Here is a 72089-nt window from a genome sequence, read left to right as displayed (position 1 = left end):
AGGGCTCAAACCCGAAATGCCAGTTATCTATCTTTATCTTTGCTGTATAAAGGACACTGTGACCTGCTGAGTCTCCAGCATTGTCAGAATCAGAATTTATTGTCATGTCCAAGACATGAAATTCATTGTTTTGCAGAAGCATCACACTGCAAACATTGAGATAAACCACCTTCTAACAATAAATTAAAATAGTGCACGAGAAGTCAAAGTAAGGCAGTGCCTTTGGTTCATCAATCATTCAGGAATCTGATGGCAGCGGGGAAGAAGCTGACCTTGTGCCACTGAGTGCTTGTCTCTAGGCCCCTGTACCTTTTTCCCAATGGTAGCAGAGTAAAGAGAGCGGTGGGGGGAGGGTGTCCTTGAGGATAAAGGCTGCTTTCTTAAGACACCACCTCTTGTAGATGTCCTCGATGGAGTGAAGTCTGGTACCCGAGATTTCGCAGGCCAAGTTAACAACCCTCTGGAGTTTTTTCTTGTCCGAAGCGTTAGCATCTCCATACCAGACAGTGATGCAACCAGCCAGGATGCTCTCCGTGATAAACCTGTAGAAGATTTTGAGTGTCTTCGGTGACATCCCAGATCTCTTCATTCTGTTTTTACTTCAACCACAGTGTCTACAGACTTCCACGTTATACTTTACCATGTGTTTTTTTTTAGTTAGGGATATTGTTTTAAATTTCTACTTTCTCTAGCCCCTGTTTATCTTTTACTACTGGAATATTTTAAGTGTCATACCTTAAAAACAGAACCGAAAACAATCTAGAACCTCTGTCATTTCCTTATTTCCAATTTAGTTCTCCAGTATCATCTTTGAAGCCAACCGTTCTCAACAGAGGCCATACGCAACCCATCCCCAATCCCCATTATTATCTATTAAATATTAATTTGCCATTCCTATGCCAATTACAAATATGCAAACTTGTTCCAGCAATAGTTACAACAGAAAAGTACAAAGTTGTTTCTATCACTGTGCAGTACATCAGCCATTCTCCACAGGCACCAGATAGACCCACCCTGAGGGGGTAACAGCATATTTAAGGGGGGGGGGGGTGGCATAGACTAAAATCATAATTTTTTTTGTGTTTTTGTGTATGGAAGAAACTAACTAAATTTGACTGCTTCACGGGGAAGGGGGCCCATAAACTTTGAGCAGAGTCTCAAGGGAACCATAGCCTAAACAATGGTTAACAATGTCTATTCTAAGTGTGGAGTGCTGTTAGCCAGAATCAGACACACACAAGGTAAAGACTGTACAACAGGCTTTAATCCACAAAGACTTCCACAGAGCCAGGCTGGCTGTAGCTGCAGTAACTCCGAGTGAGCTTCAGGAGGCAGGCGCAGGCTTATATCCTGGAGGATGATTGACACCCGATGGGGCTTGATCCCTTCAGGCCGACTGATTGAGAGCCGGCCAGGTGTTGTCCTGTCCCCTCAAATGTCTGCCAAACTTATTCCAAAAAAATGTAGCAAAAGAAGATTCAAAAATATGTACAGAGGTTTCCCCCTGCAGTAGGCCGGCGGTACACTCCTGCAGGTACAGGTGTTGCCACCTGCAGTAGGCCGGTGGTGTTTCTTCTTCTTTTTCTTTGGCTTGGCTTCGCGGACGAAGATTTATGGAGGGGTAATGTCCACATCAGCTGCAGGCTCGTTTGTGGCTGACAAGTCCGATGCGGGACAGGCAGACACGGTTGCAGCGGTTGCAAGGGAAAATTGGTTGGTTGCGGTTGGGTGTTGGGTTTTTCCTCCTTTGTCTTTTGACAGTGAGGTGGGCTCTACGGTCTTCTTCAAAGGAGGTTGCTGCCCGCCGAACTGTGAGGCGCCAAGATGCACGGTTTGAGGTGATATCAGCCCACTGGCGGTGGTCAATGTGGCAGGCACCAAGAGCTTTCTTTAGGCAGTCCTTGTACCTCTTCTTTGGTGCACCTCTGTTTTGGTGGCCAGTGGAGAGCTCGCCAAATAACACGATCTTGGGAAGGCGATGGTCCTCCATTCTGGAGATGTGACCCACCCAGCGCAGTTTGATCTTCAGCAGCGTGGATTCGATGCTGTCGGCCTCTGCCATCTCGAGTACTTTGATGTTGGAGATTAAGTCGCTCCAATGAATGTTGAGGATGGAGTGGAGCCGTAGGTGATGCCGATAAAGGACCCATGGTTTGAGCCGAACAGGAATGTGGGTATGACAACGGCTCTGTATACGCTAATCTTTGTGAGGTTTTTCAGTTGGTTGTTTTTCCAGACTCTTTTGTGTGGTCTTCCAAAGGCGCTATTTGACTTGGCGAGTCTGTTGTCTATCTCGTTGTCGATCCTTGCATCCGATGAAATGGTGCAACCGAGATAGGTAAACTGGTTGACCGTTTTGAGTTTTGTGTGCCCGATGGAGATGTGGGGGGGCTGGTAGTCATGATGGGGAGCTGGCTGATGGAGGACCTCAGTTTTTTTCAGGCTGACTTCCAGGCCAAACATTTTGGCAGTTTCCGCAAAACAGGATGTCAAGCGCTGAAGAGCTGGCTCTGAATGGGCATCTAAAGTGGCATCATCTGCAAAGAGTAGTTCACGCACAAGTTGCTCTTGTGTCTTGGTGTGAGCTTGCAGGTGCCTCAGATTGAAGAGACTGCCATCCGTGCGGTAACGGATGTAAACAGCGTCTTCATTGTTGAGGTCTTTCATGGCTTGTTTCAGCATCATGCTGAAGAAGATTGAAAAGAGGGTTGGTGCGAGAACGCAGCCTTGCTTTACGCCATTGTTAATGGAGAAGGGATCAGAGAGTTCATTGCTCTATCTGACCCGACCTTGTTGGTTTTCGTGCAGTTGGATAACTATGTTGAGGAATTTTGGCGGGCATCCGAGGCGCTCTAGTATTTGCCAAAGCCCTTTCCTATTCACGGTGTCGAAGGCTTTGGTGAGGTCAACAAAGGTGATGTAGAGTCCTTTGTTTTGTTCTCTGCACTTTTCTTGGAGCTGTCTGAGGGCAAAGACCATGTCAGTCATTCCTCTGTTTGCGCGAAAGCCGCACTGAGCATTCATTTTTTACTTTGGTTACACTCTCATTATGTATATCGTTCATAGTTTCCGCTGTCTGTTCTAATTTTATTTGCTAACTTACTCTTATATTTATCTTCTCTCTCATTATATTTTTTGCAATTCAGAATATTTACCCAGAAAGGGCAAATTGCCTTGTGAGTAAAAGTTAGACAAACAAAGTTTGTATCCACTGGGGTTTAAAAGAGTGAGAATGAATTTGATTGAAATGAAGATGTAGAGGGATGGTTCAGTAAGTTTGTTGGATGTGTTGTGGATAATGCTGAAGGATGTCGTCGGTTACAACAGGATACAGACAGGATGCAGGGTTGGGCAGAAAAATGGCAGATGGAGTTCAATCCGGATAAGTGCAAGGTGATACATTTTGGAAGGTCAAACTCAAATGCAGAGTACATGGTTAAAGGTATGATATTTTACAGTGTGGAAGAACAGAGGGTCCTTGCTGTCCAAATCTACAGATATCTTAAGGTCACTGTGCCAGTTGACAGGAGAGTTAAGAAGGCTTATAGTATGCTGGACTTCATTATTCAGGAGATTGAGTTCAGGAGTTGTGAGGTAATGTTAGAGCTTGAGAAAAGCCTGAAACGTTAGTTATATATCTTTATCTCTGTTACATAAAGTACACCGTTTGGCCTGCTGAGTTTCTCCAGCATGGTGTTTTTACTTCATTTAGGGTATCTGCAAACTTCCATGTTTTACTACTAAGAATATCATGTTCAGTTCTGGTCACCTCATTATAGGAAGGATGTAGAAGCTATGGTGAGGGTGAAGAGGAGATTGACCAGGATTGGAAAATATGTCTTATGAGTCAAGATTAACAGAGCTAGGGCTTTTCTCTTTGGAATGAAGAAGGATGAGAGGTGACTTAATAGAGGTCTACAAGGGTAGGGAGGCATAGATAAAGTAGACAGTCAGCACCTTTTTCCCAGGGTGGGAGTAGCAAACTTTCAGGGAGACATCAGACGTAAGTTTTTTACACAGAGAATTGTGGGTGCCTTGAATGCTTTGCCAGTGGTAGTGGTGGAGGGTGAAACATTAGGGGCATTTAAGAGACTCTCAGACAGGCACATGGATGAAAGAAAAATAGAGGGTTATGAGATAGGGAGGGCTTAGTTTTTATTTGGGCAGGTCTATATGGGTCTGCACAACATTGCGAACCAAAGGGCCTGCACAGTGGAATAATGTTCTGTTCTTTGTAAAATTCAGAGGGGTTTTGAGAGGGTAATTGTGCAAAGGAGTTTTTCTCTCTCATGGAGAGTTCAGAAATGCTAAAATCCTGAACTGTTTCCAATGCATTTAAATAGTTTTCATACAAGAAGAACAATACCATTTACAGTATTCTGATGAGATGTTTTCGGATTTATTGTTAGAGTAAATACATGACATCAAATGCAACCCTAAAATTATTTTTCCCGCGGGCAAGGCAGAATTACCACTTATTGGCAGTGTGTTTTTAAAAAACCCCATGTAAACAAATAGATAAATTTAAACACTGACTGTAATACAGAGACAGAGATGAGATAAATGTTTGTATTGTTTGGTGTCAAGGGTTCATGAATTTTTAGAAATTTCTTTCTCAAACAATAGTGTAATCGGAATGCTTGAATATATTTTAAGATAGTAGATTCTTGATAAAGAAGGGTGTAGGTGGGAATGGAAAGTTGATGGTAGAATTACACCAGCATTAAATGGTGGAGCAGGTTCAGGGGATGAATGGTAATGAACACTTCTCCTTGGGGAGATAGCAAACCCCTTGTAAAACATTAAAACAATTAGATTGAATTTGCTGCTCATGAATCTTCTTTCTTCACTTCATTGTAAGCTCAAGGCACACCACCTCATCTTCTGACAAGCGCAGTACAACCTTTCAAATCATTCACACTAACTCACTCCTCCAATATCAAAGAAGTAGAATTGAGTCAATTAAGAATTTAATATTAACCAACACAATCTTCTCATTAAACCATTTAAACTCAATACTACTTGATGTTTCTCTAGGCAAAAAGGGGCAGTGAGTCCCTTCTCAATGTTCTTGAGAGATCAGAATCGAATAATGCTCACTCATAAATAGAGTCTTTTCTCAGACGTTCAGAAAGAACATTGACAACCACACTCTATTAATGTGTTAATCTTGTGAGGCTGATATCGCCTCAAACCGTGCATCTTGGCGCCTCACAGTTTGGCGGGCAGCAACCTCCTTTGAAGAAGACCGCAGAGCCCACCTCACTGACAAAAGGCAAAGGAGGAAAAACCCAACACCCAACCCCAACCAACCATTTTTCCCCTGCAGCCGCTGCAACCGTGTCTGCCTGTCCCGCATCGGACTTGTCAGCCACAAACGAGCCTGCAGCTGACGTGGACTTTTACCCCCTCCATAAATCTTCGTCCGCGAAGCCAAGCCAAAGAAAGAAAAGAATGTACTTGGATATTATCTTGTTCCAGACCCAAAATGTAAAATAGCTTGCATGCCCAGAGTGATTTATCAACCAAAATAATTAAAAGGTCAGATGTATCAAAAGTTAAAAGGAATCTCCTCATTACCTGGTGAAGTTGCAAAAAATGTTTGATTTAAAGGGAACATTTTAGGGTGGCTTGGTTGGCGTAGCAGGTAGTGCCATGCCTTTAAAGTGCCAGCAATGGGAACAGGGTTCAAATCCCACACTGTCTATATGGAGTTTGGATGTTCTCCTCATGTCTGCATGGGTTTTCCCTGGGAGCTCCAGTTTCTTCTCACTGTTCAAAACGTACCAGGGGTTGTAGGTTAATTGGGTGTAATTGAGCGGCACGGGCTCGTGGCTGAAATGGTCTGTCACTGAGCTATATGTCTAAATTTAAAAAAAAATTAAATTAAAATTTAAATGTAACATTTTACTCCTCTGCATCATGGCTTCAACCTGGCATTGACTATTAAGTTCCATCTGGAATCCTGGCAAAATACTATGAAATATGAACTGTTTGTGCCTCCGGCAACTTTTAAATTTTGCTATTAAATTAATTGTCAAGCATAAAATATAATATCCAGTTCTATAAAAGCAGCCAGCATGATGCTATTCACTGCCATCACAACAGTTCTTTCCTCCTAATTTTCCTTGATTAAACCAATTATCTTTTATTCTGAGCACTTTTACAATCAACTTTTTCTCCAAATGAATGGAGTTTAAGGAGTGATGCCGATGGCTTTCAAAGGCTGTTGTAAGGAGAGGGGAGGAGGGAAAGGGGGAAGAGGAAAGAGAGGAAGGAACTGAAGGTGACTAGGAAGATAAGAGGAGAAGAAGGAGGTGGATGGAAAATGACAGAGTGGTGGGTCTCAGAGACAAGGGGACCAAGGCTGGCTTGAAGATGTGATACAACGGAGATGGATTAGGTTTTGGGTTAGGGTCATTGATAACTGGAGCATTTATAATATATTTTTGTATTATACTGAGCATCCTCAACACAAGACAAACAAATCTATAGGCAACAATATTTGTCAAATATGATCTGTTACAAAATTAATTACACTGCATGGATTTTCCCCGGGGGCTCCAGTTTCCTCCCATCATTCAAAACATTCCAGTGGTGTACGTCAATTGGGTGTAAATTGGGCAGAACGGACTCATGGGCCGAAATGGCCTGTTTGCATGCTGTATGTCTAAACTTTAAAAAATAGATAACTTTTTTTATTAGCTACACTACAATATTTTTTTAAAATTAAAGTTAGAAGCCATCTGACTGTTTTTAATATCTTTCTGCTGTGCTTAGAGTAATATTTTGTTAATGGTATTGAATCAGCTTGAAAAATTGTATTTGCCTGAGGCTGATGTTCCACACTCCCAAACCAAAGGAATAAAGAACAACATTGACAATTTTTTTTTCATTTTCTAGTCTGTTGGATCATATCATTTTGAATCATACCATTTGCCTTTTTCTTCCACAATGTGGAACACAGGATGAATAGTGGGGCATAAAATTGGGGGGAATCTTCATTGAGAAGAAAATTGGCTCCTCAACCATTCTATAAAGAGTTGGAGGACACTTGTTCCACTGGCCTTCCTTCAACACTGGTATAATTTCTGGGGGCAAGAAAAGTGGTTAAACTGGAGTTGACATGGGTTTAGAAAGGGAGAAGTCTATCTGATTGTACCCTCCTTTTAGAAAGGTCATTCAATAAATTAAAACATTAAAACATTACAGCACTGTACAGGCCCTTCGGCCCTCCATGTTGTGCCGAACTGTATAAAAGTGCTAAGCCTTCGGGAAAAGTCCAGGCTTTGCCAACCTTGCCTCATAAGACATGGGCTCTAATCTAGGCAACATCCTGATAAATTCCTCTGCACCCTTTCTATAGACTCCACATCCTTCCTATAATGAGGTGACCAGAACTGGACATAATGGAGTCATCAGAGACTTATAAAGCGGCAATATGACTTCTCTATTCTTATACGCAATCCCCTTATTAATGAAACCCAGAATCCCATAGGCTTTTTAAACTATCCTATTAACCTGAGCAACTTCCTTGAGGGGTGTATGGACATGAACCCTAAGATCGTGGTTTTCATTCTTGCTTTTAATTAACCAACTGTAACCTTGTACTCAGCTTTTCGATTTTTCCTGACAAAATGCATCAACTCACACTTGTCCGGATTGAACTCCATTTGCCATTTTTTTTGCCCAACACTGCTTCCTGTCTATGTCCTCTTGCAACCTTTGACAACCTTCAGCTCCATCTACAATTCCTCCAATCTTCATGTCATCCACAAACTTATTCATCCAACCTTCTGTATCATCATCCAGATCATTTATAAAAAATACGAAGAGCAAGGGACTGAGAACTGATCCCTGTGGCACTCCACTAGTCACTGCCCTCCATGCAGAGTACCTCCCTTCCACCACTACTCTCTGTCTTCTTCCTGCAAGCCAATTTTTTATCCAGGCAGCCAAGGGTCCACTGATCCCATGCCTCTTGACCTTCTAGAGGAGTCTCTCATGGGGGACCTTGTCAGATGCCTTACTGAAATCCATATAGACCACATCTGCCACCCTACCCTCATCAGTTTCTTTCATCACTTCCTCAAAGAACTCAATTAGGCTCATGAGGCATGATTTTCCCTTTACAAAGCCATGTAGACTATTCTTGAATAAATTATACCTCTCCAATCCTGCCCAACAGTTTACACACCACTGACATGAGACTCACCAATCCATAATTCCCAGGATTCTCCTTACTACCTGACACAGCCTTATTAAAAACAAAGGTATTTGAAGGGATCCATACAAAGGACTATTAATTATAATTGTTATACAGGTGCCTAACCTTTTATTTGGGATTCTGAACACCAGCACTTTTTTCAGTAATGAGTATGCCTGACCACCTCACTACTATCCCTCCGCCACCCAGCCGTTCCCCCTCTCTGCCCCAACCCACCCCTGGCCAACCCCTGCCCCCTGTTGGTCATGCCCTTCATCGGTCATGCCCCGGCCCCAGCCATCCATTGGTTGCACCACCCCCAGCCGTCCATCCTTTGCCCCCCCCCATTTAACTCCTGATGTAGCGGCAGGGGTGCAGTGCTGCCGAGCCCAGAGTTCACTCACAGCAGTGTCTGGTGATGCCTCAATACGGGAGCATTGGGCATCTTCGTTACCCATAATCCACCAATACTCTGCCAGCACCAGAGTGGTTCCAGATGCGTAGGAGATTATGGGTAATGAAGATGACCATTGCTCCTGCATTGAGACTTCACCAGCTCCCGCTGCAAGTGAACTCTGGGCTCGGTGCCAAGAGTCACCTTTCCACCAAAGGTAAAAGAGGGCGGTGATGGGGTCGGGGTTAGGGATGGAAATGGGGGTCAGCATGGACCAGGTCAGCAGGGATGTGGGTCTGAGCCAGTTTTATTTTGAAATTTTACTTTAAAATTTAAAAAATGCTAGTGATATTTGGTCTTCTATGGCCTTTATTAATCTAAATTATTTATTTATCCCTGTTCCCCTCCCCCCCACAATGTTTTGTGCGATTTTAAAACATCACATTTGCTCAAAAGGACCGCCATAATGATTATGAAATCTAGAAGATTCCGAACAATGGGTGGTGTCCGGTCCCGATGATCCTGGATAAAAGGTTAGGCACCTGTAATTTATTGTGATTTAAGGTACCCTTAAAGCATTCAAATGTTGTGAAAGGGATTAGTTGATTTTGTGTCAATATTAATTTTGGTAGTTGATAATTTATTTTATTCCTTTCTACGTGAATCTTCTTCCAAATGTTGAGCAGATGGTGCAATACTGGTGAATTCCTATGTGGCACCAACTTTTCATCCCACTTATATAGTATATGTTCAGCTACCTTCTCCCCTATTTTATCTAGCTCTAATCTGGTCCAATCTGGTTTTTCCCTTGTTTGATAGAAATCTGATAGGTATCTTAATTGTGCTGCTCTATAATAATTCTAAAAGTTTGGTAGCTGTAAGCCCCCTTGTTTGTACCATTATGTTAATTTATCTAGTGCTATCCTTGGTTTCCCCCTTTCCATAAGAATTTCCTTATTATTTTCTTTAGCTCCTTGAAGAATTTCTCTGTTAGGTGAATTGGTAATGATTGAAATAGATATTGTATCCTTGGGAAGATGTTCATTTTAATACAGTTTACCCTTCCTATCAGTGTTAGTGGTAAGTCTTTCCAGTGCTCTAAGTCATCTTGTAATTTTTTCATTAATGGCTGATAATTTAGTTTGTATAGATGGCCGAGATTATTATCTAGTTGTATACCTAGGTATCAAATTGCTTGTGTTTGCCATCTAAATGGTGATTCTTTCTTAAACTTTGTGAAATCCGCATTATTCATTGGCATCGCTTCACTTTTATTTGAGTTGATCTTGTACTATCAACAACCAAAATTAATATTAACACAAAATCAACTAATCCCTTTCACAATAGATAACCTTTCCTTTAGAGAATGGGAGAGAAAAGGGATCAAAAGAATAGAAAATTATTTTTCTGGAAATAAATTATTATCTTTTGAACAAATGAAGGACGAATATAATATAACTCATGATACAAGGTTTGCATACCACCAACTGAAAATCTACTTGAAGGACAAATTGGGAAACAGTCTGAGGTTACCAGAAGGAAGCAATTTTGAATATGTGATTACAGACACAATGATAATTTAAAAATTTATAACAAACATGTACATCAAACTGCAAGAAAAGGAGAATGAGGAAACAAACTGTAAACCTAAACAAAAATGGGAACAAGATCTATACATAAAGATAAAGAATGAAACATGGAAAAGCTATGCTCCGGAACTATGAGAAATACAATAAACATGAGGTTATGCATAATACAATATTGGTTACATCACACGCCAAAAGTTAAAAACAGTACCAGACAGATGCTTTCACTGTAAGAAGGAAACAGGAACAACAATACATGCAATTTGGGCATGTGAGAAAGTGGAAAAATTTTTGGAAGATCTAAACCAGGTATTAAATAAAATCACAAAAAGCAATATACCAAAAAACCCAGAGATCTTTCTTCTAAGTAATATAAGAAATAAAGAACTTGGACTCGATTTGGATGAAGCACAAAAGAGATTTATTATGATAGCCCTAGCTGTAGCAAAAAAATGTATTATGTCAACCTGGAAATTAGAAGATAGCCTGAGAATACAGCAATGGTACATAGAAATGAATAACTGCATTCCATTGGAAAAAATAACATATAATTTAGGAAATAATATCACAGTATTTGAACAAATATGGGAACCATACATGGAATGCAATAGAGAAATCGTACCATGGACCTCCACCACCTAAAATGACAGAAGGAAAAGATAATGAAATGAACTGTCCCAGTATGTAAAAGTAGAAGACACAAATTTCTTGTTTATTTTTTATTATGTGATGATGTTGTTTAACGGGTTTATCATATAGATTGAACGTTGAATGAATGGGGAGGGGGGTGAGGGAGGGAGGGAAGGGAGGGGGGAAAAGGCGAGAAAATGACACTGTGTATATTCAAGAGAAAAATGTCTGTATGTATTTTGGTCAGTATGGTTCATAGTGTGAAAAATAAAAATAAATTTAAATAAACATTCAAATGTTTTCTCCTCGATGTTAATTTGTTAATGCCTTGCTTGCACAATTCTTGATGGCAGCAGTATGCAAAGCCAATAGCTGTCATGTTAATCCTGCACCAACTGCTGGGAATTCTGGCAGTGCCATAAAGTGCACTCAATTACAACTACAGTAACTATACAAAAGGCTGCCTTAGAGAGAAAGAAAATGCACGGTAGTGGGAGATAGATTATAGCAAAGAGTATAGATTTGTTTTATTTGCTTCTTTTCTTTCTATATGTTTTATCAGCAAGAAAAGGTTTAAAAAGAATATTTTTATATTTTATGGGAAATTACTAGAGTCTGTTCAAGAAATTGTTTTCTTTTAGTAGCACAGCTGCAGGACTTAAGAATCAAGGCCTTGTTGTTCTCGAAACTCTTGCTAGATGTTTTGCTGAAGTCTCCAGATTACAGGTCATGTGAATAGTCACGAACAGGCTGTAAAATGGGAAGCTAAACTATATAAAAAGGCTACTGGCCATCTGTTACATCAGATCTTCTCATGTAACAGAGCACTCATTTTCCAAAACTAATAAAGCTGTGTTGTACTCACATTATTTGTCATACACTTCTTTATATTTGATTGAAGTTAACATGGGGATGAGAGTATTCATGGACTGGCCACTCCTGATCTCTTCCCATTCTCTCCACTCTCCTTAAGCATTATACCTCAAGCCTTTGAGGAAGAATCATATTGCAACCAGAGATCACTGCAGCGAGTTAGGGAACTGGAGCTGAGCTGGGTGAACTCTGGATCATTCAGGGCAGAGGCTGTGATAGAGAAGAGCTTCACAGAGACAGTCAGCCCTAAAAGACAGGAGACAAGTAACTGGGTGACTGTTAGGAGAAGGAAAGGGAAGAGGCAGACAGTGCAAAGCACCCATGTGGCTGTTCCCCTCAACAACAAGAATACTGTTTTAGATACTGTTGGGGTGGAGGCATCTACCAGGGCCAAGGTGTGGTGGTTACATCTCTGGTGCAGAGGCTGACCCCTCACCTCAGAGGGAAGAGGGGAGAAGTGGCATTTTGTTGAGAGTGACCATAACCCCCTAAGGTTCAGCATACCTATGGAAAAAAAATCAAAACAGACAACTGGGGAAGGAATAATTATGAAGGGATAACACAGGAATTAGCGAGAGTAAATTGGAAACAGATGTTCAAGGGTGAAAGCACAAAAGTATGTGTGGAGGAAGTTTGGGAACCACTTGTGCTGGGTTCACGATAGGTTTTTACCGCTGGAACAAGGAAAACGAAACTGTGGCTGACAAAATAGTCAAGAGGAGAGAGGAAGCACATGTTAGATATAGGAAACAGGAAGGGCTCATGAGAAATATATGGTAGTCAGGAAGGATCTTAAGAAAGGACTTTGGAGAGCTCAAAGGAGACATGAGAAGACCTTGGCATGTAGGATTAAGGAGAACCCTAAACAGTGGTGGATTAACTACCACCCAGGCCCCTAGGCTGACATTTAGTAAGGCTACCCCTTACCTTCTGGGTGATGACTCCTCGTAATCTAAATTTATCCACCGGGCCACCTGGTATGTATTCAGGGTGTGTGTATATATGCTGTGTTTGGTGATGGCAGGATAGAAATGATGGGTCGGATGGCAATAGCCTGGTGGAGAGGTGTGCATGTGGAGGGGAGAGGTTGGACCAGTAGTGGGGTGCCTTGATGCTGGCTGCTGGTAAGGACCTCATCACCAGACTCTGACTCTGTGCTGCATTTGGTGGAGTTTGCTCCTGTTCAGCTCTCTGCTGTGCAACAACTCCCTCCCAGCTTATGCCAGCCACAGCCAGGCCTGAGAAATTCAGCTCTCACCCACACCATGTAAAATAATAACGGTCACTGACTCCCCAGTGTCTACATCATGGCTCACGGAGGTTTAACATTGATTAGAAACGAAGGTGACTAGGTCTTCTGGACAAGAGTCAAAAGCTACAAATCAGGCAGTGTGTTATTCTGGCTCACTATGTAACTTGCTACCACTCGATAAGTTCGGTAACATACACGACACATCAGCCTAGTTGGTAGGCATTCAATCCACATCCATTCACCAACTCCACAACTGACATACAGCAGTAGTAATTTGTAAATTTATATTATCTTCAGCCTGCAGCCACCACTCAGAAATACTCCTTGGGCAGAATATTTTAACTCATGATGCCATTACACAAAGATGGAAGGAAAAGGGGAACAAAAATATGGGGACACCAGAAGGTGGACATTATACAACTAGCCACATACAATTTGACTTGAAATAACCCAACCTTTCAACCATTCAACGACCACTGCAATTTGCAAACTCTGGGTACAATACAATTTTCAGAAACTGTTCTGTCATTCATAATTTAAACATCATGAATAAAGTAATTAAAGTGATCACTTATTCCATTCCTATTGCAGACAGTCCAATTGAATCAGTTGTCCCTGACTTTTCCATGAGTGACACTGGTGCTGCATGCATGAACCAAGCTCTGCAGCAGGAGGCATTTTACAAATGCATGAGCAATGATTGACAGGTAGCATTGGGACTGGCAGAGTCCGAGACCCCGCTGCTGATTGGGTAAATGCGGTTTCTGCAACCGTGAGGCTTGACTGAGTGACTAGATGAGAAGTACGACTACACTGCACCACTATGTATAATATTGTACTGGTACTACATGCATAATAAAATGTCATGAAGCCAGGTTATAAATCAGACGTTTTATTCCATTGGTGTTCCCTTAATATGGAAAGTGAGTGACTTGTTGAGTCCGAGAATGTTGGAATAACAAGGAAGAATTTAGGAGCCCCCCTCCCCCTTCACGAGTCCCAACAAGCACGACACGACCAATGCCCCAAGCGGTAGTTCGGTGCCTGCTGCCAGGTCATGTCGCGCTCATCGTGGGGGGGGGGGCTCCTAAACTCTTTCTTGTTAACAATCCAGCATGCATACTGGAAATTATGGGCAGGTTTCAACCCCCACCCCCCAATCCTCCACATTCCCGCCAAACTATTAAAGTTTTAACATATCTCCAATTGAATTGGATGTTAAAAAATCTAATAGTTTGGTGGTGGGAACTGGGAAGGTGGAGGGTCGAAGGGTCTGGACTATGCAATAGTGTTCTATGTTCTAATTCTACTTGGTGTCAGGAAAATTTGTTGTAATCAAATATACTTAACTGATATGCATCATTAGTTCAACTATCGATGAGGCAACCACAATGAGAAAGTAAAGTAGTGATATTTTAATAGAAATATGCTTATTCTTGGATGGATGATGATTTGGTGCAGGGATTTTTGCACTTTGTTTACTTAATGTGGGAATGAATAATGAAGATCATACCAAAGACGTCATGGTCAAAAGATGTTGTGAAAATGACACCCATGCGGTAAACCATTGCCATGTATAATTGTTTGATCAAGCACACCTTGGCCAGTTGTATCTGTGGTCCCACCCCATAGGCTCCTGTCTAAAGGTGACTATTCCATAACCCCCTGCAGCTCAGTGCAGGACAACGAAACAGTATGGATGTGCTTGTGTTCTTAAGTGAATAAAAGCCTAATGGTTTCTCTACAATAGTCTTCGAGTAATTGATGGTGCATCAACCCATACAGAGGTGAATTGGTGTCAAGGAGCTTTTAGTCCATTTTCTTGAAGGTCAGGGCTTCCATGGCAAACGGCTGCATTCACATTAGAATACTGAGCATAGCAGCAAAATAGAGGTATTGATTTTCTAATGCATTTTACTGACCAAAGTGGGCATAAGCGGGTGAAATTTCTCATAAATCCTGGGAATTGATATAAGTTGACAGATGCAGAGAATAAAATAAAAAGTAGTGAGTAGGGAGAATTTTCACAATTGGTGTAATTTTCAAATTAGCATAAATGTCATTTTAAGATATAGTGTAGATAGTGGTATATTAGAAGGAGACAATTGCAGAAAGAGATAGATTGAATAAGTAAGTATTCAGAACAATGTTAACATTGAAATTTAATAGATGGGTGTAAGATAGTGGGTATGGAAGATATATATAAAAAAAACAAGCGCTGCAAGTGCCTTTGAGTGAAATTGAAAAGCTGAGAATGCAGACAAAAGGGAATGGGAGGTGGGTGTCGCAATGCTGCTTCACAACTCCAACGTCCCAAATTCTGTCCTGACGTCTGATGTTGACTTTGGAGCAACCCTCACATTAACTCATTCACGTCCAGAAAGTATGCTTGGCTGTAATTTATATCCATTAATTTTAGACAGACATCTTATTTTGTGTGTCTTTTTTTGTCTTTATAATAGTTTTATTTGCTCTGAAAGCCATGCTGATTTTTGAAGTATGGACTGCTAAATTGTGTACAAATCAGTGTTTGGATGTGCCTATTGAAAACATGATCAACATTACAGTGCTCTCTAGAATGTTTGGGACAAAGGCACATTTTTCCTTTATTTGTCTGTGCTCCACAGTTTTACATTTGTCATCAAACAATTCATGTGTGATTAAAGTGCACATTCCAGTTTTTATTCAAGGTTATTCATATACATTTTTGTTTGACCATGTAGAAATTCAAACACTAGTTTCCATAATATTTGGGCCATTTTGCTTCACAGGTATTTGTGAGTTCTCAGGTATGTTTAATTACTTCATTGGTGCAGGTATAGGAGAGCTAAGTTTGCCTCTAAACTTTTGATCACCTTTGGAGTCTGTCGTTGCCATTTTTCAACATGAGGACCAGAGTTGTGTCAATGAAAGTCTAAGAAGCCATGATGAGGCAAGAATAAAACAGTAAGAGGCATCGCCCAAATCTTGGGATTACCAAAGTTTGGAACATCATTAAGAAGAAGGAGGGTACTGGTGAACTCAGCAATTGCCAAGGGACTAGTAGGCCAAGGAAGATCTCCAATGCTGATGACAAAATTCTCATCATAATGAAGAAAAATCCCCGAACATCTGTCCGACAGATTAGAAACGCGCTTCAGGAGGCAGGTGTGGATGTCCGCAGAAAGACTTAATGAAGAGAAATACAAAGGTTTCACTGCAAGATGCAAACCACTAGATAGCCACAGAACCAGGATAGACAGATTACAGTTTGTAAAGAAGTATTTAAAAGAGACTGCAGAATTTTGGTAAAACGGTCTTGTGGAAGACAAGACCAAGATTAACCTGTATCAGAGTGATGGCAAGAGCAAAGTGTGGAGGCGATCTACTTGAACCCTGGTGCAGGTTTCCCTTGACAGCGCATCAGGTGGCTCTTTGAGCTTGCCTGGCTGATATAAGATCTCATAATTATAGGTGGACAGCTCAATTCTCCACCTCATGATCTTGTCATTTTTAATGTTCCCCTGCTGTTTATTATTGAACATAAAAGCAATGGCTCTCGTGTCCATCAGCAGGATGAATGGTCTGCCGGCCAAATGGTGTCTCCAGTGACACATGGCCTTCATTATAGCCTGTGCCTCCTTCTCGATGACAGAGTGCCTACGTTCGGGTCCTTGAAGAGTTTGGGAGAAAAATGCCATTAGCCTGCCTGCTTGACTGAGCGTGGCAGCCAGGGTGAAGTCAGAGGCATCACTCTCCACTTGGAACAGGACCGATTCATCAATGGCGGGCATCGCCACCTTGGCAATTTCCTCTTTGATGCCCTCAAAAGCCTTATGGGCCTCCACTGATGGGGTAAAGGTGGTGGTTTGCACCAGGGGTTGGGCCTTGTCAGCATAGTTGGGGATCAATTGGGCATAGTATAAGAAGAGCCCCGGAACCTTTTTAAAGTCTTGGGGTTCTGGTCAGATGCATACGGTTGGGGGCGATGACAACATCCTCCATCATGTACCCAAGGATTGTCAGCCGCTTGGTGCATATTATTGTATGTGAGGTTGAGGGATTTTGTGGTGGACAGGAACCTCTCAAGGTTCTTGTTGTGTTCCTCCTGGTTCTGGCCACAGATGGTGACATTATCCAAATAGGGATAAGTAGCTTTTACTTTATTGTCATCCACCATGTGATCCATCTCCCTTTGGAGCACTGACACACTGTTCGTGAGGCCGAAGGGGACCCACGGGAAGTGATAGATTCAGCCATTTGGGATTTGGAGGCTAGTGCTACCTTGCACTTCACCAGGAACACAGTCAGGGAATAACGTTTGGGCGAATCTGAATTTGATGGTACATCGATTTGAGGACTATGGTTGAAAGGACCCTGAACTGGGCGATCTCATTCTCCATATCGGCTATGCAGGGGAGAGGGTATGCATCTAATAAGGTAAACCTGTTGATGGTCTGGCTGTAATGTATGACCATCCGGTGCATCTCCTCACTCTTCACCACCACCACCATGTGCCCTCCCGGCATTCTGGTGTATGATTGGACCTATTTTGGAGGACGGGTGGGTCCTCCAGGAACTGGTTATTACTGACCGTGAAAGGGGAGTGGGGCCCGTCAAACTGCATCAGCACACCCTTAAGTTGGCACTGGAAATCAAGCCTCAGTATGATGGGGACGCAGAGGTGGGGTATAACCAGCAGTTTGAAGTTTTTATATTTGGTGCCCCTCACGGTTAGTGAGACCATACAGCACCCACTGATTTCTGTGCAGAGGGATTTGCACTTCACCAGGAACACAGTCAGGGAATAACGTTTGGCTGGGCCCAGGTGTATGAAACTCTCTGGGCTTCCTTTGTTGAACAGGCAGCCTGTGGTGTGGCTGTTTACCTCAATGTCCATCATTGATCTCCCAAGCTGGTGTGGCCAGTTCTGGTCCAGCACAATGGAGGCCAATGTCAGCTCAGTGTTTGAGTCACTGCTGCTATATCGTTGGGACAGCTGCTGCCAAGATGGAAGATCGGAAAGATGGCCGCCCCCATGGATCAAATGTTTTGGAGTCCAGAAGAGAAGACAGATGTGACATCACCCCGATCGTCATGCACCTGTTCCAGATGTTCGGTTCTGGGCCACCGTAAACGATGATGGAATTGGGTCGAGCCAAGATGGTGACGCATGTTGCAGTTCGCACACGGCACTGCTAGAATGAGGTTTAGAGTGGCAAACCTTAGTGTGGTGCCCATTCCTCCAGCAGTTTGAACAGGTTGTGCTACGTGCCGGACAGTACTTCTGCAGGCGTTTGCTTTGGCTACAGTAGTTGCACCTCATGTGCTTGCCGGCAGCTGTGGCAGTCAGGCACCCCGAGTCCAAAGATGGTGTTGCCTGTTCTTCCCACCAGGAGGCCGCATGGCCTGCTGAGTAGACCGCCGTGTTCTTTTGGGGAGTCTCCAGCGATCAGTCCATCTGCACAACTTCCTTTAGGGACCTGTCACCCTTCTCCAGGAGTCATTCCCTTGTGTGATGGGAGCAGAAACCTGCAAATAGCCTGTCGTGAATTAGCTCCGGACAGTACTAGCTTTAGGATTCACTAAATGCACAATGGTCTTTTCCGTACAATCTTCTGAAATTGCTCAAGTAATACAGTTCCTAAATTCTATTTATATTGGCATAATAATTGATTTGATTCTTTTGTAGAGCTATGATGATAATAATGTCTTTATTAAGCTAACTCAACGTAACTTTGTATGAACACAATTTATTTGAGAGTAAGCAAAAAAACAGAATGATTTGGTTTTGATTTGTTCAAGCAACATAAAGATTATTAATACATAGTTTTATTTTTTTCATAAGAACATAAGAAGATGAGAAATATGAGCAGGAGGTATCTGGCCTCAATAAGATCATGGCTGTTTTAGTCGTAAATTTTTTTTTCTCCTGAAAAGATATTTGATTTCTGTTTTGTTACCTGCTCAATTCCCATATGGAAAATCCTGAACTCCCTAAAAGTCTGCTGAGGATTGTGTTAGAAATTTTCGAGGTAACTGTGCATCCTTCATCGTGTGCTGACATAGTGATTATATTGTTTCCTAAATTCAGCCGATGGAGCTACCTCCACTGTCTGAAGTCCCAGGGATACAAGCCAAAAGTTATTGGGAATACATCATAGGCTGCTGGATCCTGCCAAAACCCGAGACTCCTGAAAAATCATACTTGAAAAGATAAGAAGGTGGAAAGGTTTATAAAGAGAATTGCAGTGCTAAAGCAAATGGTTCCAGTGATGAAGAGAACAGTATGGGGAAATGTGAAAATGACCAGCATCAAAGGAGTAGAAAAGTATCTGTAAGACATATGCCAGAAAAGTGAGGTCCTAAAGTACAGGGAATAAGGTTAAAAATTAAAGCTTTTGGAGAATTTAGAGTGAACTGCAAGTCAATAGTTAAAGAGATAATGAGTTAATGGGACTTGGTGAGGGGAGAGGATATGAACAGCTAAGGTTTGGATAAGATGAGCCTAATGAAGAACAGAGAATGGGATACTGGAGAATAGAGCTATAGAACTTTTCTGTCTGCAGATGAACGGCCATGGATGAAGGTATTTTTAGAAGATGGGGAGAAATTGGGAGGATGTTATGATTTTCTGTTTTAAAATTGGATTACACACATGCTCAATAAAACAGACCTTTGCACTCTTCCTTTTTCAGAGAGCAATTCTACACTTTTAAAGTATGACAATTATATCAGATTCTTACAGGCTGAAGGCAGAAGCATTTTTTCTATTTCCTCAGACATTAAAATCACCTCCACCCCTGCTGCTCACACTGCAGTTGATCAATAAAACACAAATACAATAAACTGAGATTTCTCAGTGAAGAATTAGATCTTTGCTCCACTAACCCCACATGTATCATTGCACGGGAGAAAATCCTATTATCAGCCTGTAAGGATATAAAATTCGCAGCCACTGTCAACTAATTATTGGAATTAAAGACCTTTCGAGGAATAAATGTCTGCTATTTCATTGAACGCTCCTATTTTGCTGCATCAGATCTCTGTAAAAATGAGATATACTGATGTTTCATTTTGACTTTCTCGATGACTCCAAAGTAGATATATTTTCCATTTTACAGTAAAAGCAAAATATAAGAATGTGGGCATTGTTTCAACTTCTGCATGACTGAGAATATGCCCCTGTTTTTCCTTCTTTTTCAAATGTTTTATTGGTTTTAACATACACAAATCACATTGGTACAAATGATAAAGTAAATTAACATCAAATAATGGTAAACAAGGTACATATGAACCCATGTTATTAAAATTGAAAATAAAATAAAACATATATATAGATCATAACAATTACTTGGATATTATACCAAGATATGATGACTGTTGGGATAATGTAACTCAAGTGGTTTATATTCATAATTATTTTAACCAATAATGTCAAATTAACAATTATGGATGAAATTTGTTGTAAAGTGCATTTATATTAATGATATGATTTGCTTATGTTATGATATTCCTTTGTTATATTAGTAGAACATATTTAGGATTATTATGTTAAACTCAATAAAAATATTTTAAAAAGAAGATTCTAGTCCCACTCTATGCTGCCCAAGGACTCCAATACTACTAATATTAATGACAATTAAGGGGGGGGGTTGGCATCAAGAAAAAAAAATCTATAAATTTTGAAAATAATTGAGAAAAGAACCCCAAAATGAAAGAAAGTTAAGATCCAGTGTAATAGTACAGTACCTAATTTTTTGTTTAGAGACAGACATTCCATCACATCCAACAACCATTGAATCTGAATGGGAGGGGCAGCATCTTTCTGTCTCAGCAAAGTGGCCCTTCTCGCAATGAGGGAAGCACAAGCTTGCAAAAAAGTTAATATTAAATTAATTGGCCCACTCACTCCAAAAATAGCAAGAAACGGCTAGGAGTCAAATTAATTTCAAGAACTAACGATAAGTGCAAAATACCCCTTGCCAGAAATTAAAGAGAGAAGGACATAACTAAAATTATGATACAATGTGCCTTCCTCAGTTATGCATTTATCACATTTAGAAGAATTATTAGGATAAAATTTAGCTAAATGAACCTTGGTAAAATGGGCCTGATTGATGACATTAAATTGAATTAATGAATTGCTTAGCACAAAGAGAAGATGAGTGAACATGTTTCAAAACAGAATCTCATGTACCTTTGATGAATGGTTATTGAAAGTCTTGTTCCCATATTTTCTTAATAGCACCCAGGGAACTATCCCTTGATCTTCAAAGTAATTCATAAAGAGCTGAAAGCAATCCTTTATGATTGGGTTTAAAATTATATACTTCCCAAATAAGATTGAGAACTTATTCAGAAGCTTAAAAAAATGTTTAGGTATTTTAAATTTTATAGATAATTGTTCAAAAGAAGCAACATTTTGGTCAATATATAGATCTAAAAAAAAAGATTGGATACCCAAACTTGACCATTGAATATAACCAATATCTTGGACCGAAGGTTAAAAAAAAAGGAATTATGTAAAATAAGGGTAATCGATAAAAACCTAAGGTGATCAAATTTTTTTCTAAATTGTCTCCTTTCCTCTAGCTCTGTCTCTCTCTCTCTCTCGCTTCCCTTTTCTTTCTAGGCCATTTCATGCAGTGAAAATGCCCGTGTATAAAGGTGGAGATTTTCCTCCCTTACATCAGGAGACTTACCTCCATGAATACCTCCATGGCTCAAAGTGTGTCTGACAATCAGTCAACAATTTCTAGGTCAATCCATCTTGAAGCACCTTGGTATTCAATATGATGAATCCAAATAATGATCTAACTAATATTTGATGCCCAGTAATAAAATCTAAAATTATGTAAATACCTTGAAGGAATTTTTGTTTGGGGGGGGGGGTGCTTATTTTTCCAAACAAAATAAGAAATGAGAGAATCTAATGAATCAAAAAGGATTTGGAAACAAAACCTATATAGCTTGGAAAATATAAAAATGTAGGCAAAATAGTCATTTTAATAATATTAACATGTCCAATTAAGGTTATTGAAAGAGGAGTCCATTAAGATAGGGGACTTCTTAACATGATTCAGTAAGGTAAGAAAATTCTCCTTAAATAAATTATTAAACTTTTGTTCGTAATAGTAATGCCTAGATAGTTAAATTGATTTCTAACAATTTTAAAAGGGATTGAGGAAGCTAAAGAGCAGGAAGAAAGCAAAATGAACATTTCACTCTTATGCAGGTTTAATTTATAGTCTGAAAATTGACCAAATTGACTGAGAAGTAGTGAAGTGTGTGGAATTGAATGGCCAGGATTGGATATGTATAGCAGAAGGTCATCAGCATAGAGAGACACCTTATTAGTATTTCCAGCTCTAGAGATTCCAGAGATCTCTGCTGATTACCTAAAAGCAACAGCTTATGGCTCCAAACCCAAATTAAATAAGAGTGGACTTGGAGGACAACTCTATCTGGTTCTATAATACAGTTTAAAAGGTTTAGATTTAATTGAATTAGAAAAAAATAAAGCTGTAGGGTATAGATATATTAATTTAATCCAATTAATAAATCAAGAACCTAGGTTAAATTTCTCTAGTACATAAAATAGATATTGCTATTCCATTCTCTCAAATGCTTTTTCGTCATCTAAGGAGACAATACATTAAGAGATTGAAACTGTCGGGGAATAAAGAATACCCAAGAAATATTGAACATTGAACTTTGAGTAACATCCTTTAATGAATCATGTTTAAACCTCAGAAATAATAAGAGGTATAACATTCTCTAACCTAGAAGCCAGGTTCTTAGATAGAATCTTAACATCAAAATTTAAAAGGGAAATTGGTCTGTAAGAGGAGCAGTCTAAGGGATGCTTATTCTTTTAAAGAATAAGAGAAATTTAAGTATCATAAAAGATCTGTGGCAACTTTTCACTAATTGAAGATTGAGTAAAGACCAAATGCAAATAAGATATCAGTAAATGAGAAAAGAATATATAGAACTCTGCTAGGAATCCATCTGGACCAGAACTTTTACTGGACTACAAAGAATGAATCGCTGTTGCAATCTCCTGCTGAGAGAAAGGCTGCTCCAATTTAAATCTGTTCTCTGAAGAAGCTGAAGGGATCGTTAATTTATCTAAAATAATTCCATGTTGAAGTTTGATCTTAAGTGAAATCAGAACTATATATTTAAATAAAATTGAAAAAATTTATCATTTATTTCAACATGATTACTACTGATCTGAACGTTAGCTGTACGAATCTTGGCAATAAGCTGTTTAGATATCTGTTTTTTTTTGATTTACCTAGCTAAAAGTTTACCTCCCTTATCCCTGTATAAGTAATATTTAGATTTAGTCTTTAGGAGTTGGGTTTGTAGGTTAAGTAAGAAGATCACATTTAGTTTGGATTTCAATCCTTCTTCTATAAAGCTTGGGTTTCGGGGTTAAGGCATATTGTTGATCAATAATCTTCAATTGAGTAGCCAAATCGTATCTTTCAGAATTTGATTTCTTTTTAACATTAGCCATATATGAAATTATTTGACCTCTAATAAAACCTTTAAAGGCATCAGAGCCTATCAAGTCAGAAACCTCCAGAGAAGAATTTTCAGTGAAAAAAAGGCAATTTAATCTTTCATATATTTCAAAAACTCAGGATCTGATAGTAAAAGAGAATTAATCCACCACTGTCTGGTAGTTCTAGGTAAGTCTGGGATAGTAAAAGACAAAATCACATGAAAATGGTCAGAAATTACCATACTTTCATAAGTACAAAAATCAACCATGGGAATTGATTGTTGGTCAATAAGGTAGTAATCAATGCATGACTATGTATGGTGAACTTTAGAAAAAAATGGTGAATTCTTTATCATCAGTGTTTAAGAATTTCCATACATTGATTATACCAGACTCAGGCAAAAAAGAATTTCTAAGTCTAGACGACTTACTCAAATTAGAAGTTTTGTGAGACATTTGTGAGTCGAGTATCGGATAAAGCCAAGAATTTAGATCACCGGCTATGTCCAAAGAGTAGGTATTTCATCTGGAAAAGAAAAGAGGCATTCAAAAAAAAATGTGGATTGTCAGTATTAGGACCATGAACATTAACAAAAATATATTGCTTATAGAACAATTTATCAGATAATTTTTTTAAATGACCATTGGCACTGCTGATAAGGACATGTTTAATAAATGACAATGATTTATCAATCAGAATTGAAACTCCCCTAGATTTGGCCATAAACCTGAATGAAAATCCTGTCCTTTCCAAAATCTTAAGAGGCATAAAGTATTGGATATATGAGTTTCTTGTAAGAAAATGATCTGTGGTTGAAACATTTTAATATGTGTAAAAACCTTATGGCATTTAACTGGATGATTCAACCCAGAAACATTCTACACAATATCTTTAAACTTCCAGACATCGAGAGACTTAACAATCATATCTAGATATGTCAAGAGAGATAAAAGCCAGCAATATTACCCAAAAACCAAAGCTAACATATCCCCCACCCCCAACCCAAAGAATTTCTTCTGCTCTTGGCAGTCGCAAATAGTCAAAACAATAGCCCCCCTGATAACCTCAACCAACCAGACAATTGAAAGACTACAAACCATTATATGGGTTGCCCTATATTAGTTTCTTCATTTCAGCACCATTTCTGTTATCCTAGAATCAAATTTTCAAGACAAAAAGGGAACAATTCAGAATCACATGCCAACACTAAATGACTTAGGAAAAATAATACGGATAGTTGTTCCGTACAAAGGATATAAAATATTAGAAGAGAGGTAAACCTCTCTTTTTAGACAACAAGTGTATACAATTTAAAGGCCAAATATTATATCATAGACAATTCCTTATGAAGTAGAGAAACTATAGGTTCTATAGGATATCAATTAAAATTTCCTTCACCATAAACAAAATACAACTGGTATTCAAACCGTGAGGGAAAACCCCAACGGAAAAAGAGAAAGGAAAGAATTAGCAAATAAAGTTTCAGAGATATGGTAGATTTACTTGGAGACGTGGATTGTTCCATGGGTGTACTGTGGAATCTCTTCTTCTTTAAGTTACATCCACACTTCAATTCTGCTGGTGTTCGTTTGGTCGTAGAGTATGGTATATTTTTGTATCCTTACAGGAAATCTGTGAGTTTGTGACTACATGATATTTTTTGGAGTTTTTTCGTTTTCATGGCCTTTTTAAAAGTTTGCACAAAACCTTCAACTTCCCTATTTGTGCTTGGGTGGTAGGATGCTGATAAGATGTGCTGTATATTGTATTACCTTAAAAGCATTCGGTAGAAACTGCTGCCCATCATCAGAATTCAATAGGGCAACCCATATAATGGTTTGTAGTCTTTCAATTGTCTGGTTGGTTGTTGTTTTTCTCATGTGTGACACCACTGGCCATTTAGAGTGTGCATCGACAACAATAAGGAAGTTTTCTCCCATAAAGGGACCAGCAAAATCTATGTGAATCCTGTTCCATAGTCGTGATGACCATCTCCATGGATGAGTTTGGGCTTGAGGAGCTTTAGGTGGCATACTCTGTCAAACGCCACATCTTTTTACCTTCTGTTCAATATCGATGTCTATGGAGTGTCACTAGACATGCTTTTGTGCCAAAGCTTTCATCTGAACCATGGAGCTCTGATAACATGGCAATCTAACATTTTGTAGGAATGATTGTCCTGGTTTTCCCATAATAAACAACCTTCTTCAATGGATATTTCATTGCATTGAGTATAATAAGACTTCAGTTCGGAAGAAATAGTTTTGGCCTCGGGCCACCCATTTAATTTGACTGGTCAGCCACAAACGAGCCTGCAGCTGACGTGGACTTTTTTACCCCCTCCATAAATCTTCGTCCGCGAAGCCAAGCCAAAGAGGACCTTTGACAGTGTAGATTCTTTCTGTACTTTGTTGATTGTCTTTTCTGTAATTGGTAAGCAACAAAGCTGTTCTTGATTAATAGCTGTAGCCTCCACCGTCCATTTAATTATCTTGTCTTTCTGTTCAGTTTCCAGTAATATAGGGCTGTTTTGTGTTGCTGGTTTATGCTTCATATCGTAATTATATGCAGAAAGTTGCACAGCCCATCTTTGATTTCTTGATGCAGCTAGCACTGGTATCCTCTATTTTTAGGGTCTGGAGTAAAACTTAGTGGTTTGTTGTCTGTTATTAAGGTAAAATTCATACCATATAAGTACTGGTGGAATCGTTTGACACCAAATATTATGCCAAGCTCTTCTTTTTCCAGTTGTGCATAGTTAAGTTCACAAGCCGTCAAAGACCGGGAGGCATAGGCCACCGGTTGTTCCCCTTTCTCAGTCACTTGTTATAATACCACTCCAAATCCCAATGGAGAAGCATCCACTGCAAGGGTTACTTCCTTTTCGGGGTCATAGTGGACATGAACATTGTCACTTGATAATAGTAGTTCTTTCAAGCGATCGGCCGTGTTACTAGTTTCTTCATTCCAGCTCCATTTCTGATCTTTTCTTAATAATTGATTCAGTGGGCTGCACAGCATTAACATATTTGGAATGTGTTTCTGATAATGGTTAACCAAGCCCCTGAACGACTGTAATTCAGCTTGATTTGTTGGGTAGGGTGCTCTGCAGACTTATCACTAATTTTCACTCTAAAAGGCCTATAGGGATAAATTTAGAGTTCCTGTCATCTACCATGGAAATTCCATCCTTTACCCTCTCAGGAGACTTTAATGGAATTTAGGCTATTGAGAGGCTAGGTCTTGATCTGTAAAAGTATTTCAAGGGCAATCACAAAGAGAGTTATTTATTCTATTAGGAACAGGGAAAAAACAAAGAGGGGATCCATTTATTCACATCTTTGCTCGACCATCATAGTGTTCTGTCATCCAATCAGAATTTACACTCTCCACATAATAAGGTAGATATCCTTATGGAGATATGAGATGTAGGATTATGATTGTCTGTACTACCACACTTTTGACAGCTGAATGAACCTCCTGAAATCATGGATAAGAGCCTTTTTCCTGTTAACATATGGGATGACAATATGGATATCAAAATGTTGTCCGGACATTTTATCGCAAACTAAGTAAATTGGTGACACAAGAGACTGTAAGTGCTGGAATTTGGATTAGAATGGGTGCTTCTCTCTCCTTTTGTCTGGCACCTGTCAATCAACTGCCAACTCCATCCTTCACTCTTCTCACCTGTTCATCATCCTTACAGACCAATTGGTCTGTAAGAGGAGCAGTCTAAGGGATGCTTATTCTTTTAAAGAATAAGAGAAATTTAAGTATCATAAAAGATCTGTGGCAACTTTTCACTAATTGAAGATTGAGTAAAGACCAAATGCAAATAAGATATCAGTAAATGAGAAAAGAATATATAGAACTCTGCTAGGAATCCATCTGGACCAGAACTTTTACCGGACTACAAAGAATGAATCGCTGTTGCAATCTCCTGCTGAGAGAAAGGCTGCTCCAATTTAAATCTGTTCTCTGAAGAAGCTGAAGGGATCGTTAATTTATCTAAAATAATTCCATGTTGAAGTTTGATCTTAAGTGAAATCAGAACTATATATTTAAATAAAATTGAAAAAATTTATCATTTATTTCAACATGATTACTACTGATCTGAACGTTAGCTGTACGAATCTTGGCAATAAGCTGTTTAGATATCTGTTTTTTTTTGATTTACCTAGCTAAAAGTTTACCTCCCTTATCCCTGTATAAGTAATATTTAGATTTAGTCTTTAGGAGTTGGGTTTGTAGGTTAAGTAAGAAGATCACATTTAGTTTGGATTTCAATCCTTCTTCTATAAAGCTTGGGTTTCGGGGTTAAGGCATATTGTTGATCAATAATCTTCAATTGAGTAGCCAAATCGTATCTTTCAGAATTTGATTTCTTTTTAACATTAGCCATATATGAAATTATTTGACCTCTAATAAAACCTTTAAAGGCATCAGAGCCTATCAAGTCAGAAACCTCCAGAGAAGAATTTTCAGTGAAAAAAAGGCAATTTAATCTTTCATATATTTCAAAAACTCAGGATCTGATAGTAAAAGAGAATTAATCCACCACTGTCTGGTAGTTCTAGGTAAGTCTGGGATAGTAAAAGACAAAATCACATGAAAATGGTCAGAAATTACCATACTTTCATAAGTACAAAAATCAACCATGGGAATTGATTGTTGGTCAATAAGGTAGTAATCAATGCATGACTATGTATGGTGAACTTTAGAAAAAAATGGTGAATTCTTTATCATCAGTGTTTAAGAATTTCCATACATTGATTATACCAGACTCAGGCAAAAAAGAATTTCTAAGTCTAGACGACTTACTCAAATTAGAAGTTTTGTGAGACATTTGTGAGTCGAGTATCGGATAAAGCCAAGAATTTAGATCACCGGCTATGTCCAAAGAGTAGGTATTTCATCTGGAAAAGAAAAGAGGCATTCAAAAAAAAATGTGGATTGTCAGTATTAGGACCATGAACATTAACAAAAATATATTGCTTATAGAACAATTTATCAGATAATTTTTTTAAATGACCATTGGCACTGCTGATAAGGACATGTTTAATAAATGACAATGATTTATCAATCAGAATTGAAACTCCCCTAGATTTGGCCATAAACCTGAATGAAAATCCTGTCCTTTCCAAAATCTTAAGAGGCATAAAGTATTGGATATATGAGTTTCTTGTAAGAAAATGATCTGTGGTTGAAACATTTTAATATGTGTAAAAACCTTATGGCATTTAACTGGATGATTCAACCCAGAAACATTCTACACAATATCTTTAAACTTCCAGACATCGAGAGACTTAACAATCATATCTAGATATGTCAAGAGAGATAAAAGCCAGCAATATTACCCAAAAACCAAAGCTAACATATCCCCCACCCCCAACCCAAAGAATTTCTTCTGCTCTTGGCAGTCGCAAATAGTCAAAACAATAGCCCCCCTGATAACCTCAACCAACCAGACAATTGAAAGACTACAAACCATTATATGGGTTGCCCTATATTAGTTTCTTCATTTCAGCACCATTTCTGTTATCCTAGAATCAAATTTTCAAGACAAAAAGGGAACAATTCAGAATCACATGCCAACACTAAATGACTTAGGAAAAATAATACGGATAGTTGTTCCGTACAAAGGATATAAAATATTAGAAGAGAGGTAAACCTCTCTTTTTAGACAACAAGTGTATACAATTTAAAGGCCAAATATTATATCATAGACAATTCCTTATGAAGTAGAGAAACTATAGGTTCTATAGGATATCAATTAAAATTTCCTTCACCATAAACAAAATACAACTGGTATTCAAACCGTGAGGGAAAACCCCAACGGAAAAAGAGAAAGGAAAGAATCAGCAAATAAAGTTTCAGAGATATGGTAGATTTACTTGGAGACGTGGATTGTTCCATGGGTGTACTGTGGAATCTCTTCTTCTTTAAGTTACATCCACACTTCAATTCTGCTGGTGTTCGTTTGGTCGTAGAGTATGGTATATTTTTGTATCCTTACAGGAAATCTGTGAGTTTGTGACTACATGATATTTTTTGGAGTTTTTTCGTTTTCATGGCCTTTTTAAAAGTTTGCACAAAACCTTCAACTTCCCTATTTGTGCTTGGGTGGTAGGATGCTGATAAGATGTGCTGTATATTGTATTACCTTAAAAGCATTCGGTAGAAACTGCTGCCCATCATCAGAATTCAATAGGGCAACCCATATAATGGTTTGTAGTCTTTCAATTGTCTGGTTGGTTGTTGTTTTTCTCATGTGTGACACCACTGGCCATTTAGAGTGTGCATCGACAACAATAAGGAAGTTTTCTCCCATAAAGGGACCAGCAAAATCTATGTGAATCCTGTTCCATAGTCGTGATGACCATCTCCATGGATGAGTTTGGGCTTGAGGAGCTTTAGGTGGCATACTCTGTCAAACGCCACATCTTTTTACCTTCTGTTCAATATCGATGTCTATGGAGTGTCACTAGACATGCTTTTGTGCCAAAGCTTTCATCTGAACCATGGAGCTCTGATAACATGGCAATCTAACATTTTGTAGGAATGATTGTCCTGGTTTTCCCATAATAAACAACCTTCTTCAATGGATATTTCATTGCATTGAGTATAATAAGACTTCAGTTCGGAAGAAATAGTTTTGGCCTCGGGCCACCCATTTAATTTGACTGGTCAGCCACAAACGAGCCTGCAGCTGACGTGGACTTTTTTACCCCCTCCATAAATCTTCGTCCGCGAAGCCAAGCCAAAGAGGACCTTTGACAGTGTAGATTCTTTCTGTACTTTGTTGATTGTCTTTTCTGTAATTGGTAAGCAACAAAGCTGTTCTTGATTAATAGCTGTAGCCTCCACCGTCCATTTAATTATCTTGTCTTTCTGTTCAGTTTCCAGTAATATAGGGCTGTTTTGTGTTGCTGGTTTATGCTTCATATCGTAATTATATGCAGAAAGTTGCACAGCCCATCTTTGATTTCTTGATGCAGCTAGCACTGGTATCCTCTATTTTTAGGGTCTGGAGTAAAACTTAGTGGTTTGTTGTCTGTTATTAAGGTAAAATTCATACCATATAAGTACTGGTGGAATCGTTTGACACCAAATATTATGCCAAGCTCTTCTTTTTCCAGTTGTGCATAGTTAAGTTCACAAGCCGTCAAAGACCGGGAGGCATAGGCCACCGGTTGTTCCCCTTTCTCAGTCACTTGTTATAATACCACTCCAAATCCCAATGGAGAAGCATCCACTGCAAGGGTTACTTCCTTTTCGGGGTCATAGTGGACATGAACATTGTCACTTGATAATAGTAGTTCTTTCAAGCGATCGGCCGTGTTACTAGTTTCTTCATTCCAGCTCCATTTCTGATCTTTTCTTAATAATTGATTCAGTGGGCTGCACAGCATTAACATATTTGGAATGTGTTTCTGATAATGGTTAACCAAGCCCCTGAACGACTGTAATTCAGCTTGATTTGTTGGGTAGGGTGCTCTGCAGACTTATCACTAATTTTCACTCTAAAAGGCCTATAGGGATAAATTTAGAGTTCCTGTCATCTACCATGGAAATTCCATCCTTTACCCTCTCAGGAGACTTTAATGGAATTTAGGCTATTGAGAGGCTAGGTCTTGATCTGTAAAAGTATTTCAAGGGCAATCACAAAGAGAGTTATTTATTCTATTAGGAACAGGGAAAAAACAAAGAGGGGATCCATTTATTCACATCTTTGCTCGATCATCATAGTGTTCTGTCATCCAATCAGAATTTACACTCTCCACATAATAAGGTAGATATCCTTATGGAGATATGAGATGTAGGATTATGATTGTCTGTACTACCACACTTTTGACAGCTGAATGAACCTCCTGAAATCATGGATAAGAGCCTTTTTCCTGTTAACATATGGGATGACAATATGGATATCAAAATGTTGTCCGGACATTTTATCGCAAACTAAGTAAATTGGTGACACAAGAGACTGTAAGTGCTGGAATTTGGATTAGAATGGGTGCTTCTCTCTCCTTTTGTCTGGCACCTGTCAATCAACTGCCAACTCCATCCTTCACTCTTCTCACCTGTTCATCATCCTTCATCCCTCATCTACTGGCCCTAGTCTAACCCCTCCCTTCTCATTGTATTGGTTATCTCCCACTTTGCTGTCTCAGCCTCAGTTCTTTCAATGTGGATGTACTGGTACAGAGTTAACTTAAGGACATCTATAATTTAGAATGGATTAAAAGCCAATGTTGATCATATTATGTAATTTAAAGGTATGGAATAGTGGTGATGGAGGCGTCAGATGGTTGATACTGTACAGAATGAATGTCTTATCTATATGTCATTGAAGGTGAGCAGGGTCACATTTCAATTGGCAAATTCTCTTGATCGCTTTTGGAAATGATGGAAGTGTTCAAGAATGGAGGATTTGTGTATCTATGATGTAATCTCTTTATTAATTGCATGGATTCTTTTGCAATAGGTACATTCCGTGTGTCCGAGAACACCCTCCCCCCAACTGGAGTGGATGAATGGAAAACTGTTCAATGGATCATTCCAACCACAGTCATCAAGTTGCAGTACACAGGTGGCATCTGAGTTTGTGCACACTCAAGGGAGAACTCCAGATTATCATTGATTATTTTACTAAAATGAATGACACAGTCAGCCTTATGTCATATATCTGTAGGACAAGTCCTTCACTAGCATGCCCCAGCGACAATGAATCTCCAAGAGGAGACTCTGGAAAACATAAATCACTTACACATTGCAAGTACTATGTCTCAGCTGAGGTAAACGTAATTGCCAAAATACAACACTTACCTCCCGTGTACAAGCAAAGTACGTAAATTAGACATCAGGCACAGAAAGAGGCCCTTCCACCCAAATATACCAATGAACCCTGTAGGTTTTTGAAGGGTGGGAGGAAATTGGAGGACCTGGAGGACACCCATACAGACATATAAACTCCTTTCAGACAGTCCCAGGTTGCTAACCATGACATCCCATTTGGGCATTAACTCGAAAGAATGATTGAATGTTTTAAGATGAAGATTTCAAACCTGACATCATGACTTATGATGCAGTGGTGATCCACACCCTTCTGTAGATTTTGGAGACAAGGACTGGAGAGGTCCTACTTCCTAAACTACAGATAGAATAAATGAAACAACATTATTCCCTTTACCAGGCCAACATCTCCCACTTCGACTCTGTGATCTGATTCAGCTAGCTCTGATGGGCTGCCCACATCATCGGTGTGCCTGGTATCATACCCCTTGAAATGAGCACTCCACTCCATGCTCAGTCACAGTCAGCTATTTCCATTCCAGGTAGGGGTGCAGTGCTAATTTTTTTAGGCGCTGGACCCGTCCTATGAGGTGCCTGGAGCGGCCCCATAAGGTGCCAGAGCAGCTCCGGCAACACTGCACCCCTGATTCCAGGCAAGTAACTGATGTGACTGAGCCTGAGGAGAAATGTAAGTACTAATTTTAATATTTTATTAAATTATTTAATGGTGTTTACTGTGCTATAAATCATTTAGAATTAATTGTGGGACATTACACGGTTTCAACCAGATGCAGTCTTAGTGCTTGGAATCCACTCCATCCACTGGATGTCAGATGTGTGCAGTGGGTCAGCCTAGCCCAGTGGTTCTCAACCTTTTTCTTTCCACTCACATGCCACCTTAAGTAGTCCCTTACTAACCACAGAGCATCTTTAGCATGGTATGTGAGTGGAAAACAAGGTTGAGAACCACTGGCCTATAGTCCTTCGCATCTGTCAACAGCATATGCAGGGGACCAGTTGAGGCTAATTTTCCCCATTAAGTCATTTCCTGTTATAAATAGTAGTTCATTGTTTAAAGGGTTAAGCACAATTGAAAGAAACATTATATCCTTGCTTAAATTCAGCATTGTCTCTAGATTTCCTGGATTTGATATTCTATTTCTCACAAATGCAATGTTCTCCCTATTTTTTTCCAAATGATAATGAGCTGTGTGTTAACTACCGGGATGATAAGGCCATATCCATTACCTGCAAAAAATGTCAACAATAATGAACTGTTCACAGCAACTGTGATTACAGTGTCAAAGGTCAACATCATTCATGGTCAAGCTTAAAGGAAACTAAAGTAATTTTGAGGGATCCTTCCTTTTTTTTGAACTTAGCATTTTGTTTAAGGGATGATGTAATAACCCCAGGAAATACAAAGATGACATAACTTCTTGGTATAATGAGGTTTAGAAAAGTCAATGACTAATTTGGTTGGTGCTTTGCTCCGATTCTATCCTGTTAGTAAATGGATTGATTTTGTGTCACAGCAGGTCATTCATTTGAGTTTCAGCATTGAAAGTTAGAGTCATAATGTTGGAAAAGGCCAGATGTGTGCAGTTATTGGAGGATGCTCCAAGAGATCAGATAAACAAAAATTTGGAGAGTTAGGGATTGATTAGGGATTGTCAAGATGACTTTGTGCATGGTTGATGGTGTTTAACAAACCTCATAGAGTTTTTCAAGGAGGTTAAAGTTGATGAAGGAAAGGCTGTGGATGTTGTCTACTTTAGTAAAGCTTTTAACAAGGTCCCAGATGGAAGGTTCAGTCACTTGGTATTCATGGTGAGGTAGAAAACTGAATTTGATATTGGCTTTATGGGAGAGCCAGAAAGTGGTAGTGGATTATTGTCTTTCTGACAGGAGACATCTGATTAGTGGTGTGCCTCAAGGAGCGGTGGTGAGTCCATTGTAGTTTGTCATCTATATCAAGATATGGATGATAATGTGGGAAATTGGATCAGCAAGTTTGCAGATGACACTAATTCTCTGAATTATGTGCCGTTACAGGTATATCAGGTCATAAAGAGAGTTTTTAGCACATTGGCCTTCATAAATCAAAGTATTGAGTAGGGAGTTTGGAGGTTATTTAAGGCATTGATTAGTGAGGCCAAATTTGGAGTATTATGTGCAGTTTGGCCATTTAACTACAGGAAGGATATCAATAAAATTGAAAGAATGCAAAGAAAATTTACTAGGATATTGCCAGAACTTGAGGAACTGAATTACAGGAAAAGGTTAGGACTTTATTCCCTGGAGCATAGAAGAATTAAGGGAGTTTTGATAGAAGTTTACAAAATGATCATTGGTATAGAATAGATAGAGTAAATGCAAGTAAACTTTTCCACTGGCTTAAGGCTGAAAGAGGAGCTTTAGGGGCAATATTAGTGAGAAATTCTTCACACAGAGAGTGGTGGGAGTATGGAACTAGCTGCCATCTGAAATGATGAATGTGGACTCAATTTTAACAGTGAAAATAAATTTGGACAAGTACATGGATGGGAGGGGTATGGAGGGATATGGATTGAGTGCAGTTCAGTGGGACAAAGCCGAATAATAGTTCAGCACAGACTGGAGGGGTAGTGTGGTCTCACCAGAAATTGAAAGAGCTGCAACATTACCTCACAACTCCTGAACTTAATCTCCCAACTAATGAAGCCCAGAATACCATAGGCTTTCTAAAGTATCCTATCAATCCGGATGGAAACCTTGAGAGATGTATGTAGGCCACAGGATCCCTCTGTTCTTCTTCTTCCACACTGTTAAGTAACCTGCCAATAACCATGGACTCTGTGTTTGACCTCACACATATCTGGATTGAACTCCATCTCCCACTTTTCCGCCCAACTCTGCATCCTGCTTATATCTTATTGTAGCCTACATTCAACACTATTCACAACACCTCCAATCTTCATATTATCCACAAACGTACTGACCTATCCCTCTATTTCTTTGTCCAAGCCATTTATAAAAATAAATCTCAAAGAGCAGGGGTCCCAGAACAGATCCCTGAAGAACTCCACTAGTTACTGACCTCCAGGCAGAATACTTTCCATCCACTTGTGGCTTTCTGAACAAATCTCCCATGGGGAACCTTGTCAAATGCTTTACACCACATATGCTTTACACCACATCTACCACCCTACCTTCATCAATTTGTTTCATTACCTCTTCAAAAAACCTAATTAGGCTCATGGGGCACAACCTTCTCCTCACAAAGTCATGCTGACTATCCCTGAAAAGAGTGTAATTCTCTTGTAAATCTTGCCCTTGAGTATCCTCTCCAATAGTTTGCCCACCACTAATGTAAGACTCACTTGTCTATAATTCCCATGATTCTCCCCTCGACTTGTTTTTAAACAAGAGGACTAGATTTGCCATTCTCCAATCCTCTTGTCTCCCTTCCCATAGCAACCTGGGGTATATTAATCCAAATGTTTTTACAAAGATTCAGTATATCCTCTTTCTTAAGCTCTATATGGTCCAGCACATAAGCTTGTTCTATTCTAACCTCACTTTAATGTAATAATTTAATTTAGGCATATGACACTGTAACAGGGCCATTTGGCCCACGAGACCATGCCGCCCAATCAACCTACAACCTCCATACATTTTGGAGGGTGGGAGGAAACTGGAGCCCCTGGGGAAAACCCACACAGATATAAGGAGAACACACAAACTCCTTACAGACAGCATGGGATTGGAAACTGTGCTGCACTCTACACCTTTTTTTTTCTGGTGAATACTGAAGCATAATATTCATTCAGAACCTCCCCAATTTCCACCGCCTCCAGGCACATTGCCTTCTTTATCTTTAAGCGGCCTATTTTCACTCTCATAATTCTTCTGTTTTTCATGCATTCATAGAATTTCCTTAATCCTATTGCCAAGGCCTTCTCATGCCCCTTCCCCGCTCTCCTAAGTCCTTTCTTAAGTTTCTTCCTGGCTACCATATTATTCTCATGATGCCTTTCTGTTTTTGCTTCCTAAATTTAACGTGTATGCTTCCGTCTTATGCTCACTTCTGTGCTTTCTCCCAAGAACATCTGTTCTCATTTTACTCTACGTAGTCCCTGCTTCATCTCATCATAACTAGCCCTTCCCAATGAAGTACTTTACCATATTGTCCTGCCTTACTAAGGTTCAGGGAATTATGGTCACCATCACTGAAATGCTCACGAACTGATAGGTCTGCCCCCTGACCAGGTTCATTACCCAATACTAGATCCATTATGACCTTTCCTTTAGTCGGCATGCCCACATACTCAGTCTGGAATCTTTCTTGAACACATCTGACAAATTTTGCCCCATCTTTCCCTCTTACAGTGAGGAGATGCTGGTCAATATTTGGAAAGTTGAAGTCTCCCACAGCAATAACCCTGTGATTTCTGCGCAATCCCAAAACTGCCTACTTATCTGTTCCTCAGTATCCTGAAGGCTATTTGAGGGTCTAAAGACTCCTCACAATATAGTGATTGCTCCTTTTTCATTTCTTACTTCCACTCCCTCCTCAGCACCTTCCCTTTTTGCTGGTGAGATACCACCCATGACTAGTAATGCTACTCTGGTCCCTCCTTTACCTCCCATCCTATACTTCTTAAAACATCTAAACTCCAAAACCTCCATCAGCCAATCCTGTCCTTGCATCAACCAAGTCTCTGTGATAGCCACAACATCCACATACTGATCCATGCTCTAAGTTCATCTCCTTTATTCCTAATACTTGTTGCATTGAAATAGACACATTTCAAAACCTCTAAGCAACTACATTTATGTTTCCTCCCTTGCATGGTCCTTCCTCACAAACCCACAACACATTGCATCATCCTTTCCAGCTTCTGCTCTATTGTTTGCCTTCACATTCTGGTTCCCATCCCCCTGCCAAACTAGTTTAAACTCTCTCCAATGGGTCTAGGAAACCTACCCACCAGGATATTGGTCCCCCTCCTGTTCAGGTGGAGCTCATCCATTTTGTACAGGTCATACCTTCCCCAAAAGAGATCCCAATGATCCACAAATCTGAACCCCTTCCTCATGCACCAACTCTTCAGCCACAACTTCCTATTCCTACCCTCACAGGATTACCACCATTATAGTCCTGCTTTTCAGCTTCCTTCCTTCCTAACTCCTTATATTCCCTCTTCAGGACCTCCTCCCTACTCCGATCTATATTTAATTACATCTGTAACTCTTTAAAAATGTAAGCAGTTCATACAAGCATGCAGTGTGATCCAAACAAGATCTAGGCAAGGGCCTAAATGACAAATAACTTTAATGTGTCAGGGAGAGGCATTTTCAACAACAGTGTCTAGCCACCTAAACTTAACATTTAATGGCATCACCATTGCCAAATCCCCCAGTATTAGCATGATGGGAATAACCATTGGCTAAAAACCAAAATTGACTAGCCGCACAAACAATATGGCTACAGAAGCAGATTAGAGGCTCGGAACCTGTAACAAGTCACTCACATCTGACACACCAAAGGCTTTCCACTATTTCCTAGGAATGTATGGAATAATCCCTTTTTGCCTTGAAGAATCCAGCTCCAGCAGCACTCGGTAAGCTTGATGTAACACAGGACAAGGCAGCCCACAGTTTCCCCTACTGCATCTCCCAAGCCACCAGGAGGCCAAGGGTGCATATGCATGGAAGTATCATCATATACTAACTTGCCTCAGTCACACTTGGAAATATATGACCAGTCTTTCATTGCTCTGCGTCTCAATCGTGAAACTTTCTGTCTTCCAGAGAGGCCTCGGTGTTTATGGTGTTGGAACCAAGGGGTTAAGTAATCATAGAAAATATGCCTATGTACTATTCATTATGTATTCATTAATCCAGTACTATGTAACAATTTACTATTTACTTCAATTATACTGTTTAAGGGAAATAGGAATGCAATTAAATAACAGCCACAGTTATGTAGCAAAGTTGGTTGATTATAGTACGTGTAGAATTTGCTGTCTCCAAATACAAAAGAGAGAAAATGTATGAACCAATTTAGTAGGAATGCTAAGACATGAGGAGGTGTTGAGTAGAACAGAAGACTATGGCCAGATGAGAACAAAGAAATAATTAGAAATATATGGGGTATGAATTGATTTCTGATCAAGACAACAGGATGTTCTGGCCTTGAGGATTAAGATGGGAGGTCTTCTTTTCTTTGGCTTGGCTTCGCAGACGAAGATTTATGGAGTGGTAATGTCCACGTCACCCTAGATAACTGCAGAGCAGGAAATTGCTTGAGATAAATCTTATGCAAGGAATCTAGCAAAGAAAGCCAACTTTTGTTCAGTGTAATAATGTTGATCTATATAAACAGAAGAGACTGGACAGTAGGAGTCAGTCTTGGGGAAGAGCTCACTGAGCAGATGACCTATGAACTAACGACTGAACCAGAGCTCTGTTAAACTTTATTCTTGTGCTGTGTAATAAACTCATTGTTAAACCGAATACTTTCATTCAACGAGCACGCTGGACACAGACGACACATAGACTAAATTGAGGGTAGGGTAAAGCCAGAGTCCGACAATGGGAAGTGGCTCACCCCTATTCTGTATTTTAAATGGCAGATAGGATTAGTATAAAATGTTAACCTTGCCAGCAGCTCTCATATCCTGCAATGCAAAATTTAAAAAAACATATCCCTGTGTTACTGTGCATATATATGCAGTCGCTGAAAGAAAATATGTGATCATTGTCTGAAATGCATTGAGAAACACTTTAGCTTCCAAACATAACTTCGAGCATTCTCAATAAAACTAATGTGACAATTTCATTTGCTACATCAGACATGCCAAATAACTTCCCATGATTAAATTAATAAAAGCACCAATACATCATATTTATGGGGGATTTGGTATTGCTCGCTGTGTCAATGCAATTGGAAATGAGATAAGCTTCCACAGATGTATTTTACTTCAGCCTCTCAATAGCTAGAAGTGTCACTTAATTCATCAGTTTGGATATATTTGAATGGTGACCACAGATTTAAAACTGTGCCTGCAATACTTAATTATTCTGCTGGATAGTTTGCCAGCTCCACTCATGCTTACATTTGATCTCACTGTCAGAGCACTCCACTTTATTAACACTGCCATCCTGGTTTCATCTAACGACAAATATAAGATCAACCTTCATAAGCACAGTGACAACATCCCTCGATATTTGCTGTTCCAACATCACAGATTGATGAGCCAAGAGTATTTTGATTACAACTAGTGAAGCCAAAACTGTACTGACAATAACTACACCAGCAGTGCGAGTATAAGACAGCTTTAATAAACTAATATGGACACTAAGAGGTCTTGTCTCTCTGCAAGACGAACTTGGAAGGCTAGACTGTAGCGCTGGACTGCTTTATATACAAGGTCACTGGGATGACCCCTGGTGACCTTGTGGTGTAATTACATATCACCCCAAAAACCAAACTAGAGATCACATAAGTACTTCATGCCTCTGGCAACCTTCCAAATGCCTACTTAAACTGAACCAGAATACTCATTTATTCTTGCTCCACATTCGTGCTTTCATAACACTGGGGATATAAAAAAATACTTCCTGTTTCTTAAAAACAGTGATCTGCAACACTGCACATGACTAGATTATCTTAACCAAGTAGTTTTATCAGCTACAAATATCATCAAATATGACCGTTCATCTACTTATCAGTCACTTCAACTTTTCCATAAACAGATCCCATGTTTAGCTGATTATTGCTTTGAATTAATTCAGCTTTTCATTCTAGGTTGAACATACTTTCATGAATTGACTAATTGAATCAACGAAGTCCTTTGACTGTTGTGCGCCTGCCTTTCACTGCATTTGCCATTGTTCCAGCCTCCTGCTCTCTATCTTCGTCCACTACAGTGAGAACATGGAGCAGCACCCAATCTATTGGGTGAAGTTCGTGGGGCTGGGCAGCGTCAGTAAGAGGAAAGGAATTGTTGATGTTTCAGACTGAGACCCTTCATCAGGTCCCAGTGAAAGACCCCAGCCTGAAATGCTGACAATTCTTTTCCTCCCACTGATGCTGCCACTCACTCTCTCCGGTGATGTTGGTCCAGATTTCAGCAAACTGCTTTTCTTGTGTGTCTGCAGTGATCTCCATAGAATCCTGACATTTTGAGTGCTGGATATACAGTAAAACTTCTGGTATGCGGCACCTATGGGGATCGGTAAATGCCGAAGAAGTGAATTTCCCAGTTGCTTTAGCCTGCTGTCACCTTGTCACTTAAGCAAAGGCTGCAAAAAAGAGTATCAAGTAAGCATCTGCTATCTCTGATCTGAACAGTTGAACCTTCAATAAATTCACATGGACACACATTATCTTTCAATCATCAGGTGTAACCTAAGGTTCTTGTCTTGTAATTTTTCTACAGCTGTGCCTCTGCTTTGAAAGTCTTTTCTTCCTGTGACTACTTGCACAGACAACGATAATCGCACACTTCAAAGTTATCGTGGACTAATAACAAAAGTTGATGAATGGGCAGCAAAAGGAATGTCAGAATCAGATTCAAAATTGATTGCCATGAACAATTCATTGTTTTGTGGCAGCATCATATATTACAACCATTTCTAGAAACCACTTTTTTTTTTAAAAAAAGTGCAAGCAAAAGACAAAGGCAAAGTGAGGTAGTGTCTGTGGTTCAGAGATCTGATGGCAGAGGGGGAAGAAGCTGTCCATGTGCAATGTGGATGATTACTTGAGATTTTTTTTAATCAGCCATTGTTTTATCACTGCAGTTAGTCTATTTAAAACAAATAAATTAAAGTTTGGTGCACTGAAGCAATGAAGCTGTTTGTGGTGGTGACTTCTGTTAGTAAAGCTACCGATTGATTCTTCCAACATAATTACACATTGATCTATCACAGGTTGAGTAGAAACCTAAGGGGTCCAATGGGTTGGACAGTTCTTATCCAAACTCGGGCATGAAACATGAGATTCATAAAGCATGGAATCATCTATTAATCATATCCCAATTCCCATTTCTTTTAATCCCTTGCATTCCCATCAATTCATTCCATTCACCTGTACATGAAGGAGACACACAGTAATTAATTAACCTCCATCCCTCATTTCTTTAGGATGTAGGAGGAAACCAGAGAACTAAAGAAAACTCATATAATACCAGGGGAAGACACAAATTCTATATAGACAACATAGGAGCAATAAGGGAACAGCTGTACCAACTGCACCACTGTGCCATGTGAATGGCATTCTCTGATTCCCCTTATTTTCAATATAACCACAACAAAATGCTGTGGTGTTGCAATGGAAGTCCATCAAACTCTATTAAAGGGGGTGGGCATTCTGAAGTTTTTTCAATACCGTTTAAATTAAATATGACCATGTCCTTCTTTGGCATGACAACTGTATTTGTCAATATGAAGCCACTCTCCAAACTCACAGTCAATATGAAAGTTATCTACACTCAGTTCATTTACAGCAAAAATCATGAAAGTTTGATACCCTCAACCTTTAGCTGAGTAATTCATTTCTTTCTTTCTATTTCAATCTTTTTTACAGAAACTAAAAATACACTAGCACGCATGCACACACTCACACACACACACACACACACACACACACACACACACACACACACACACACACACACACACACACACACACACACACACACATATATATGTAAAGATAAAGCTTCAACCAGTATAAACTTGGTTCCCCCTGCACTACACTGGATGAAGACAGAAATGCCATCTCATCTGGAAGAGTAAGTACATTTAATCACATTAAAAACATTTGCATCAAATGAAAATAAGACATAAAAGGTCACCATGTATCTTCAAATTCACCAGTGAAATTCCTTTCAAATTCATATCAAAATACATATATTTTAAAATGAGCAGAAATAAACAAAAAAGTCATTTTATTAGAGCAGAGTCCTCTTTTGGTTAATTTTTATTCTTCATCCTTGAACCCAATGGTTCTCAACCTTCCCTTCCCACTCACATACCACCTTCAGCGATCCCTTACTAATCACAGAGCACCGATGGTGTAGGGATTACTTAAAGTGGGATGTGAGTGGAAAGAAAAAGGTTGAGAACCACTGCTTTAACCTCATTATACCTGGCATTTAAAGAACTACTTGAAATAAGTTGTTTTGGATGAGTCATGATCTTTGGAGTTAATGAGCATTGCTTGAGCTGATATTAGTCATATTGAGACGGTGAACCTAACGAATAGGAGTTAGCAGCGAGAATTTAGCAGAATTCTTTTGACTAAATTTATTTTTTTCTGTAAAAAGGTAAACACAGCATTGATTCACTTTTTAATGAGCAATGAAACACTTAGTTTTGTATTTAAGAAGTAGAATGCATCAATCATTAATACAATGCTTCCTGCACACCACAAGCCCAAAGAGATCATGGTTCTTTATAGAAAGGACAAGAGGGAAGAGTGCAAGGATGGCCATCTGGATTAATTTTTCTTGTCCAAACATTTTGCAGTTTAATTTATTTCCCATATATTTGTGCATATACACCACATCAAGTGCCATTTTTTTCCCCTCACGTCATATTTTGATGAGCCATGTCTGGATATATGTATTCATACTTTGTGGAACACTGTAACCGGTGCTTCTCTTCAGAGTGTGTTACATAGTTATTGTAATACACCCAAGGGTAACAATACAGAAGGTATACAGTTCACCATCCTGCACTCTCTAAAGAGTGCAGCATTGCTGAAGCCGCTGTAGTTGCAGCACTGTCACTTGTGCAGATAAGTGGGGAGCAAGGGAGCAGAGACGCAGCACTCCCGTGGGTTCCAGCCACCCAGTTGACAGCCGTCGGTTCTGCACGGGCATTGAACAGCCCGTTGAGGGATCCGACAGTGGTATTATTTGAAATCCTGCAACCAGCGGTCTGTGCCCAAGATGGCAGCACCTATTAATTGGCAGAAGCCACAAGTGGCTGCAGACTTCAGAGAAGTGGAGGTCAGGAAGATCATCCCCCCTCCCCCCCCATCTGAGAAGTAAAGCAGAGGAGACAACCCATGGGGTGTTGACCACAATGGCAGACCAGTGAGGAGGTTCTGCGGCTGAGGGTATGCTGGAGACACGAAGCAAGGAACCCTCGGAAGCTGTGAGCTGCTGGAGACTGCTGTTGGGAGTCTTGTGCTGGGCTACGATCTACTGGAGACTGGCTCGAACTGCCTGGAGGGGAACCAGGTAATGGAACCAGGATGCGAGGAGGTGCTGAGGGTGCCTAAGGGTTCCTGATTGTTATATAGAGAATTTAGGTTAAAAAGACTTAAGTTAAAATGTGATGATTAATCATACACAGGGAAGCCAGAACGGACAGGGAGTTTACTAGCAGTCAAGGACAAAAGGATCTGCTGAATATGTTTTTTTAAACCTATCTTTTCATGGTCATAGTGAGAGACATGCAGGAGACAAAGGATTGATAAGAAGGGTGAGAAACAGAATTTAGTGTATGTAGAGTTCACAGCGTACGTAACGAACGTGATAATTAATAATGCAGTTATACTTAGAATGCTTTTGTAATACTAACCAATTAAAACAGTATTAATAAGAATAATAAGGGTATAAAAATCAATGCACTGTATGTATCGGGGCTTAACTGGTGAGAAACCAGTTGAGTCCAACTCTGCAGACTTGTAAATAAAGCTTGTCGTGTCATCAGTTTTAAAGAGACTCATGTGTGAGAAGTTTTATTTCTGACACTGACCATGTCGGAAGTTGGGATCTGGAGCTCTGGACTCTGTGTCATTGAAGAAACTGCAAAGGACTAGAGGCAAATCTATGGATTCAGTTACTCTGGGGAGTTCTCTTTTGGTTCTTACTCTCAGACTTTAGGTCTAACTGTAAGGTATATTGTAGGAAACCTTGGAAACAATTTCACATCGAATATCTCACAAACTACAAATAATATCCAGAAAATCAATTTTTAGGAATAAAACAACATCCCTAAAGAAGATCCTAGAAATCAGACCAAATACCCTTGCTCTTTTTTTTATAATGAACCAATACAATATGTTATACCTCAAGAGAGGAGGCAAGCAAAAGGCAGTTTTTTAAATAATCAACTAGATGGTAAAACTAGAGTGTGACAGAATATTTAGAAATATTTTGGGGTAAAATTAGAGAAGGTTACATACACACACTTTAAAACAGATCCTATTTGAAATGCTGAAGAATTCATATTCAATTACTTTACAGAAACTATGGAGAATGCTATGGAGATTTCACAAGTGGCTGTTAATTGAAGTAAATGAATGGACTATTGTCTTTAAAGCCACAGCTAGCAACAGGCTGTCTCCTAATACCTCTTTACAGAAAGGTCATTGAGAGGTTATTGTTTACCTAAAACAAAAGATTAACCAAAAGATGAACTCCTATTGTTTGCTGGAGAAGGTCAGGGGTTTTGTAAGTGAGAGAGAGAAGGACATGCTGCCTGGCAGTTTGAGACTCAAGCTGCTTTCAGGTGCTTGGACGCAGATAATGTGCCAACAGACGCAGCCGGGGGAGTGCAGCTGGGACATTCAGGTGGCCACAGAGAAGACACCTTTCTGTCACCTGAACATGCTGGATGAAGGAGAGCTGCATCCGAGTGAACGTCGGCTCCTGTGGACTGTAGCCATGGTCCAACTGCTTCTTTCAGGTGCAATGGGGGATTCTCCAAGCCGGAGAATATACCTACAGGAGGAAGATTAGGTAAGTGCTCCTCCTGGCTGGGTTCTCCACTTTTAGGTGGCCACCCGACAGCTGCATTGGGGTAGAATAGGCGGCTTTACAGTTGGGTATTCTGGCCACCTGAATGTGGCTTCTGAGAGAAAGAGAGACAGAAGGGAGTCTGGACTGTGTGTTTCACAGAAAACTGTAGCAAGCCAGGAGAAGCTTATTGGAATGGAAACAGAAGCTCTAGAGTGGTGGATGGCAGGAAGTGCTATCTGTTTTATGTTTCTCTTTGAATAAGATGAACTGAAAGGAACTCTATGATAGCCTGAAAGAAAGAGGTTATTATCTGGAGAACCCTGATGGGGCAAGTTTCATCAGCAAGACATTCAGGTGGTGGTACCTCAGTTGTAGAAATCCTGGAACCACACATCTCTCTCCTTAGCAGTAACCATTTGCCTTTCAAGCACCAAAGCCTGATGAACTTTATACATGTTAAATTCTGTGCACAGTATAAGAATTGCCTGAAACCAGAGAACTTGGAAGAATGAGAAGTGAGATTGCACTGTGAACCAAATAACTTTTTAAAATTTACATACACACATTACATACTCATACGCTTAGAATTAGAAGGGGGTTAAGTTAGGTTAGTTAAGTTAATAGTGATAAGTTAAAGTTTGATTCTGTTTTCATGTTTAAAGATAATTGAAAGCAACTTTTGTTTAAGTAACCATTTGTCGTGATGAATATCTATTGCTACTGGGTTTTGGGGTCCTTTGGGCTCGTAACAAGAGACACTTTATATTATCACCAGTGCATTGAATTCATTCTCTAAAATTCATTCTATTAGCACTGTTATATGGCACTTTTTGTACTGAGATAAATTCTAGACTGAATTTAGACAATACTTCAGACTGTGGAAAACTTTCTCAACACTTCTGTGTAATGTCAGTACATGATTTTTTTCTCAGGTTATAGATCATGAGCCCTTAACATTCTGATACAGAAACAAGAACACAATTCATGAACCAAGGCTTACGTATTTTCCTTCTTAATAAAGCAAAGAGAATTCACTGCACCAGAATGTTTAATTATCTTTAAACATGAAAACAGAATCAAACTTTAACTTATCACTATCAACTTAACTAACCTAACTTAACCCCCTTCTAATTCTAAGCGCATGAGTATGTAATGGGAGTATGTAAATTTAAGAAAGTTCTTTGGTTCACAGTGCAATCTCGCTTCTCATTCTTCCAAGTTCTCTGGTTTCAGGCAATTTTTATACTGTGCACAGAATTTAACATGTATAAAGTTCACCAGAATGTTTTGGAGGTTGAAATTAGAGGTAAATGAAGGATCAAGAAATTGAGGGATGTGGGGATTTTCTGGTTTGGTATGGCATCAGAAATCCTGGAAAATTTCCACAGACGTGGAAAGTGTACTGACTAGCTGCATCACAGTTTGGTACCAGGCGTAAAGCCCTGCAAAAGGTAATGGATACTGCCTAGGCCATCACAGGAAAAACCCTCCCCATCATTGAGAAATCTATAGGGAACACTGTCATCGGAGAGCAGGGATCCACTTCACTTTGATCTCGCTGCTATCATCAGGAAAGAGTTACGACATAGATCAGCAGCAATAGAATGGTTATGATCCAACTACAAGAATGATCTTGCTTTCCTTTATCCAGATATGGGTTAGTCAATAGTGACCATTACAATAGCCATAGCAGTACTGCTCTCTCTCTTGAGAAAGAAAAGCAGTCAAAGTGGCCATCCTCTCCGAAGCCACTCCAATTCTGTGTCCAGATGATTCTGATTGAATACTAAAAAGGCTTCAGTCTTTTATCACATGACTTGCTTGAGAAAAAAAACATTATTTTTAGGTTTCCAATTTCTTCAAAGTATGAGTCATGGCAGATGGCCTCCTGCTTGTTTACACAGGTGTCTGCTTTAGCAAATATCCATTGTTTCAGACTTCCAATGGAACAATCATCTCTGGTTTTATGACTGCTCCAGTGATAGATAAGCAGTCTCCAGTATGTATTATCTTTGTTTTTGTTTCCCTGTCCATCCCACAAAGTAACTTTACTAAAAATATGTATATATATGTCTATATGTATATATAAAATATATATATTTTTAATTTTTTTATATATATATCTATATATATAGATATATATACATATATTATAACCTAAAGATTAATAATAACATAAGTCTATAACAAAAAAGTACAAGACTCATACCAGGTTCAGGAACAGCTGCTACCCCACCACCATCAGACTCCTCAATGACAAACTCAAGCAGGGACTTGTTTAAGGACTCTTATTTTTGCATTTCATTGATTGTTTTTTGTTCTCTCTGTATGGCTCAGTCAGCTTGTTTACATTTCTTTATTTGTTTATATGTGCACATTGAGTAGTTATTTTTGCACTGCCAGTAAATGGTAATTCTGCCTGGCCCACAGGGAAATGAATCTCAGTTTTGTAAGTGATGTCCTGTATGTACTCTGACAATAAATCTGATATATGAATTAACCCAGAGGAAGAACATAGAACCATAGAGTTCAGGTCTGTGGAAGATCAACCACGATCATATTGAAACAGATTTCCAGAGCCAGGTGACCTATTCCTCTGCTATTTTTAATGTCAGTGAAGACTGGGACACAAGTCCAGAGGACTGTAGGCAGAAAATATGTTGCCCATGACATCCACCAGCTTCATCACCAGGGGTTGGTGTTCTTTAAGTGTATTTCACTTCTAAAATGACACGTGTTCTGTTTAAAATCCAGAAGGGGACAAGAGGTTGGCTTTACAACTACTGAGTAAAATGAAACAAATAAATCTCTTTCCTTTTATTTTTAAGCTCCACTCTTGAATTCTGTGAGCCAGGAGACTTCATTCAAAATTCAAGATTCATAGTAATAAAACAGTGCCATATTACATGAAATTTCTTTTTGCCTGCTGCAAGGCAGACAGATTCGCCACCAGCAGGAATTGCATGGATTTTTCTCCAGGGGCTCTCGTTTCCTGCCACCATTCAAAACGTACTGGGGGGTGTAGGTTAATTGGATGTAAATTGGGTGACACGTACTCGTGGGCCGAAATGACTTGTTAGCATGCTGTATGTCTAAATTAAAAAAGTAATAAATTAAATTTATCACTTTTTAGTTAGCTTCTAAAACTACCTATTTATAATTGTGAAAAAGCACAAAACATCTTCCTCAATAAACTGCCTCAAAATCTTAAAGATGGGAACATACCTGTTTCCCTTTTTTCCATGCTCAGGAAAACACACACTTGATTGGTCTTGTCTATCTTTAGAAATCTATTGGAAATATATTTTTATCTTTTCATCTGTATTTCAGGTGAGCTATGGCCCAATCCAATAATTGGGGGTTATTGGAACCAGATACAGGGAGTTTTTCTGTACCTGCGCAACAGGCTGTGGGCTTCTCTACACTGTTGGCAAGAAGAACTCTTATTCAAATGGAAACACTAGATCTCCAACAGTGTTTCAATGGTTCTCTCATATTATGTCCTGTTTAACTTTAGAAAAAAAAAGAGATCTCATGTATTTGATTCATTGATGAAATTTGGAGATACATGGCGACCTTTTATGTTGTATTTTCATTTGATGTAATGTTTTTAATATGATTAGATGTACTTATTTTTCCAGATGAGAAGTAGTTTTACCTTTATTTTTTGATTCACCATATGAATCAAAAGCTACAAAATATATGTAACCCTCAATGATGCACCATAAATAACTCCAAAAGACTGGAAGTTATGTGAAACTGATAGGATTTTATTAGCAATAGAATGGATCCATGTCAATACTGGTCGACTGTCTTGAACTGGGGAGGGGGCAGTGGACAGTCACCTTTATTCGGGAGTCTATGGGAGGAGCCACATGTACAGTCGGCCAAACAATTAAATATACAAACAGTAGTTTACCACATTCATCCCTTGTTTTTAAAAGAATTAAACAGGGTGAAGTGCATCTAATGTTACATAAATTAAGTTTATCAGGTGGTCTAATCTGTCACTGTGACTGTCACAGTTCTGGCTGCGGCTGCATCGCAGCAAGGAGGTCCTGGACAGCTTGGGCGCCTGTATGCAGACATCAGCGTTGGTTGGGTGGATGTATGGTGATGAGTCTGGCATGCATGATGATCGTTAATGGTCTCCAGAACCCATGAGGGTGGCAGGTCCCGAACAGAGACTATGTCTTCGTGCCCATCAGGGTATGCCACATAGCTTATTGGTGGTTGGTGTAGAGGAGGTGGACCCTTTTGACCAGTGGGTCAGACTTATGGCTCATCACATGCTTCTGGAGTAGGACCGGCCCTGGGGATGTCAGCCAGGCCAGAAGCGTGGTCCCTAATGCAGACTTTCTGGAGAAGGAAAAAATTCTTTCATGTGGAGTTGCATTGGTGACTGATGGAGTGGAGTGCTTCAGGGAGGACATCTTGCCAGCAGGAGACTGGAAGGCCTCTAGACCACAGGGCTAGGAGGATGGCCTTCCAGACAGTGGCGTTATCCCTTTCCACCTGCCCTTTCCCTCATAAGTTGTAGCTGGTGATTCTGCTCGTGGCAATGCCTCTGGCCAGTAGGAACTGGCGCAGCTCATCACTCATAAAGGAGGGCCCTCAATCACTCTGCATATAGTAGGGAAACCCAAACAGAGTGAAGAGGCTGTGTAGAGCCTTGATGACTATGGCTGCTGTCATGTCTGGGCAGAGGATGGCGAATGGAAAACTTTTTTTTTTGAAATTTATTTATAGTATCTCCATACATTCATTTCAAATTGACTTAGTATAATATTACATAATAGATACTAAATAATTTTCTAATTTTCACCCCCCCCCACCTCCCCTAACCCCTTAGGAAACCACCTTGTGGTGGTTAATTCCCAAAAACCCAAATGGGTGTGGTATAAACCACAAGTGGCCTATGACTTTCGGGAGCAGAAGTACCACCCCCTCCCCCCCCCCAGGCAGACAAAATACACATATAAACCGAAAAATCATCATTTCTTATATCCATAAAACCCCGGTCCATCAATTTAACCAATCTTATTCATAAACTCTTTTTTTTGAAAATCCAAACTTGCTATTAAATTTTGCACCCTTTCCACCCTCCCAACACTGAGTTAAACATTGTTTACAATCAATAAAAGCTTTTTTAAAAATTTTTTTTTCAAGTCTTCCTGAATTTCATCGACTGAATTAAAACACCTCTGAACATCCCAGTTCAATACCGAATCTTCCATTCTTCTCAGTCTCAAGTTGAATTTGTAGCTTACTTTCAAAAAAAGTTTTTTCAAATCTTTTAAAATTTTCTTGAACATAATTCCTTCGGTCTTGATCTTCTAAAGCATCAATATTATTCATAAGTTCTTTCTTCTATGTTTCCCAATTTAATATCAAATTTTCCACTTTGTCAATCTTCTCAATGTTAAGTTGAAATTATTGTTTATTTTCAAGAAAAACTTATTCAAAATTTTTAACTCTTCTTGGACATTGCTCCTTCGACTTTAATTTTATAAATCATCAATCTTGTTCATAGTTTCTTTCTACTGAGTTTCCAAATTTAATAAAGTTTCCGTTTTTTCCAATTTTCTCAATATTAAACTGATCTTGTTGTTTAGTTTAAAAAAACCTTTTCAAAACTATTAAAATCTGTTTGCAATGTATGCATACTCACAGATAATAAATTCACTCTTCCAATATTCCATCCAAAAAAAATCACTGATAAACCTTATTGCAGGTCAAGGAGTTCCATATATATGTTTATCTTCAGAAAATATTTCAAATATTTCAAATCAACATTCGTCGCCATCTTTCAAAAAGGAGTCCGAAATCAACTTTAATAAGTTCTGTTCTTGAGAAAATTCCAGCACCAACTCTGGCTCTGTCTGGGCAAATAGGTCAAATTTCTTCCAAAGTCAAAGAATGTAATTTTGTTCTGTATTTATAGATAATAAGTTCATCCTTCCGATATTCCATCCAAAAAAAATCACTAATAAACTTTAATGTTATCTGGATTTTTAAAACTCACGGGCAACCAATGCCAATTACTGCAATTTATCTTCATAAAACATTTCAAATCAATATTCATCACCATCTTTCAGAGGGGTGTCCAAGGCCAGCTTATCCGACAGTCCAATTAATGAACTCCATTCTTAAGAAGATTCCAGCCTTGACTCCGTGGTTCTGTCTGGGCAAGTAGGCCGAGTTTCTTCCAAAGTCGGAGAGTGTAGTTTTGTTCTGTATTTGAACTCTATTTTCCTTAATCTTTGTTGCCATTTAAACTAAAAACAATTGATAAACAAAACAAAGACTTTTAACAGAAAAGAAATATTCTTAAAACGGGTATTTATATAACTGTCTGGGGGAGACCGGGAAGGCACGTCCGCTCCCTACGCCATCTTGCCACGCCCCCCGCGAATGGAAAACTTGAGTACTCATCAATGATGTTGAGAGAGAACACATTGTACTCAGAGGAGTGGTCCTTTGAAATCAATGCTCAGACATTCAAACAGCGGGTAGCCTTGACCAGCTGCGCTTTGTCTGGTCAATAGAAGTGTGGTTTGCGCTCTGCGCAGATCTAGCTATTTCTGGTTGTAGTCCTGATCTTCTCGACTAAGTAAGGCAGATTGAGAGCTTTGATAAAGTGGAAGAACTTGGTGACTCCAGGGTGGCAGAGGTCGTTGTGGAGGGTTTGCACACTTTCTGCAGGATAGCGTTTCCCAGGCAGGAACAATATATAATTGTAGGTGGAAAGTTCAATTCTCTACCTCAATATCTTGCCATTTTTCATTTTACCTCACTGCTGGTTGTTGAACATGAAAGCTACTGCCCATTGGATAGTGAGCAAGGTCAATCGTTTGCCAGTTATGTAGTGTTTCCAGTACCATATTGCCTCAACAATGGCTTTGGCCTCTTTCTCGACAGAGGAGTGTCGAACTTCAGGGCCCTGTAGGGTGCGTAAAAGAAGGTAACGGGTCTGACTGCCTGGTTAAGTGTGACAGCCAGCGCTAAGTCGGATACATCCCTCTCCACCTAGAATAGGATGGATTCATAGTATGCATAGTAGCTTTGGCTATGTCTGCCTTGATCCGTCAGAAGGCTGCACAGGCCTCTGATGCTAGGGGAAAAGTGGTAGATTTAAAGAGGGGGTAGGCCTTGTCTGCATAATTTGGGTCCCACTAGGCATAATAGGAAAAGAAGCCCAGGCACCTTTTCAGGGCTTTTCAAGGATGTGAGGGAGGGCGAGTTCGAAAAGTGGACACATGATCAGGGCCGGGGCCAATGACTCCATTCTCCATGATAGCAAGGCAGGTTGTGCGAAATATGCATTTAGCCTTGTTGTATTTGAGGTTAAGGAGTTTGGCGGTCTGGAAGAATTTTTGGAGGTGGGCGTCATGGTCCTGCAGGCCATGGCCACAAATGGTGAAGTTGTCCAGATATGGGAACGTGGCCTGCAGCTCATACTGCTCTACCATTTGATCCATCTCCCACTGGAAGACTGAGACCCCATTGGTGACGCTGAAGGGGACCAGCAGGAATTGGTAGAGTCACCCATCTGCCTCAAAACCAGTATATTGACAGTCATCTGGGCAGATGGGGAGCTGGTGGTTTGCTGACTTTAGGTCGATGGTGGAGAAAACCCAATATTGCGCGACTTGGTTTGCCATATTGGACATGCAGGGAAGGGGGTAATTGTCTATCTCCATATATCTATTAATGATCTCACTGTAGTCAATGAACATTCTGTTTTTGTCCTTGTTTCCACCACACCACATGGGCTTGTGCTGGTTTCAATGACCCCCTCATTGAGTAGCCGTTGTACCTCCGAGCTGATGAAGGTCCTGACCCCGGCACTGGACTGCCTACCTTTGGTGGGAATGCATTTACAATCAAGGGTGAGGTTAGCGAACAGTGATGGAAGGATGATCTTGAGAGTTGAGAGTCCACAGAGTCCACAGGTCGTGCACCGAAGGCCACTTTGGCTGGGAACAGTGGGGAAAGAAGCCAGTGGGAGTTGTTGCTGATTGAGTGCAGTGGGCAATTTAAGAATTGCAGGTTACAGGCAGTGAGGAGGGGTGGGGCACATCCTACTCTATAATCACGCTTTTAAGGTGGCATTGGAAGTCCGGTCCCAGTAGCATGGGAGCCCAAAGTTGTTACAAGCTTAAAGTCCTTGTAGACAGTGCCCCTCACAGTCAGGGTTACTGCACAGTATCCATGGGCATCAGCTGTATTGAACTTCGAGGCCAGGGAGAATTTCTGACTCACTGGCTTAACTGCGAGGGAGTAGCGCTGCACTGTGTCCAGATATATGAAGCTCTCTGTGTTCCCACTATCGAACACGTAGCTCATCCTGTGGTCATTTGTCTGGATGTCCATTTGGGGAGGACTACCCTGATCCAGCATGATGGAGGTCAGTGTCGGGTCAGCCCCCATGGCTTGCACACGGTACTGCTGGGTATTGAAGATGGTGGTGTCCAAGATGGTGGCCCCCACAGCTCGCACGTAGCACTACTGGGTCTTGAAGATGGTGGCCCACACGGTCTGCAATAAATGCTGCTGGGTTGAGGTGGTTTGGACTTACAAACTTTCACGTAGTGCCCTTTCTTCCTGTAGTTGGAGCAGGCCGCATCTCTCACCGGGCAGCGTTTCCTTGGGTACTTGCCCAGGCCGTAGAAATAGCACTTTGGGTGCTCACAGAATACCATGGCCATGGTTGGGTCATTGGCAGGATGTATCGATAGCAATGCTAGGTGCTCATGGAGTATGGCGGCTGTGATTGGATCGCTGGGGGTGCATGGCGGAGACTGTACGTCCCAAGATGGCGGCACCCAGGGAAAACACGAGGTGGCCGTGTTGTTGGCCAATTAGGCTTCCACATTCTGGAGGGCTACCCCCAGTATGCCTGCCAGTTAAACCGCCTTCTGCAAATTGAGCTCACCTTGCTCTAACGGTCTCTGATGAATGTAGTTGGACCTGATGCCTGCGACATACGCATCTGTAATCAGGTCTTTGGTGTTCTCCATGGCCATCATGGCCTTGCAGTTACAGGCATGTCTGAGAGTTCATAGAGGCTGGAGGTACTCGGCACTCGATTCCTTGGGTCGCTGTTTTCAGGTGGCCAGGAGGTGTCTCACGTATACCTCATTCACCTTATTCAGGTACTGGTCTTTAGGAATGTCCATCACTTCTGAGTATGATGAGGTGTCCCTGACCACGGAGTACACCAGGGGCCTGACCCAGGAGTGCAGTACCTGCAGCCTGTCTTTCTCTGATCAGTTGATGGCAGATGTTGCCCGCAGGAACGCTTCGAAACAATGCAGCCAGAACTCGAAATTGGTGGAGGCTTCAGGTAATTGAGGGTCAATTTCCAACTTCTCCAGCTTCAGGATCTGCTCCATTGTTCAAAATTTATTGCTAATAAAATTGATGCACCATGAATAACTTCAAAAAACTGGAAATTATGTAAAACCTGATAAGCTTTTATTAGCAATAGAAGATGGAGCCATGTCCATACTAATTGACCACCCTAAACTGGGGAGGAGGCGGTGGAACAGTCACCTTTATTCAGGAGTATGTGGGAGGAGCCAATTGATGTGCCCAAACAGTTAAATATACAAACAGTACTTTACCATACTCAGGATAGGCTGCTCAGATGTTTTTTTTTGGTTAATTTTATTTTTTTTAATGGAGTAGGTTACATGGGTTTTTTAATATATGCAATATTTTTGGAGTCTTTTCTGTCTTCGCCCAGTGCAGTAGAGGGGGGAATTGAGTTTATTCTGTTTGAAGTTTTATCTTGATATATATATCGACAGCATCGAGTCCACGCTGCTGAAGATCCAGCTGCGCTGGATGGGTCACATCTCCAGAATGGAGGACCATCGCCTTCCCAAGATCGTGTTATATGGCGAGCTCTCCACTGTCCACCATGACAGAGGTGCACCAAAGAAAAGGTACAAGGACTGCCTAAAGAAATCTCTTGGTGCCTGCTACATTGACCACCGCCAGTGGGCTGATAACGCCTCAAACCGTGCATCTTGGCGCCTCACAGTTTGGCGGGCAGCAACCTCCTTTCAAGAAGACCGCAGAGCCCACCTCACTGACAAAAGGCAAAGGAGGAAAAACCCAACACCCAACCCCAACCAACCAATTTTCCCCTGCAGCCGCTGCAACCGTGTCTGCCTGTCCCGCATCGGACTTGTCAGCCACAAACGAGCCTGCAGCTGACGTGGACTTTTACCCCCTCCATAAATCTTCGTCCGCGAAGCCAAGCCAAAGAAGATATATATATATATATATATACACACACACACATACACATATTTTAAGTTTCATTCCTGTTTTTTCATTGTTCTGTATTTATTATAAAAACCAATAAAAAAATGATTGAAAGAAAGAACAATTTAGGGTCAAAAATTCATCTCCCTTTCTGATTTAATCAAACTGTAGAAGGCCTGTTTAAATGATCCTGCTTGAATTGGTTACTACAGTGGCAAACAGAATTAAACTAAATTCACAATTTGTACTTGTGATAGAACAGATTCTATCACCAATGTGTATATGTACAGATGGTAGTGTAGGATGACTGTGATTGGCTGAGAGTGTAGCCACACCTACTGGCAGGTCTTTAAGGATTGCTCCAAGCCAGATCAGGTCATTCCGGACTGGTCGATCTACTTGTGATATGCTCCAGTCTTTTAGTTAATAATAACCTTGGTTTGGATCAACAAGTCTTTGGTTCTTTTGACACGCATTACAATTTTATTAACTAAAATAAATTTTTAAGGGATGGAGTGTATGCTATGGCCTCGACATCGACCCACAGTCAGCTACAGCCTCGAATACTTTAAGCACTGGATGAGATTCTTCTAAACATACTTACAGCTCTCTGATCCTGCTGTGATAGAGGACAGCCATCGACTACTAATATTAATGACTATGGTGTCCCCAATAGTCTATCAGAGTGTCCAGGATGCGACCACTTACACTGCAGCCATGAAGATGCTGGAAGTGCTCTATGAGCGACCAGTGAACAGGGTCTATGCTCGGTATAAACTTTCTACAAGTAGGCAACAGCCCGGTGAGTCCTGTAAAGCTTATATTCAGGCACTAAGGGCAATGGGCATGAACTGTTCCTGCACAGACAGAACTGCTGCGGAGACCACAGACGATCTCATCCGGCCTATGTGGCTGGGGTTTGAACGAATGAGGTGAGGCAGCACCTGCTAGAGTACAGGGGAGATAACCTAGAGGACGCGATCCAGATCACAGAGACAATGGAGGCTACGGTCTTCAGTATGGACATGTACTCTCATGGCTAGACCCCACACTCTGATGTGAGTAGGATGCCCTCCCTTTACCCTACTACTGCCGCTACGCTGCCCGATGCAACCCCAAAGTGTTACTTCTGTGGGAAGAACAAGTACAGCAGGTCCCAGTGCCCGGTGAGAAAAGCCAGGTGCCAGAAATGCCTTAAAAATGGCTACTTTACTGCAGTCTGTCGCTCCAAAATGGCCGCTGTCAAACACAGTGCCTCGTGTGAAGCCAAATCGCCACTCTCCATTTCAAACACTTCTTCCTCAGAGCTCTCGTCCAATAAGAGCGAGGACTTCACCGCGCGGCAGCCGAGCGTGGAAGGTACAACCCACCCTCGCCGCAATGACGTTCACCCTAACGTCTGACCAGGCCCCAGCCCCAACCCCAACCTCAACACCCGCCGACGTTGCCGACCAGGGACACGCTGTCGTCGACCAGGGACCCGCTGCCGACCAGGGACCCGCTGCCGACCAGGGACCCGCTGCCGACCAGGGACCCGCTGCCGACCAGGGACATGCTGACGCTGCCGACCAGGGACATGCCGATGCTGCCAACCTGGTACCCATCAACGCTCCCAACCAGGGACCCAACGCTGACGTCCGGGGACCCGCCACCACTGACCGCTCCCCCTCTGATCGCTCCCCTGCTGACCGCCCCACCGCCGACAGCAAGCAACAACCCCCAACACTTACTTTTGGCTGCAGGCAGCAACACCACCTCCCCGACACTGTTTTTTCAGGCCCTACTATTTGCGTGATGTCATCACACACACGTTGCATGTCATCATCACGCACACGTTGCGTGTCATCATCACGCACAGGTTTCGTGATGTCATCACACAGGACTCCCCTGTCTACATTACAAGTTTCTGCATCAATAACCCTTGACCAAGACTTCCCCCAACCCCCTCACAAAAGCAATGGAACTGATTAAAGTGCATGGACACTACACCATTCCTTATTTGACTCAGGGTCAACTGACAGTTTTATCCGCCCGGATCTGGCCCACCGTTGAGGAATAGCTATATTCCCCACTACACAGAGAATTTCATTGGTGACCAGATCGCTCTCGACTGGGGTAAAGGGGTACTGCGTGGTGACCCTGAAAGTCCAGGGCATCACGTTCACAAACTTCAAACTATTAGTCCTTTCACGATTGTGCACCCCTTCTCTGCTGGGACTGGATTTTCAGTGCCAGTTTCAAACCATATCCCTGCACTTTGGGGGGCCTCACGCTCCACTCTCTGTCTATAACCACTCCACCCCGGGAATCTCCTGCCAGCGGTAGCCCGAGCAACCTGTCCCCGCACTCCGGGGCCTCACCTATAGTCTCTCCACCCTCCGAGTTGCTCCGCCAGCACTTTTCGCAAATCTCACCCCTGGCTGGAAGCCTGTGGCCACCAAAAGCTGCCAATATAGTTCTGAACACAAGAAATTTATCACAAACGAAGTACGCAGACTGCTGGATGAGGGTATTATCGAACCTAGCTCAAGTCCATGGAGAGCCCAGGTAGTGGTTGTTAAAAACGGGGAGAAGCTGCGGCTATAGCCATTGACTATAGCCAGACTATCAACCGCTTCACACTACTGGATGCGTACACCCCTCCATGGATTACAGATCACCCAATACCGTGTATTTTCCACATTGACTTACGATCAGCCTATCTTCAGTTCCCGATCCGCCAAGAAGACCGACCTTTCACGGCCTTCGAAGTGAATGGGCGGCTGTATCAATTCCTCAGGGTACCCTTTGGGGTCACAAATGTTGTCGCGGTCTTCCAGCGGGAAATGGACCAGAACGGGCTGAATGCTACTTTCTCGTATCTGGACAATGTCACCGTCTATGGCCGTGACATGGAGGATCATGATGCCAACCTTGAGAAATTTTTTCAGACTGCAACTCAGCTGCACTTGACCTACAATTTCAACAAGTGTGTCTTCTGGACAATTCAGCTCCCAATTCTGGGTTGTGTGGTGGAGAACGGAGTGGTCATGCAGGTCCCTGACCGCATGTGACCCTCATGGACTTGGCCCCCCTCCCCCCCAAACCCAGAAGGCACTCAAACGCTGCCTGGGTTTTTTCTCTTACTATGCCCAATGGGTTCCACACTATGCCGACAAGGTATGCCCACTCATCAAGACCACCTCCTTTTCCCTGTCAACCGAAGCCAGACCAGCCTTCGACCGCATCAAATTGGACATCGCTGCTGCAACGCTGCACACCATCGACGAGTCCATTCTGTTCCAAGTCGACTTTGCACTGGCAGCCACTTTGAACCAGTCATTCTGGACTGGTCGACCTACTTGTGATATTGTCCAGTCTTTTAGTTAATAATAGACTTGGTTTGGATCAACAAGTCTTTGGTTCTTTTGACGTGCATTACAGTACTCTACTTAATTAATGGTGTAGTCAAACAAGATTTGGTCTCTATACTATGACAATTGTCATTTGGCAGGCAACTGATTAATTGTAATTCCAATTCTCAGCTGAGAATGTTCTTACATACATGAATAAGGATAGATTTAATGTAATTCTCCACCTCCTAAATAGACAGGGGGCTAGTCTCTCTCATTGACATGTTTAGACTAATAATATTGGGCTTGATACAAAGTTTTATTTGTAATAGATTTGGAGAACTGAATCTTTTTCTCCATCACAAAATTTGTGAGCAACTTATAACAATAATTTAGGTTTGATGGAACAAGCTGGAATTTGCTAAAAGCCATAATTCAGTAAAATACTTCATTTGCAGTTTAACCACGATTGACTTCCTGGTAAAGTTTCAGCCATCAATTGGCAAGGGCCTACCTGCTCGCTGCATCTTGTATCATGTAATATTGTCAGGTGGGTTAGCCAGAAAAAGTTCTACTCCCGAAACAATTTGAATAAACTTTGTAAGCTTCCAAAGCAGAGGCATTACAAAACATTCAATTGTTTAATGAAACAATTTTCTAAAATTAAAATCGATAGAAATTTACAAAATTAAAACATGACTGAACAGATTCCACTGATGGAAGCCACCGATCAGGCTTCCCTGAGAGCAAAGATTGTTTTTTTAAAAACAAAATACCAAATCTGAATGATTTTCGGTGGTTGAAATTAAGGACCGTTAAACTGATTCAAACCTTGAGAAATAGTGAAATTTCAGGCTATTGGGATTTTGGTGGAGATTGGATCCATTTCAGGTGCCGGTCAATTGAAATTTGCCAGCCCATCCCAGAAATAAAATTAAAATAGAATTCATCTAGGGAGCGGGAAATGGTGAAGAGCCTGGATCAGTGAGTGACAGCCACTGTTCTGAAATATGTTGAACACCCTGTCCATCCTGGTACTCAGGTTCTATGGAAGACTTGGGGGATGGAAATTCCCATTTTAATGATTCCCTCCTTCAAATCTATTCACTTCTATGTCAGTGAAACACAAAAGTCTGCAGATGCTGTATTTGTAATAAAAACACAGAATGCTGAAGGAACTCAACAGGTCTTGGGTGTCCATATGAAGATATGTAACAGACATTTCAGGCTTGAACTCAGTTATAGCTTTACCTCATATGGATGCTCTGAGGCCTGCTGCGTTTCTCCAGAGTTTATTTGTTTTTATCTCTCTGTCAGTGACAATGTCTGAATCAAATGGAAATTATAATAGCTTTAAACACCAGCAGGATCATAGCCGTAGATTAGGTTGGACAATGCACATGTAAAGCTCTGCCTCATCTGAAAGGTTTGTTTATGGCCCCGAATGGAGGTGGGAGGGAGATGGAAGGTCAAGTTTTGTACTTCTGGTGATTTTTGCAGGAAGTACCTAAGATGGAGGAAGTAGGAGCAGGGAGGGGTGAGCAGACTAGGGAGACTTATCCCTGCAAAAACAGATAGGGCTGCAGAGGGGAAGATGTGGGTGCCATTGAACCCAGAAGGCATTAACATCAACCTTCAATTTCCATTAGCAACTCCCCTCCATCTTTCCACTTCCCCATCTCTATTTCTCCTTTCCTGTAGCTCGTCTCTCTCCCTCTTTTGTTTCCTCTCATGTATTTTACACAGCTGCTGCATTCCAGGAAATTATTCCCAATGTCCCAGAATGAGGTCGGTGTAAAAAGATCAGAACAGGAATAAGGACGCATTCCTGTTCCGACATTTTACCTCCACGACCTCTAGTAATTTTCATGGATCACCTATAGTCTAAACTGAACTGCAGGCAATCCGTGAACAATAGGCTAATGGATAGGATGTCCAGCCTCCTTAAATACGGCATCTCAGGTATTCCGTCTCAACTCGCGGTATGACACAGATATTTGGATTTTTGGTTGTTCCTGTGAAATTGCCCACTCTGGGAAAGTAGAGAGACATTTCAGAATGGAAAAAAAAATCACACAAGTTCTATCTGTCTCCTTTCCTCCAACTCTGTATCCACAGAGCCACCTCTCCCCTAATAATTTCTCACCTTTCCTCTCCTGTCTTCCCATCCCTGTCTAATTATCACCTTTTGTCTGTTGGCCTGTGCTCCTCCCCCTCCCATTCTTCCCTTCTCTCCAACTCTTTTTATTCAGGTGCTGCTTGTTCTTTGCTCATACCTTGAAGAAGGGCTCAGGGCCGAATCCTTACCTCCAATGGCTGCTATGAGTCCTGCTGAGTTCCTCCAGCATATCTATGTTTTGCATCAATTGTGATGACCAAGTTCTTTCTATATTGTATAAAAATACATTGTCTTATTTCCTTTGATATGCGGTGAAAGAATGTGATTCAGACAATGTCAGGGGCTGTTCTGACTTCTCTTAGTAAAGTATTTCACAGATTGATGTTCAATTTCAGCAAATGCACTGGTGAGTATGTTGACAAAATCTAAATTTGCAGAGTTGTAAACAGACACTTTAAATTGAATCTAGATTTATTCCTGATCAGACTGTAGGGAACCATCCAATTATCCGATGTAAACAAAGTGTTTAATTTAGAGTAACAGATGCACTGAATCCATTGAATGCCCTGCTGTGATTAGAAGGTGACTGATTAATGAATTTCTCTGCAGATTGGTTTGCAATAAATATTGTTCCAAGTCATGGTTTTGTCATTCTTCCTGATAATCTGACAGCAGCAGTATGGAGAAGAGTCATAAAGAAGAAGATGGGGAGAGAGAAGTTGATAAACCATGAGAAGAGGGGAACATTGCTCTTTTAAGTGGCTTTACTTTAGAATTTTTTGGCATATTTATAAATAAATGCATGTGAAAAAAGAGTTTATTGTCATATGCAAGCACAACATCTGCAGTGAACATCTTATTGGCTGTTAAGTACTGAAAACATGCTCACAACAATATATGTTTCAATAATACATAAGATGCCTCAAAGAGAGAGAAAAAAAACATAAATATAAAAGGAAGAGAAAAAACAGATTCACAGTGAGTCATTGTATGTGGGAATAGAGTTTTGACTCCAATACCATGTGTGCACTGATGCAGCAACTCATACTTGTGAGCATGTTATGAATTGTGATACAGGCTACAAAAGAGCCTTGAAAACCATATCAACATGTCATGTTAAACAGTTTTGTATCAGGACCTCATTACCTTCACCAATCAGGTGATGATTGTAGAAGTGTTGCATGCAGATACAACGTGCAGCCATCCCAACAATCATATCCGAGTTACTGAACACCTTTGACACAGAAGTCTAAAATCTTTCTAAACAATGAATGCTTAAAAAGAATGAAGCCTTTGAAAAAAAAAGCCTTCCATTAAGTTCATTTCAACAAATCATACGCAATAACTAGCCTGAATCAGAATAATGCTTGTGAATCTGATTTCTTGCATAATATATTAAAGATCGCAACTGATAAATGGAGAGAAAGAGAGAATATAGTTCTCTATTATATTTTTACAGAATATATTAATTTCTTTGATGACGTGGTGTACTTAATTCATAGGATTTAAAAATTAGTTTGACTTCAACTTTGGCTTGCATATGTTTGTCAGTAAAAGCACAAAGCTGGAGAAACTCAGCAGGTCAAACAGTGTCCTTTAAATAGCAAAGATAACAATACGTAACCCAACAGTTTTAGCTTGAGCCCTTCATCAAGATGTGGAAAAATGTTGGCAGGCTACCAAATTTACAGGTAAGGGGGAGTGGGTGGGAGGCATGGGGGAGGAGCATTGTCGCAAAGCCAGGAGGTAATAGGTGGAGAAGGAAGGGAGGGGACAAGGAGCAAGCAAAAGGAGGAGGGTTGGCTGGGTGAGTGGCCTCAGGAGGGGCCAAACATTCCCCCACAAGTCCTCCCTCATGACTGTCCATGACCCCAAATAAGCCTTTCAAGTGAAGCAACACCTCACAAGATTGATTTACTGCATCCGGTGCTCATTTTCTGGCCTTCTCTATATCAGCGAGACTGGGTACAGACTGGAAGATCACTGAGCACCTTCGCTCAGTCCCCACCAGTGACAGGGACCTCTCAGTAGCGAACCATTTTAGTTCTGCATCCCACTCCCATACTCAGATGTCTGTCCATGGCCTCATGTACTGTCCACCCGCAAAGTGAAGGAACAACGCCTGAATTTCCATCTGTACACCATTCAACCAGATGGCATTAACCTCGACTTCTCTAGTTTCTGATAATCTCCTCTCCCTTCCCTTCCCCCGTCTGGTTTCCCTCAGCTCTCCAACCCTTCCCTCTCTATTCACCGAGACACCCCTTCTCCCCTTGCTTGGTGCTGTGCCCTCCCTCCTTTATCAACCTATTACCTCCTGCCTTTGTGACCATGCTCCTCCCCCCCAGGCCTCTTGCTTTACCTTTTTATTTGGGTGCCTGCCAACATTTTGCTATACCTTGATGAAGGGCTCAATCCCAAACTGTCAGTTATGTATTTTTATCTTTGCTATATTAAGTACACTGTTTGACGTGCTGAGCATCTCCAAATCTTATTAGGATCATAAGACATAGGAGCAGAAATAGGCAATTCAGCCCATTGAGTCTGTCCCACCATTAAATCTTGAACGGATCCATTTTCCCACTCATCCCCACTGCCCTGCCTGGCCTTGTCCCCATGACCTTTGGTGATCTGGCTAAAGAAGAACCTATACTTTAAATATACCCAGTGATCTGGCCTCCACAACTTCCTGTATGATAACCCTTTCATCCCTGGAATCATCCTCGTGAACTTCCTTTGAATCGTCTCCAACATCAGTGTGGTAAACCATTGTATGCATAATTATCTGGTCAAGCATACCTAAGGGCCAGTTGTACCTGTGGCCCCTCCCCACAGGTACCTGTATAAAGGTGACAGTTCCACAGCGCCCTGCAACTCACTGCAGGATAACCAAACAGTCAGGATATGCTATGCTCTCAAGCAAATTAAAGCTTATTGGTTTCTCCACAATAGTCTCCTGTTGGTGTTTTTTTACAATGGAGCAGATCCACAAACCAGAAAAGCTGGAAATCGGCCCTCAATCGCAGGAGGCGTCTATCAGCTTCGAACTCTGGTTGTGCTGTTTTGAAGGAATCCTGTAGGCCTCCTCCACCACTGTGCGATCAGAGTCTGATAAACTGCAAGTACAGCTCTCCCGCATTGGCACCCTGATGTACTCCATGATCAGGGATGCCACAATGTACCAGGAGGCCATGGACATCCTCAAAGGGCAATACCCACGTAAAATCAACGTTGTCTTTGCTAGACACCTTTTAATGTCTCAAAAACAACAACCTGGTGAATCAAACACCAAATATCTTCGGGCTTTGCAACCACTTGGCAGGGCCTGCGAATGCAAAGCCGTGTCTGCCACGGAATATACAGAGGACCTGATCTAGGGTACCTCTGTCGCAGGGATCAGATCCAATTACATATGACAGAGACTTTTGGAGCAAGGGGAACTCAGTCTGCAGAGAGTAGTCAAAATGGTAGGTATGCTGGAGGTGGCTCTCCAGAACATGGAGGCCTACTTGACCAACAATGCAGCCACCTCGTGGTCACCCCGGTCACAGCCATCTTGGGATGTGCCACCACCCCCCGACCACCGCTCCACTAACAACCAGACGACAGCAACAGTGCTTCGTGAAAGCCTCCCAGCACTCTCAACCAGCTCTAGTAATGACACAACCACAGCTGCAGAGTTTCAGGAACTCCTAAAGTGCTACTTCTGTGGCCTGGGAAAGCATCAGAAGAAATGCTGCCCAGTGAAGGATTCATTCTGCTCCAGCTGTGAAAATAAGGGCCACTACACCAAAGTGTGCAAGTTCAAACCTGTTCCTAGCAGCGTCACGTGTGGATCATGGGGGCCATCTTCTACAACTGGGGCTAGCAGTGCCATGTGCAATCCGTGAGGGCCACCATCTTGGACACCATCTTCAGGGCCCAACTGTGCCATGTGCGGGCTATGGAGGCCACCATTTTCAGTGTCATCTTCCAGATTTGGAAACACCTGAGGTCTGCCATCTTGGACGCCGCCATCTTCTACTGCAGCAATATGCAATAACCCGACTCTAGCCTCCATCACCCTCAATCAGGACAGTCTGCACCAGCTCACCAGGTCGATGATGGACATAAGGTAAACAGCCACGTGACAAGTTGTTTGTTTGATAGCGGGAGCACGGAGAGTTTTATACATCTGCACACAGTGGGGCACCCCTCCCTCTGCTACTGGCAGTGAACCAGAAGCTCTCCTTGGCATCCAAGTCATATACAGCGGATGTTCTGGGTTTCTGTATTGTGACTTTAACAGTGCGGGGTATTATATATAACTTTAGACAAATGGTGATGTCACAGCTCTGCGTTGCTGTACTGTTGGGGCTTGATTTTAAATGTCACCTTAAAAGCATGATGTTTGATGGGTCCCATTCACCCTTCACCATTCATAACCAGAAATTTGATAGCCAAACCCCCGCTGTACACATCCACCATCCAAACCACTCACCATGCACAACTTGCGGGTGCTCCACACTTAAAGTTCCCCCTCCGTTGCTATTTGTCAACCTCACTCCTGATTGCAAACCCATCACCATTAAAAGCAGATGGTACAACACCGGGGACAGGGCCTTCATCTGGGCAGAGGATCAACACTTATTTAAGGAAGGGGTTATTGAAGGGGCAATAGCCCTTGGAGAGCATAGGTAGTGGTGGTGCAGAATGGGGAAAAGAATTGAAAGGTCATCGACTACAGTCAGACCACTAATAGATCCACTGAATTGAATGCATACTCCCTTCTGCGAATCACCAACATGGTCAACCAAATTGCCCAGAATCGGGTTTTTTCGACCATTGACCTAAAGCCAGTGTATCATCAGCTACGTGTCAGCCCAGAGGACCACCAGCATATGGAGTTCGAGGCGGATGCCAGTCTCTACCACTTCCTGTGGGTCCCCTTTTAGTGTCTTGGTCCTCCAGAGGGGGATGGATCAGTATGAGTTGCAGGCCACTTACCTGTATCTCGATAAATTCACCATCTGCGGTCACAACCTGCAGGATCATGATGCCAATCTTCAGATGTTTCTTGAAACAGCCAAGCTCCTTAATCTGACATACAACAAGACGAAGTGTATGTTCCACACAACTCGCCTGTCCATCCTTGGCTCTGTCGTGAAGAATGACATCATTGGCCCAGACACAGACCACATGCAACCACTCCTGGAGCTTCCCCTCCCACACAGCCTCAAGGCCTTGAAGAGGTGCTTGGGCTTTTCTCCTATTATGCTCAGTTGATCCTCAATTATGCAGAGAAGACCCACCCTCTTATCAAATCTATGTCCTCCCCCCTGGTGGAGGAAGCTTGTGCAGCCTTCAACTGCATCAAGTCCTACATCGCCAAAGCCACCATGCACGCTGTGGACAAATCCACCCTTTTTCAGGTGGAAAGCGATGCATCAGGCTTCACCCTGGCAGTGACCCTTCATCAGGCTGGCAAGCCCATCACATTACTTTCACACATCCTGCAGGGCTTCGAGATTCAACAGACCTCAGTTGAAAAAAGGCCCAAGCCACTGTCAAGGCAATGCGGCACTGGCTCCATTACCTGGCCGGTAAGAGATTCTGACCGATCGCGTTCATGTTCAACAACCAACAAAGGGGCAAAATCAAAAAAACGATAAAATACTGCGGTGGAAAGTACTATTATCCACCTATAACTATGACATCCTGTACCGGCCGAGGAAACTTAATGAGCCACCAGACACCCTGTCCCGTAGGACTTGTGCCAGTGACCAGACCAACTGCAAAACCTCCTTAATAATCTCTGTCATCCCGGAGTCACCAGGTTTTTTCATTTTGTTAAAGCACACAACCTGCCGTACTCCATTGACGAGATCAGGACCGTGACAAAGAACCACCAGGACTGTGCTGAGTGCAAGCCGTACTTCTACTGGCCAGGCAGGGACACTCGCCCTTTCAACTGACTTAGGGTCGACTTTAAAGGATCCATGCCCTCCAACAACCATAACATATACTTCCTTAACATCGACAAATACTCCCATTTTGCATTTGCCACCCCTTGCTCGGACATGACCGCTGCCACAGTCATCAAGGCCCTGTGCATCCTCTTCACTCTATATGGCTTCCCCAATTATATCCACAGAGACTGGGTGCTTTCCTTTATGAGTGATGAGCTGTTCCAGTATCTTTGGCCAGTGGCATTGTCACGAGCAGGACCACTAGTTACAACCCCCGAGTAATGGGCAAGTGGAGAGGAAGAATGCTACAATCTGGAAGGCAGACCTCCTGGCCTTGTGGTCCAAAGCCTCCCAGACTCCAGCTGGTAGGAGGTTCTCCATGAGGCCCTCTACCAGATCCCTGCTCTGCAATGCCACTAATACTACCCAACATGAACATATGTTTTCCTTCCCCAGGAAATCTGTGTCAGGGATCACACTACCAGCATAGCTGACATCTCCAAGGCCCTCCTGCTCTGGAGGCATGTAAGAAAGCATAAGTCTGACCCATTGGTTGAAAGGGTCCACCACCTCCATGCCAACCCCCAATATGCCTACGTGGCATATCCGATGGACACAAGGGCACCATTTTAATCAGGGACCTGGCTCCCTCAGGGCCCCTGGAGACCACTGCTAATCACCCCACACACTCCCCATCATTGAGTGCACATTATCCACCAAACCTCTGGTATCCTGCCTTCACCCTGAGGGAGAATACAACAGGCATGGTGTCCACCCAACAGCACAATACTGATGAATACAAACAGGCACCTGAGACCATCCAGGACTCCACTGCTGCACCACACCACAACTGGTTCTATGACAGTCCCAGCAAATGACCAGACCATCTGATAGGCAGAACTTAAAACTTTCAAATTGTAAATTTCTAACTTTGTAAGTTCCACTTCACCCCCTAGAACTCTTTAAAAACAAGGGGTGAATGTAGTAAACCACTATAATGTATAATTATCTGGTCAAGTATAGTGTGACTGTATATAAATATGTTTTTGGGAGATAAATTGGAGGCAGGCTTTTAAGAGTAGGTCACATACAAACACTTTAAAATAGATATTTGAAATACTGGAGCACTGCTCATGCTAGACATGCCAGCTCCAGAGCTTTTGCAAAAGCTTTGGAGAGTGTCCAAGAGATTTCACTAATGGATTGTTGTTTACAAAAAGGCAACAGATGAAAGAACTTGTTTACTTGCTGTTCTAAGAGGGTCATGTGGTTTTGCAAGTAGAGAGAGTAAAACAGGCTTTTTCTCTGAGAGAGAGAGAGAGAATTCAGTTTTACAGTCACTAGCAACAGCTGGGACTGGAACAGGACAAGCTGGCAAGCTTGTGGAAAACCCCATTTGTGAGTGCTTTGTTCAGCCTGGTCAAACCCCTTGGGGTTCATGCAAGAGGAGAGGACTGGTTGTCTAATGTTTCACTTGGAAGAAGTTAAACAAAAAGGAACTCTGTGGTGACCTGAAAGAAAGAGGTTATCATCTGGAGAACCCTGAGGGGGAAAGTTTCATCAGCAAAATACTGAAGTGGCTGATTAAAAAGGAATCAGTTGTGGGTGTCCGGTGTACAACAAATCTCTCTCTGAAAACTGACAAGAACCTTCCTGAGCAGTAACTATTTACCTTTCAAGCACCAAAGCCTGGAGAACTTTATAAATGTTAAATTCTGTGCACAGTATAAGAATTGCCTGCAACCAGTGAACTTGGAGGAATGAGAAGTGAGATTAGACTGTGAATCAATTAACTTTTCTGAACTTACACACACATTACATTAGAAGGGGGTTAAGTTAGGTTACTTAAGTCAATAGTGATAAGTTAAAGTACGATTCTGTTTTCATGTTTAAAGATAATTAAAAGCAACTTTTGTTTATGTAACCATTTGTCTTGGTGAATATCTATTGCTGCTGGGTTTTGGGGTCCTCTGGGTTTGTAATAATACCTATTGGCTGATTGACCTGTGGCCCCTCCCCTTCTGTATAAAGGTAATTGTTCCACAGTCCCCTGCAACTCACTGCAGGACAACCAAACAGTAGGGATATGCTATGTTCTCAAGTGAATTAAAGCCTATTGGTTTCTCCACAATAGTCTCCTGAGTGATTGATGATGCATCATTCAGCACATGCTTTCTTCAATGAGCAGCCTAAAACTGCTCACAATACTCCAAATGAAGTCTCACCAGTGCCCTGTAGAGCTTTAACATCATATCCCTGCATTTACTACACTAATCTGTATCCTTCTGTGCCTTGGCAATTCAAGTAATTCATAGGCGGCACACTTAGCGTACAGCGCCAGCAATCGGGACTGGGGTTCAAATCCCATGTTGTCTGTAAGTACATTCTCCCCATGTCTGTGTGGGTTTTCCCTGGGGCTCCAGTTTCCTCCCACCATTCGAAACATACCGGAGTTTGTAGGTTAATTGGGGGTAATGAGACCACATGAGCTTATGAACCGAAATAGCCTGTCATCATGCTGTATGTCTAAATTTTTTAAAAACTAAATTAATTTTAAAGATGCTTTTTAAATGTCCAGTTATAGATCATTTCTAAACTTGGTCAAATGCAGCCCTGTGACAACCTGCTGAGTGGTGTAATCTGTGTACTCTCATGCCAGAAGAAGCCATGGAAAATGTGTAAAGGATAATTTAACAATCAACAAAGAGCACATTGAGACTATTCTTGAATCAGAGATGAATTCTTAAATGAGAGATGTCAAGTGTTCCAGTGCGCACATATGAAAATGACAAATGTTGCTTTTCTCCATGTACAGAATTAATATAAATTTTGCACTTCCTCTTCTGAGCATATTTTAATCATAGACATTTTTATGCTGAGTTTGTTTTTCTCTATCAAAGTAGAATATTGTTGAAATGTATTGGTGGCAGCAGGATATGAGTGAGAGAGAGAAGAATGGGATTCCCTTACTGTAAAAGGAACAGATGGCTTGGAGTTTGTCAAATGTGTACAGGAAAATTTTCTAAATCAATATACAGAGGTACCAACAAGAGAGGATGCAATAATTGATCTCCTATTAGGGAACCAGGCAGGCCAGGTGACAGAAGTCTGTGTAGGTGAGCATTTTGGATCCAATGACCATAGTTTCAAGTTACTTATGGAAAACGGACCTGGAGCTGAGGTTCAGAAAGGCAAATTTTGTGGAAATGAGAAAGGATCTTGGAGGAGTTGATTAGAATAAGCTATTTTCTGGCAAGGATGTGTCCAGCAAGTGGAAGGCATTCAAAGGTGAAATTTTCAGGGTGCAGAGTTTGCATGTTCCTACCAGGATTAAAGACAAAATGAACAGGCATAGAGCACCTTAGGGATATTGGTGATATGATTAAGAAGAAGAGAGAGGTGTATAACCAGTATAGGCAACAAGGAGTAAATGAGGTACTTGCACATTATAGAAAATGTAAGAGAATACTAAGAAGGAAATCAGGATGGAACAAAGAAGAAATGAAGGTGCTTTGGCAGATAATGTGAAGATAAATTCCAAGGGTTTCTCCAAGAGTAAGAAGATAACAAGGGACAAAATTGGTCCCCTCGAGAATCAGAGTGGTGAACCATATGTGGAGCCTCATGAAATGGGGAGATCTTAAACTGTTTTTTTTTGCATTGGTTTTACTCAGGAAACTGGCAGTAGCGAATAAGGGTGGAAGGGAAACAAATAAAACTGTCGTGAAACATGGAGATTAAGGAGGAGGAGGTGATTGCTGCCTTACATCAAATAGAGGTAAACAAATCTCTCTGGGCCAGATATGATATTCACTCGGACCTTGAGGAGACAAGTGTTGAAATTACAGGGGCCATAACAGATATATTCAAAATGTCCTTAGCCACGGGAGAAGTGCCAGAGGATTGGAGAGTAACTCATGTTGTCCTGCTGTTTAATAAAGGTGACAAAGTAAATCAAGTAACTATAGGTCAGTGAGCCTGACATCAGTAGAAGGTAAATTATTGGAAGGAGTTCTGAGAGATAGGATATATAGGGATGATTAAGGACAGTCACCATGGCTTTGGCATGGTAGGTCATGTTTAACAAATCTTGTAGACTATTTTGAGGAAGTTCCCAAGGAAGTAGATGAAGGAAAGGCTGTGGATGTTGTCTACATGGACTTTAGTAAGGCCTTCAACAAGGTCACAAATGGAAGGTTAGTTCAGAAGGCTAAGACATTAGGTATCCATAGAGTGGTTGTAAACTGGATTCAAAATTGGCTGAGTGGGAGAAAATTGAGAATGGTAGTGGATTGATGCTTCTCAGACTGGAGGCCTGTGACAAATGCTGTGCCTCAGGGATCTGTGCTGGAACCATTGTTGTTTGTTGTCCATATCAATGATCTAGATGATAATGTGGTGAATTGGATCAGCAAGTTTGCTGATGACGCAAAGATAGGAGGCCTAGTGGACAGTGAGAAAGATTTTCAAAGCTTGCAGAGGGGTCTGGACCAACAGGGAGAATGGGCCAGTAAATGGATGGTGGAGTTTAATGCAGACAAGTGTGAGGTATTGTATTTTGGAAGAGCAAATCAAGGAAGGACATACCCTGTAAATGGTAGGGCACTGAGGAGTGTGGAGGAGCAAAGAGACCTGGGAATACAAGTACATTGTTCCCTGAAAGTAGGGTCACAGGTGAACAGAGTTGTAAAGAAAACTTTGGGCATCTTAGCCTTTATAAATCAAAATATTGAGTATAGAAGTTGGGATGTTATGTTGAAGATATTTAAGGCCAAATTTGGACTACTGTGTGTAGTTTTGGTCACCTAGCTACAGGAAGGATATCAATACGATTGAAAGAGTGCAGAGAAGATTTTCTAGGATGATGAGTTTGTCAGAGGAACTACATCCTCAAGTTGCAGGCACATGACAGCAGTTCTATAAGCCAGGAGTTCGTCATCCTGGCACTGAGCCTTGGAGAGCGCCATGTAATCTACACTCAGACAGAGGGCATGTACAGCTTGAACAGAGGAGCAGGACAGGGCATCAGCCACCAAATTACTCTTACCATAGATGCATTTAATCCTGGTGGTCTTGCTGACAGGCAAAGGCAAATGTTAGTGGTTTGTGATCAGTAAATACTGTGAAGTCCCTGTCTTCAAAGAAATAGTGGAAGTGTCTGACCTCTAGGTACAGCGCTAGCAGTTCCCTATTAAATGTGCTGTAATTTTGTTTCTGGAGGGCAGAGGTGCATACTAAAAAAACACTAGAGGCTTCCATTGTTCATTCGTGTACTGGTACAAGATTTCACCTACAGCCGCATCGGATGCGTCTATCGCCAAGGCTACCGTTGTCTCCTTTGTTCACTCGAGTTCTTTGGCACCACTGGACATGATGTTGAAGTGCAGTTTCATAATATGAACTGCGGAGGGTAGAAAGCGGTGATAGAACCTG

General features: G+C 41.2%; 1 long non-coding RNA gene across 1 annotated transcript; it reads right to left on the bottom strand.

Annotated features, from left to right (window-relative positions):
• Positions 1-23872: 23872 nt before the first annotated feature.
• LOC138762795 (uncharacterized) lies at positions 23873-65840 on the bottom strand. The gene is made up of 5 exons (XR_011357152.1): positions 65695-65840; positions 28929-28983; positions 28262-28356; positions 24535-24589; positions 23873-23962 (listed from the first exon to the last, which is right to left on the bottom strand). It is a non-coding gene; the product is annotated as an uncharacterized lncRNA (long non-coding RNA).
• Between the last annotated feature and the right edge of the window lie 6249 nt (positions 65841-72089).

The sequence above is a fragment of the Narcine bancroftii genome, chromosome 5 (genome assembly GCF_036971445.1).
Source record: "Narcine bancroftii isolate sNarBan1 chromosome 5, sNarBan1.hap1, whole genome shotgun sequence".
NCBI classification, from domain to species: Eukaryota; Metazoa; Chordata; class Chondrichthyes; order Torpediniformes; family Narcinidae; genus Narcine; species Narcine bancroftii.
The sequence above is the reverse complement of the archived record's forward strand: the minus strand, read 5'-3'. Positions and strand labels throughout refer to the sequence as shown.